Raw genomic sequence first — 71653 nt, 5'->3', positions numbered from 1 at the left:
AGCCTAAGGGAGGGTGTACCATAGTGGAATTGAACAAATTCGTGAGGGTGGCATCGGCTCCTCGGCCCATTCCCAAAGTGAACAAAACCTGATTGGGGAAAGAGATCACACACACTATGGTACACCATTCCTTAGGCCAAGTGCTTATAAGGCAAGGATGGGAGGTGTCTCTCCTCGATGTGGGAATGAATAAATTCGTGAAGGTGGCATTGGCTTCTCGGCCCATTTCCAAAGTGAACAATACCTGATTAGGGAAAGATTTGTTCCTCCCACATTATATTTTATTCAACTTTTAAGGAGATTTTATTAGGGTACAAATAAAGCATGCTCCATTTTAAAAATTGAATTGTTTGATTGCATTTATATTTTTATGTTATTAACGTGCATGTCAATTTTCGTGCCAATCGCATGTTAGTAGGTGTTCGATCCATAAACTTATTTTTTATGCAAAATTAGAGACTTCAAAAACTTGAAATTTAAAAATTTATTTGATTACATAACTATTGATCTTTGATCTTCTGGGAATTTTCTAAGCATTAAGGATTAGGGGTGTGCGTGGGTCAATTTGAGCAGGTTTGGGGGAACTTTTTTTAACCAATCCACCATTGGCGGGTTGGAAAAATTCCAAACCACCATTAACCCACCAAACTATAAAAATGGCTGGTTAGTTGAAAATTTGGGCAGCTTCAACTCAGTGGACTGAACAAGTTAGGCATGTTTTTTTTTTTTAGTTATGCATTGTCTACTAAACTTTAAGTTTTATTTTATTATTTACAAATAAATTTAAAAATTATTTCCTATAATCTTATAAACCATTAAAAGACTGATTACAACAACAAATATGAACTTAAAAAAAAAAAAAAAAATGAAAACATAGGAAGTGTAATGACCCAAGGAAAAGCGCTAGCCACATCTGCGTTATACCTCAAAATGATTAGTCACAATTGATGCTCCTTGTAATTGTTAATAAAGCTCAGTTCAACCCAGTAAATACCTGATGTGGGACTCATCACACACCCACACACATCACACAATCAATCAAATTGGGACATCACAATCTCCCCCACTTAAATCCCTAACGTCCTCATTAAGGCTCACTTTGTGGGGTAGTGTCTCTGAGCCTACCTATCAGGCCGGCTCTGATACCATATATAACGACTCAAGGAAAAGTGCTAGCCATATCTGCGCTATACCTTAAAAGGACTAGTCACAATTGAAACTCCTTGTAGTTGTTAATAAAGCCCAATTCAACCTAGTAAATATCCGATGTGGGACTCATCACACACCCACACACATCACACAATCAATCAAATTGGGGCATCACAATCTCCCCCACTTAAATCCCTAACGTTCTCGTTAGGGCCCACTTTGTGGAGTAGTGTCTCCGAGCCCACATGGGGTTACCGGACCGGCTCTAATACCATATGTAACGATCCAAGGAAAAGCGTTAGCCACATTTGCGTTATACCTCAAAAGGACTAGTCACAATTAAGGCTCCATGCAGTTGTTAATAAAACCCAGTTTAACCCAGTAAATACCCAATGTGGGACTCATCACACACCCACACACATCACACAATCAATCAAATTGGGACATCATAGGAAGTGTCCACACTTTCTCATAGATCGAAGTACATGCATCTTATTGTATGAGTATTTTATATTTTCTAACATTTTGTCCAAAAAAAAAAGAAGAAGAAAAAAAGCTTTAAACCATATGTATGTCATTTTGTACGCTTACGAATATGTTAGAAAAGTATAACAATCTATATATGTTGATATTAACATAATGTAAATCAAGGATTTAATTTTCTTTTTAAAAAAAAAAAAAAAAAAACTTAAATTTGATAAGAGATATGGCTAACAATGGATGAAGTTTACTATGGATATTATTATCAGAAAGATCTGTTACAAATCAAGGTTGGGACATGAATCAAGGGAGAAATCTACCACAAATCATGTTCATTCACAGGGGTGGCGGCAAATACAACCGTAATTTGGTGCTTTGACGGTGTCGCAAAATCCAAGAGCTACAGCTCCACCATATTCTGCCTTACATATTGAATCACAAGTTTCACTATCGCAAACTACTCCTAAAAGGCCCATGAGAAAAAAATAAGCTCCTTCTTTCCAGGCGAATGGGTCGTCGCAGTTCCCTAATGCTTGTGCCCTCATAATCAAGTCATTGCCTGCACTCAACATTACATGTAGTACTAAGAATTTGTATAAATTAATCTTAGAAGATGTGATTTTCTTTGTAAAAAATTTGCAAAAATCAAATCCAAGCTTCTCATTTACTTTTCCCTAAAAAAAAAAAAAAAAAAAAAAAAAAAAAAAAAAAATCTCATTTGGAGTACTTTACATAAAAGTTACTACATAGTTCATACAACTTCATAGACTCATAGTTCGTAGTTCATACAACTAGGAAGGGTAAAATGTTTTGAATTTATTTTCCTAGCTTGGTTCTATTTATTTTATAGATCTCAAAACGGAATGTAACATTAAAAGTTTAAAGTCCAAATTACTCATCTAAATGGATTTTTTTTTTTTTTTTTTTTTTGAGAAGAATCTAGATAGATATTCATTTAGACAAATTAACGAATGATGAAATAATTACCAGAATTGAGCAAGAGAAAAACTATAAATACAGCAAACTTTGAGATGCTCCTCATGATTTCTCTCTCTCTTTCTTTCTTTGATGGATTCTTTCTTTTGATATGATGGAAGCAAGTAAGGGTGGGAAAGTGCCTTAAAGGTATTTATAAGTGTTAATGTTAAGTTATACCAATCTATTTCTCTCCTCAAAAAATATCATATTATACACAGTTTTCATTTTCCTTCTAGAAAAAAAGATACATTCATATTCATTGCTTTAAACGTTACAAATTGACTTGTATAAAAAAAGTTACAAATTTGACTAAAAAAAGGTTACAAATTTAATACCAGTAATTATAACAAGACAATAAGGAGTAATGCTACATCTAATGTCTACAGCACTTTCACAATAATTTTAGGTGGTAAACATGCTACCATTAACATCTCTTTTTTATCCACTAGTAATAGCTTGTCAACTATGATTTATTTTGAAATTATTGTGAAAATTTTGTGGAAGTAATATTATTCAAAAATAATTTTTCTCTAACTTTAATTTCTTTCCCTAAGAATAATGCTGTATCCATAACATTTTCACAATAAATTCTAGGTGGCACGTTTTTACCAGTGAATAAAAAAGTGATGCCAAGTAGTGAGCTTAATTAGATAAGAAGGAAAAAGTTTGGTTCCAAAGATGTTTGAAGTCTTGGTGAGTCATGTGAATTGCACATGACAAGACACATGTTATTTTTCAATTGGTGGTTGGAGACTTGGACTCCAAACATGTTTGGACCAATACAAAATATAAAGTGTTTGAGACCAATACGAAATAGGAGATGTCATTTATGTATATATAAGTGATATTTTAATATAAGAAAACCCACAAAATGACATCATATTATATTTTGTTAGACTTTTAAGGAGATTGTATTGGGTGTTGGGGTTTATGCCCTAAAATCCAATTTATTGGCATGTCATATATAATTAAATTGTTTAATTATATGAGACTATTTATAAATGAACTAATGGAACATTATTATAGTTTTTGAGATGCATTGTATGTGATTTAGTCACAGAAAATATAAATCACAAGTTCTTTGTAAACTCAAAACATAGTTCGTAGTCGGTGATGAAATTTGGTGTTTCATTTGCGAAGACTATAACTCATCAATTAAGATGGTTTGTCTTGATCATGGAAGTGGAGACTTCTAGTTGACGTGTCTTAAATTTTAAGACAAATTGAACTAGACCGTTGTGAGATTAATTATTCAATCAACAACTATCACCTGAATAATTATATGAAACTCAAAACATAGTGCGTAGTTGGTGATGAAATTGAGCATTTTATCTGTGAAGACTATAATACATCAATTAAGATGGTTTATCTTGATCATGGAAGTGGAGACTTCTAGTTGATGTGTCTTAAGTGTTAAGGCATATTGAACTAGACTGCTGTGATATTAATTATTCATTAACAACTGTCACCTGAATAATTATTCTTATTACTTCTAATTTCATAGACTCTCAATCTTGAGAGGATAGTAAATCTAATCATGAAATATAGGTTACTTTGATATATTAGGAGTGAGATCTAATATTCATGGTCAAAACCTCAGTATGTTGGGTAACCATATGTAGTGTTGAGGGAACACATATTCTCAAAATGGAATCTATAATATTTTTTTATAGAGACACGAAATATTCCCATGAGATAAGTTTAATGGGAACTGGTTATTCAGGGCACCAACTTTAGTAAGGAGTTACTCAAGCTTATATTTATTGAAATCGGATTTCAATAAATATGAATAACTAAAAGATTAAACTGGGTACTCAAGGATAAAATAGTTGTTTACAAAGTGACATTTCATTATGACTTTGTTCACTATGGATATTTCATGGAGGGGTCAAATGATATCATTAGAGTCTTGGGATATAATTTATTAATAAGGCCTAGAGTGCAATTATATTTATATAATGATATTAAATATAATTAATGGTAACTTTGAACTTGTCAAGAGTTGATAGATAAGCCCAAAGCCAATTGGAGCTAGAGTCTTATTTGTTCCTTTTAGTCCTATCTCAAGTCACAAACTAAAGCCCAAAAGGCTAGCCTAATTAGATAATCAGTTATATATATAAGGAGAGAAACATACATAATTTTCAGAATTATGAAAATGGTGTGTATGTGAGTGTAAGCTACTCTCTTATTCTCCCTTGAACACATACATGTAAACTAATTAAGAGACCACACTTCTTGGGCACCATGTGGAATTGAGATGATGATTAGAGATATTCTCAAGTCTTGGTTTTGATTTTCACTGCATCAAGGTACGATTTCTATTCTTTGTTCTAGAATTCAAGGTTACATGTTATTTCTCATAAATGAAGTAGATCTGTGTTTATTGCTTTCGTTGTGTGTTTTGTATGAGATGCAAAACCAAATTTTCCATCATTGGGGTATAAATAAACTTTGCTCCATTTTTTATTTTTTGAAAGTCAAAATTCCTCTTATGAATGAATGAATTTTTAATAGTTAGAAACCAACTACAACTTACATAACTTTGGGTTATTATGTAACTACCCTAAAAGTTTATTGCTTACTGTACAAATTTTTATGGAAGAGGATATTTAAATAAAGAGAAGTATTACATCCACAATATTTTCATAACAAATCATAAGTGGTTAGTTGTTATTGGTTCAAATTTGAACCTACCAATAATATTACTTTTTTGCCCCTACAATAACAACCAATAACAACTTGCTAATTAGGGTTTGTTGTAAAAATGTTGTGGACATAGTATTTCTCTTAAATAAAAAACTAGTCAGAGGTTCATGTGTAATTATCCTAAAATTTTATTTGCCCCTACAATAACAACCAATAATAACCTGCTAATTAGGATTTGTTGTGAAAATATTGTGGACATAATATTTTTCTTAAATAAAAAACTAGTAGGAGGTTCGTGTGTAATTATCCTAAAATTTTATTGCTCATTGCACAAATTGTTATGGAGGATGTTTAAATAAAGAACAACTTAGAGGTTTGTGTGTTGCACGCCTTTGGTCATTAATATATAAAATATAATTTTATTAAGAAACAATAGCTAAATGTTATATAGATTGAACAAAAGCCTTGTACTAAAACCCATAAAAAACTATTAATATAAAGTCAGTAGTACATCTATTATTAAAAGCAAACACATTGCAATTAGGTAAGATGTCCACTTGGTATAATCATGACTTTTTTAGCCCAATTTATATTAGAAAGTATATAGATTATAAATTATAGATGGATGAATACATACTTGCAAGGGGTGACAATTCGTGTTTGCCGGTCGGGTTCGTGTCGTGTCAATCCATGAGTACTCAGCTATATGGGTTGACTTGACCTTGATTTGTTTAGTAAACGTGTTAAGAATCCTTAACCCTAACTTGACCCGTTTATTAAACAAGTCGACCTAATACGATATGTTTAACTCGTCTAATTAACAATTCATGTAAAGGTTAATACAAATGACTTGTTTAATAATTTGTTTGATTAATAGGTTATACCTAACCTGCATAACCTATTATCAATTTTCATATATTTAAAATTAAAGTAAAATTACAACTAACAAACAAATAATTACAACTAAAAATTAAGCAATAATTTAAAAAAAAAACAAAAAAATAATATCTTTATAACCTAAATGAGTCAAATGGGTCAAACAGGTTCACATGTGTTGGGTTTTGTGGAGCCTAGTTGTGTTTGAGAGACTGAAATATTGTACTGCCGCACTTTGTATTTTTCCTTGATAATAGTGAAATCTTTGCAACTCCGTAGATGTAGACAAATTACCAAACCATGTAAATATTGTCTTGTGCATGTGTTTATTTTTCTTTGGTGTGTGTTTCTTCTATTTTTGTTTCTCACAGGTTTGGGAATTTCGGGATAATTTCCTACAACATGTTGAACATGAACTCAACCTATTTATTAAATAGGTAAGCCGTTTCGATCCGAATATGACCTGAACCCGTTTAGTCTTAACCCATGACTTGTTTATAATTGGGTCAGTCGTGTCGGGTTCATAGGTTGTATCAGATTTTGCCACCCCTAACATACATTAAACTTATAAAAAATAAAAGTTCACAAACTCTCACCACCTAAACATATGTTTCAAATGTTGTTACTTGTGAAACCTTGAGTTTGAATCATATTAGGTAGCTAGCTTTTTTAGACCTAATTTTAATTAGTAACACCTATTTTTTCAATATACATATTTATTTTATGATTTCTAAAACTTATTGTTATATTTATTTTTATTTAACCTTGAAATTTGACCGGTGACCCATTGGTGAACCAATGACCTACCTCTTGGACTAAGTTAATGTTTGATCCATGTTTTATAACTACGCATGAAACCCCCTAATTGTTTTTTGGAGAAATAAACACACACACACACACACACGGGAGAAGGAATGAAGTTTTAATACAAAGTCACACCACAAACTTTACTCAAAACCCGTTGTAAGTTGGTAACCCCTAAAGTTTTGAATGTAATACTTAACACCCTATGATTTTATCTTATGTGTAAACAGTTAAATATTTGTTAAACTAAAAGATGAATTGCTCATGTGATGACATATATCCATATTTAAAGCTGCTTTTAATTTATTTTTATTTTTTACATCAAACAATATCAAATTGGGGTTTTGTTTTACACTTAACTCTAGAGGGAGTATTTATTTATTTATTTTGGGCAAAGTTTGGCTATAAATATGATTATAGCCAATTACTAAAACTTACTAAAAAAAAAATTAACATGATTACGTATTTTGTAAATTAAACTATTTGATTACATTTTTTTTTAAATGTTATTAGCGTGCATGTCAAATTTCATACCAATTGGATGTTATTTAGAATTTGATCTATAAACTTATTTTTTTATGCCTAATTTTGTACTTCAAAAACTTGAAATTTAAACATTTAACCAATGACATATTTATTGATTTTTGATCTTTTGAAAATTTACTAAGCATGAAAGATTATGGGTGTGCGTGGATCAGATTGGGCAAGTTGAGGGAATTGTTTTTAGCCAATCCGCCATTGGTGGATTGAAAAATTTCTAAGCCACCACTAACCCACCAAACTACAAAAATGGCCAGCCGATTGAAAATTTGAGTGGTTTTAACTCGATGGATTGAGCAGATTAGACATTTTTTTTAGTTATGTATTGTTTACTAAACTTCAAAATTTATCTTATCATTTACAAATAAATTTAAAAAGTATTTCCTATAATCTTATAATCCTTAAATTTGATACGGGCTATTGACTAACAATGGATGAAGTTTAATATGAATATTATTATTAGAACCATCTGTTACATATGAAGGTTGGGACATGACTCTAGTGAGTAATCTATTACAAATCATGGTTGTAGGTGTGATAGGCCCAGTAGTATATAAATATATATATATATATATATATATTTATATATATATGTTGGGCCAGGGGCCTAATCTGAGGACAACCAATAGTCCGAGGACGAGTAAACGCTATCATGGGAGCTCGTGTTAGTGAATGAAGAGGTGAGGTTTGGTCATGAGAGTCCAGGAAGGTGGTCCGAGGAGGAATGCCTCCTCGGTTGAGCAAAGCAAAGGTCCAAAGGTGTGGTCTACCATCTAGGGCAACGTTTCAGGAGATTCTATTGATAAGGATACATGTCATGAAGGCATATGACAAAGGGGAATTATGAAATATCTAAAAAAAAGCTGCTGCCATTGCATTGAATGCTCTGTAACTAACTCTCTGGCCGCATTAATGAGAAAGTGATACCTGAACAATAATTTTCAGCCTTACAGCTACTCCCAAAGATTTCAGGAAGGTGTTCATGGGATAAGGATCAGCACTAGCGATCTAATCTACACGTGGAAGGCGGAGATGAAAGAAAGAAGGTAGTATAAAATAGAAAGAAGACCCCGAGGGAATGAGATCGGAGAATTAAGAGAAAAACACTGTAGCAACAAGAACTGTGCCTATAATCACATTATATATATATATATATATATATATATATATATATAAGAACTGATCTCCTCGAATTGTGCTAAGGACGATTTTCTTTAGATAAAACCAGTCTATCTTTACTTTTTTGTTATCTGGATCCATTATAATTGTTACCCAACTCATTAGAGCCTAGTTTTCTAACTCACCCTCTATAAATTCATTGTATTGGGTTCTTTAGGCCTAGATCCTTTTACCTTTTGGGATTAGGAATTAAATTGCGACCTTACAATGGTCATTCATAGGGGTGGCGGCAAACACAAATGTCATTTGGTATTGAATATATTACTGATATTCTAATATATATTGTATTTTTTTAAGTTAGTTTATTTTATTTTATCTATATATATATATAAAACCAAAGCCTCTGCTGGCACCACAATTTTCCACGTCAGCACAATATTTAAAAAATAAAAAATAAAAATAAAAACATTATAACACCTCAAAACCCTAGCAACCTTACCCCTCTCGCAAGTTAAGAAATATAAAGCCACAGTTTCTGCAAACTCTCTCACTCCAAACGTAAATATCAAATTCAACCCCTTTAATTTCTCTTTATATTTTTGAGGCTTCTATAGAGTTATAGTGAGTTATGCTGATTTTGTTTTTGTGTGTGTGTGTGTATAGATGGTCATAATACTCCGGTATTCCAAGAGAAGTTTGTGTTTTCGTTAATTGAAGGCCTTAGAGAGATAAGTGTTGCAGTTTGGAACAACAATACAAAAGACGATTTCATTGGCAGCGGAAAGTAATTACTTTGTCTCATATTTTTGTTTTTTGAATTGATTTTGTGTGCTTTTTAGACCCTTTTGGATCAATTTTGTTAATTGGGTGTTTTTTTTTTTTTTTTGGATAGGGTCCAATTGGGGAAGGTTCTTTCAAAGGGTTACGACGACCACACTTGGTGTCTGTATACTAATAGTGGGGGGTAAGTGTTATAAATTACTAACCCTTTTAAGTGTATAATCTGTTTCTAAAATTATCTATAATATTTTGTCCTCCGAAAATTTTATCTCTTTAATTTTAGTATATTGTGTTTCTTAAGCTATAGACAGATTTTCTTTGTTTCTTATTTTCAATAATAAATCATTTTATTGCAATACCGGTAATTGTTTGAGAAATCCAATATGTTCATATCTCTATAGAATAGAGAATAGTAGAAGTCAATTTTATTACAACTACTTAAATTGAGTTGACTTAATTTCGTACAATTATAAAGTATAGCATGAAAGATAATGGAATTAATTGTTGTAATTTTTATTTTCTTTCCATGTTTTGAATTTCCATGTATTTATTGTTGATGAGAAATTAAGGCTCAGTTGCACAATATGTGTAAATTCTTCAGAAGGCTACTTTAAATAGTAAGTCAATGTGTCTCTTACATTTGGGTATTAGTTAGAATTATTTTCAAATGATTGTACCAATAAAAGTGAATGTGTATAAATTTTGTTTAACTATCCCATATTTGAACCCTCAATTAGAAAATTGTCACATTATATTTTTTTAAAGGGTCTGGTTAATGGGTGCTCTTAAGGCATTTATTAGACCGTTAGGAAAAAAAGTTTCTAAAAATATTTTCTAAAAAAATGCCCTTAGGGCCTTTGCTAACTTTTTCTTTCTTTAAATGATAGAATAAAGAATAATGTTAGAGATGCAAACTATTTTACAAAATTTTTTACAATCATAATAAATATTTATTAATAAATTCCATAAATGTATATTAAATATTTCTATATAAAAAAAACCATAATAAATACTTATTAATAACTACCATAATTTTCATATTTCATATTTAATATTTTATATACAAAAACAATAAAAATGAATTAATTATAATAATAATTTTTTATTAATAATAAATGCCTACTAATTACCTTGAGGGAAAAGTTTAAGGATGACTTAAGTGCATTGGTTTAGGAAATAATTTTAGAAACCTTTTATAGGAAAAGAAAAAAGTAACTAATTCTTTAACAGCTTTATATATTTCTCATAAAAGTCATATCAAAACTATTTTTAAATTGTCCATTAACGAATACCATAAGGACACCCGTTAACTAGACCCAAATATTGTTAATAAGTGCCCAAAAAGCACATGTTAAGGTTTAATAATGCCCAATTATGAGTTGTAATGCAATACTTTCATGGAAAAAAATACACTTATTAATGATTTATTGGCTTACATGTACAAATTTATTGTGGTTGTGTGTGCTTTTTTTAATATATGTATACAGTTTGACTTTATTTTTTGAAAAAAAAAAATAGAGTAATAGATATTTCAGACATGGGAAAGTATCTAATAATTTTCCTTTCAACATACATATACAATTATAATAAATACTTAGTAATAATGAAAACTGTATCTTTTTTTATAGAAGGAAAATGAAAAAAATATCAAATATGATATTTAGTGAAGAAAGAAAATAAATTGATATACCGAACCCTTTAACACTTATAAATACCTTTAAGGCTTAATCTCCCATCATCTTATTTTCTTTTATTAGATTAAAAAAAGAATCCATCAAAAAAATAAAGAAAGAAATCATAAGGAGATTCTCAATTTTTGCCGTATTTATAGTTTTTCTCTTGATCAATTATGGTAAATATTTCAATACTTCATCAATAAGTGAATCATCTCTCTAGATGAGTAATTTGGACTTTAAACTGATAATGTTACATTCCGTTTTGAGATCTATAAAACAAATAAAACCAAGCTAAGAAAAGAGAGTAATTCTACGGCACCTCTAAAAAAAAGGGTACGATATCCACTAGTAGGTAACCTACTACACAAAGTTACTTTTTTCTCATATTTGACGATTCCATCTTCACATTATGCAGTTCTAACATCATATTTGACAGTTCTTTTCTCACATTTGGTGGTTTCTTTACTTTTTTTCTCACATTTGATGGTTTCATCCTCAAATTGTGTAGTTCTAACATCACATGTGGCAGTTCTTTTTTCACATCTAGTGGTTCTCTTACTTTTTTTTTTTCTCACATTTGACAGTTCTATTCTCACATTATGTGGTTCCAATTTGTCACATTGGGTGGTTTCCTTACTTTTTTCTCACACTTGACGGTTCCATCATCACATTATGCAGTTCTAACATTACATGTGACAATTCTTTTATCACATTTGGTAGTTCCCTTACTTTTTTCTCACATTTGACGATTCTATCCTCACATTGTGAAGTTCCAACATCACATGTGATAATTTTTTTCTTACATTTGGTGGTTCTATTACTTTTTTTCTCATATTTGACAGTTCCATCCTCATATTGTGCGGTTCCAATATCACATATAACAGTTCTTTTGTCATATTGGGAGGTTCTCTTACTTTTTTTCTCACACTTGACAGTTTTATCCTCACATTGTGCTGTTCCAACATCATATGTGATAGTTTTTTTCTCATGTTAGGTGGTTCCCTTACTTTTTTCTTACATTTGACGGTTTCATCCTCACATTGTATAGTTCCAACATCACCTGTGACAGTTCTTTTCTCACATTTGGTGGTTCCCTTACTTTTTTTCTCACATTTAATGGTTCCATTCTCACATTGTGCTATTCTAACATCACATGTCAGTTCTTTTGTCATATTTGGTGGTTTCCTTATTTTTTTCTCACATTTGATGGTTCCATCATTACATTGTGCAGTTCCAACATCACATGTAACAGTTCTTTTCTCATATTTGGTGGTTTTCTTATTTTTTTCTCACATTTGATGGTTCCATTCTCACATTGTACTATTCCAACATCACATGTGTCAGTTCTTTTGTCATATTTGGTAATTCCCTTATTTTTTTTTCTCACATTTGATGATTCCATTCTTACATTATGCAGTTCGAACATCACATGTAACAGTTATTTTCTCACATTTGGTGGTTCCCTTACTTTTTTCTCACATTTGACGATTCTATCCTCATATTATGCAGTTCCAACATCAAATGTGATAGTTCTTTTCTCACATTTGGTGGTTTCCTTACTTTTTTTTCTCAAATTTGACGGTTCCATCCTCAAATTGTGCAGTTCTAACATCACATGTGTCAACTCTTTTATCACATTCGGTGGTTCCCTTATTTTTTCTCACATTTGATGGTTTCATCTTCACATTGTGCAGTTCCAACATCACATGTGATAGTTCTTTTTTCACATTGAGTGATTCTCTTACTTTTTTCTCACTTTTGACAGTTCCATCTTCACATTATGCAATTCCAATATCACATTTGACAGTTCTTTTGTCACATATAGTGGTTTCTTTATTTTTTTTTTCTCAAATTTGATGGTTCCATTATCATATTAAGTAGTACCAACATCGCATCTGTTCTATTTTTGTTACATGTGATAGTTCTTTTGTCACATGTGATAATTCTTTTCTCACATTTGGTGGTTTCCTTAATTTTTTTCTCACATTTGACGGTTTCATCCTCACATTGTGCAGTTTCAACATCACATGTGACAGTTCTTTTCTCACATTTTGTGGTTCCCTTACTTTTTTCTCACATTTGGTGGTTCCATTGTCACATTAAGTAGTACCAACATTGCATCTGACTCTATTTTTGTCACATTCAGTGGTACCCTATTTTTTTATTCTCAAATTTAACCGTTCCATTATTACATTAGGTAGTACCCACGTTACTTCTGACTATACTTGTGTCACATTCGGTGGTACCCTATTTTTTTCCTTACAATTGATAGTTCAATCGTCACAGTAAGCACTACCAATATCACATCTGACCATAATTTTACATTTAGGCTTATTATTGAGGTCACTTTTTTACTTACTAATAACCGCTCATCACAATAGTATTTTTTTAAAGCTATTAAAAATTTAGATCTAAAATCGAAAACCAAAAAAAAAAAAAAAAAGCTGCTGGAATTATCTTGCACAAATATTTGAATATACCAATTAACTTCTTATGTATCTCCCTTGGTAGCTTCCATCACATTCAGGGGCATACCTCCCTATAAAATAACATAGTTGAGGTCATTTTCCTGATGTTTATATTTTTATTATTTATATATGATGGTGAACCAAAAATTAGACTATCTCCAATTCGTCTATAGTGTCGTCCAAGACCAGAAAAGTCATCCAAGTGCAAGAAAGTCGTCCAACATGGAGTCACCTAGACGACTGCCAAACACTTAGAAATTTTCAAAGTAAATCTATATCCAAAAGCTTATGATTCGGACCACATTCTACTATTCTGAAGTAGAAGCAAAATTCTTATTTATTGCTCTAACTTCCCACTAAGTTCGTAACTTCTGATGGCAGTTGTAGAAGTTAAGTCTGAACCTTCTAACTTCCACCCACGTTGACGAAGTTGCTAAACAAGTAACCACTCCAAAGTTCACTATAAAAGGACTCAGTCATATGAAATCAAAGTAAGTTTTTCACCACTTATATAGAGTTGGAATTCCTGAGTTCAAGAGAGAAAACTAACTTTTAATACTTATATAGAGTTGAAATTCCTAAGTTCAAGAGAGAAAACTAACTTAAGCATTGGATGGTTCTTGGCCAATTCACCCTGGCTACCTTTGATCTTCTTCTTCTTTCTTTTTATGCCTTCCAAGCAATCTCAAGCCCATTGCAACCCGGAGCATTTAGCCTACAGATTTTCTGTGCATCATCAATATATACTATAAAACCGAAGACGTATAACCTTATGTGCTCTCTAATTGTTCTTATGCAACATCTGTAACTTAATCACAGTTGTGTGTTTATTGTGGTGTCTAAGGTTGGAAATAGGGTGACTATACAATTAGCAAGTTATGCAAAAAGTCCAATACAAAGATTGTTGACAATTTTAAGTAAACACTTGAATTGAAACTAAAAATCCAGTATGAAATAGTCATCAATCAAGGCTACTATACCGGGTTTTATATTTTTTAGGGATTTTCATTAGATCCACGTGTGCAGAAGTGTCAAATGACTGTGTCCATAACCACCCCAACTAAAGTGTCTATGCAATTTTGTTTCATAAAATTATTATTATATTTAGACTCATCTAAAACAAAATGAACATCCTAAAAAATTTCCACAATAACAAAAATTACGAATAGAAGAGCTAAAAACAATTAAGTACAATTGAACCGATTTTACCAAAAACGAACAACCCAGTCCTTTTAAAAAAAATTATCAAAATAATTTTGTCATTGAGAGTTTAGCATATTGACCACAATGATAAGTGTAAGCCGCATTTGAGTTAGTAGAGCCTCCACTAGCTAAGTCTAAGAGAGTCTTAATAGCAATGAAATATTTTCGTTGTTGAAGACTTATCAGTGCCACAAATCACGTATCTCTCTCTCTCTCTCTCTCTCTCTCTCAGGGTTTCGCAAAATTTATACAAACTCGTCATTCTAAAGCCATTTGGTATTTGTTCCTATAAAATATTGGAATGTGTAATTTGAATATAATTGGTTGTTAAAAGGTCAATTTGCATCTCTGTACTTTGTTTGAATTAGCATGGTGGTAAGTCGGTTTATTTTTTGTTGAGCAACTCTGGTTCAAATCCTTCATGCCTGTAATTTTATTTTTTTGAATTTTGAATTTTCTGTCTATAAGCTAAAAAGCCCACAAGATCATATGCCCAAGAAAAACCCTAGTTCATCCCAAATCTTCTTTCCTTCAATGTCGGTGATAACAGCTACCGATTTTCTACTCTTTCTGTGCCCTTTTGTTTGAAGTCTCCATTGTTTCTTCTCACTAAAATCTCAGTATGTCTCATCCTTATTCTTTAGTTTTCCATCTGGGTTTTTCGCCGTTTGGCTTTTGTATTGCTGAATTATTATTAATCTTGTTTTGTTTTTGTTTTCCTTTTGGTTTCGTAGGGCTAGGGACGGACACAGGTGGGGGCCAGCCCCCCTGGTCCAAATAATTTTTTTTAAGTAGGTTAATTTTCAAAAAAAAAAAAAAAAAAAAAAAGGAACTTGGGCCCCCCATACAAAAAGCTTGTGCCCCCTTTGAAACTGTAAACCATTAACCCAACGTCCTAGCCAGCCAGCCCACATCATAATTTTTAGACCCAGACCGTTCATTGAATCGTAAAAGATAAAGATTTAAGGTTTTTAAGGTCGGACCGAGGTCGAACCGTGATAATATCATAATTAATTTAATAATTATTTAAAATATAAATTGTAGGTACTCAAGAATTTTTGGCTTTGACTTTGGCTTTTTGGCTTGATTGCCTTGCCTTGCCTTGCCTTGAATTCTTTTGTCCCACATTGGAAAAATGACTTCCCTCTTTCTACCTTATAAGGCATGAACCAATGAGAAAGAGTACCACTAGTTTGGTCACTCTCCACCACATATTTCAAAACCACCAAATTATCTAATTGACCAAAATCGAAAGAGAACAGAAACTAGAAAAAGCAAATCTAACATTTGCAAGAATTAGCACACGGATGCAGTTTCTTCATCCATTTGCAAGAATCAACACATGTTTGCTCTCCACCTTCCAAATCAATTTCAGCCTCCAAAGCAACGACAAGGTACTGAAATCATCTATCTTCAAATCAGCTCTAGAAGTTCCAGTGACACAAGCCTTGAAGAAAAGAGTTTCAAATGGCAGCCAAACTTTAGCTTTGTCCACAAAGACCTGAATTTGTGCTTTCTTTTCTTTGTCGTCTTCTTCTTTTTTGCATTTTTTATTTTTATTTTTTATCTTTACAAATCAATGGTTCTAGATCTGAAAAAAAGAGGAACCGTGCTAACCGTAGAAACCGGCCATGGTTCTCAGAACCGTACGGTTCAACCACGGGTCGGATTGTACGGTCTAGTCCGAGTCTGAGAACCATGGTCCACATGTAAAAAAAAAAAAAAAAAAAAAAAGAAGGTCCAAAAACATAAACCTAGTAGTCCGACCAAAGACTTAAGTCTCCAAAGTCCAAAAGGAAAAACATGAGAAAAAAAGAAAAGAAAACCTAAGGCTAAGAGGCAAGACAGAAGAAGCGCCTCCGATTTGAGGTTGTGGGTGTGTTGAGCTTTAAGGGTTTTGTGGGTGTGCCGTAGATGTGGTATCAACTGTTTGATTTGAGAGTTTGTTTAGAGAGGCAAATAGAGCAATAAGCAAACAAAGTAGAGAGGTAGAGAAGTAAGCGTGAGACAGGAGAAAAGGCTGATAAGCGTGATGAATGTTTTAGTTTTTTGTTTATATATAAAACCTGTTTAATCGGTAACCAAAAACCTTTAAAATTACATCATCGGACAAGATCAAAACCATAGTAAATTAACGGCTCAGATATAGGTGGGTACTGTACCCCCCTTTTTTATGGGAGGGTATGGTAGAATGACCCAAGAAAAGAAATTCAAAACATTTTACTCTTACTAGTTGGAACTATGAAGTAGTAAGAGCAAAATGTTTTAAATTTCTTTTCTTAGCTTGGTTCTATTTGTTTTATAGATCTCAAAAAGGAATGTAACATTAAAAAATTTTAAGTCCAAATATTCATCTACAATCTAGATAGATGATTCATTTAGACAATTAACAAATGATGAAATATTGAAATATTTACCAAAATTGATCAAGAGAAAAACTCTAAATATGGCAAAAATTGAGATGCTCCTCATGATTTCTTTCTTTTCTTTTTTTTGATGGATTCTTTCTTTCGATCTAATGGAATTGATCAAGAGAAAAACTATAAATATGGCAAAAATTGAGGAGCTCCTCATGACTTCTTTCTTTCTTTCTTTTTTTGATGGATTCTTTCTTTTGATCTAATGGAAGCAAATGGATTGAGATCTTCTAGAGTTTCTAGGGTACTCTACTGTATAGAGTTCTATTAATCTTAATCATTCATTTATAATAAAAGGTCCAGATTTTTCCATATCATTAATCCACTAACAAATCCCCTAAAATAATGGTTTAAAAAATAACTACTCATAAATGATAATTATTGCCTTACCTCTTTTAACTAAATCAGGTCTCTAAGAAAACGTGAAGTCATCTTTTCCTTTCCCTCTTCATTTTTCAATTTGTTCCACAAATCATTTTGGCTGTTAATTTCAAAGCATAGGTTCGACTGAAATGGGACATAGAAAAATCATATTTTATGATCCTAAGTGCCAATCATGTACTTGAAAAGAAAAGAAAAGAAAAGAATGTATATGCTTAATTTTAATAAAATTAATAGAAGATTAAAAAAATTGAAATGAAAACTCAGGTATCTCTGTCATTCATATATCATATCATATATATATATATATATATATGCTTCTTGTTCTATGTGCATAATAATCAATTTTATAAATAAGCAAATTTCTTTTGCATTTAATGCTGCAATGTCATAGCCACTATTTGCATTTAAGGTAATAACTACATTTATGAGCAGTTATTTTTTAAAATCATTATTTTTGTAGATTTGTTAGTGAATTAATGATATGGCAAAATCTAGACCATTTATTATAAATGAAAGGTTTAGATTAAAAGAACTCTACATGGTAGAGTACCCTAGGAACTCTAGAGGATCTCAATCCGAAGCAAATAAGGTGATGGGAGTTTATGCCTTAATGGTATTTATAAGTGTTAAGGTTTCGATATATCAATTTATCTTATTTGATACTGTTTTCATTTTCCTTCTAAAAAAAATAGATATGATAGAGAAGCGGAAAATAATCCCATCTCTAGCTCGTCCAAATGGCTCGTCCAGAGCCTACAACGCAGGTTGATCCCAGAGTTTATCCAGAAGAAGAAGAAACGTCCATGAATAATAGCACCACTCCATAAACTGTCTTCCATGAAAGACATGATCGTCCATTAGGTTCGTCCATGAGCCATCGTTGGATATCCTTGGACGACTAAATCGTCCTACGCCAGACGGATGGAAGCTCAACACTTAGACTTTCGACGAAACCTGCAACTATCTCAACAAACCCTTCGAATAAGTTAACTTCCATTAGCGGTTACAGTTTTATATCCGTTGAGGTAGTTAACTCCGGAGTTGTTGGTTTCCACAAATCCTGGGACGGTTATTGGACAAGTAACCGTCTCAGGCTCCCTATATAAGGGACCGGTCTGAACCCGACAGAGGTAAGATTTTCACTCAGACAATTTTCCAAAATACTTGGAACTTCCTTCTCTACGAAACTAACTTTTTCATCGGAGGGGGTTCGACCGGTCTTCTCCGGTCTCCTCTTTGATTGCGTTTCCTTCCTTGCAGGCCATCCACCTTACTGATTCGGAGCGATATCAGTTGGCGCCGTCTGTGGGAAGCGAAGGTTGTTTTGCGACTTTCTTTTCCGCGACAAAGGGTTAGGATGGTCAGGACCAGGTCGAGGGCTACTAGCCTTGGCCGTCAGGGAAGCAGAGGCACTTCAAGTGATCCCCAGCGTGATCGCCAATCTGCACCAGTCATGCAGACGTCATCCGTTCAGAATATGCAATCCATGGCGGCTGCAATGGCGGAATTGACTCGCCAAAACCAGGAGTTAAGGATGGAGATCACTCAGAGAAGACAGACACGTGAGGAACACGCAGGGCAGACACAAGGCCATGGTGACACACAGAATACTGAGATTGGAAGTCAGTTTAGAGGCACCACCTCACGGACAGTGCCACACTTAAAAGAGGAGATGGACCAAATGAAGAAAGTCATGGAGGAGATGAAGGAGAACATGAGGAGAACGAATCCTATAGAGGATTTGGTCCACAGGACTGACTCTCCTTTTACGGCTTCCATCAATGGCCACCCTCTACCATCAAAGTTCAAACTACCTTCCCTGGACTCGTATGATGGGATGCGTGACCCCTTTGATCACATTGCAACATTCAAGACAACAATGCACCTTCAAGGGGTCCCTGATGAAATCATGTGTCGAGCCTTCCCTACTACCCTTAAAGGCCCGGCACGAGTTTGGTTCAGTAAAATCCCCCCAAGTTCCATAAGTTCTTTCGAAGAGCTAAGCAAATTGTTTGTTAACAATTTCATCGGGGGACAGAGGCACAAGTGCTCTTCGTCCAGCTTACTGACCATAGAACAAGGGGAGAACGAAAGCCTGCGGTCATTCATCACTCGCTTCAATAGAGAAGCCCTTAGTGTGGACGAGGTGGACGACAAGCTTCTACTGGCAGCCTTCCACAACGGGATTAATTCGGATTTATTTATCCATAAGCTATATGAGAAGGAGCCTCAAACCATGGCCGAGCTCGTCCATTCGGCTCAGAACTTCATGAATGCAGAAGATGCAATCATAGCCAAGAAGAGGAAAAAAGCTGAGAGGATGGAAGCGCACCTAGCTCGACACTCAGAACAAGCCCCTCGTCCAAAGAAGGGACGGACGGAAGATAGGAAGGAACGAGATAGCAGGAAGACAGGTCCCTTGGGAAGAAGCCAGAACTATACGCCCCTGAATGCTCCACTTAATCAGGTGCTCATGCAAATCAAAGACGATCCTTCTTTAAAATGGCCAGAGAAGATGAAAGGGGATCCCAACAAGCGCAATAAGAACAAATATTGTCGCTTTCACAGGGACCATGGGCATGACACGGATGAGTGTTATGACCTAAAACAGCAAATTGAGAACCTTATCAGGCAAGGAAAGTTGAAGCACTTCGTTGGAAGGGATCGTACAGATGAGAAGCTGAAAGGCAAAATGGAGGAATCATCCCGGCCCCCACTTGGAGAGATAAGGATTATCGTTGGAGGGAACCCGATGGGGCAATCTTCCAAGTCGAAGAAGACGTATCTCAAAGCGGTACAAAATGTCCAGCTCTCTGGACGAACACCAAGGACGAGATCAATGGACGAGCCAACCATTTCCTTCACCGATGAAGATGCTGAGAGGATCCATCACCCGCATGACGATGCGATCGTCATTACACTGCTCATTGCAGATTATACAACCAGAAGAGTGTTAGTTGACAATGGAAGTTCAGCAGACATATTGTACTACCCCGCCTTCCAACAGATGAGGCTTGGACGAGATCAACTTCGTCCAGTATGCTCGCCGCTGATAGGATTTGGAGGAATGAAGGTGCAGCCCGTGGGTACCATTACATTACCAGTTGTGGTAGGGTCATACCCGCAACAGATAACCAAGGAAGTCAATTTCCTCGTGGTAGACTGTACTTCTTCATACAATGCCATCATTGGAAGACCCACTCTTAATAGTTGGAAGGCGATAACCTCGACCTACCATCTATCAGTCAAATTCCCTACGGAGTACGGGATAGGACAAGCACAAGGAGATCAGTTGGCAGCTAGAGAATGCTACTTAGCCATGATGGCTTTGGACGAACAGGTGCAGACAATGAGCATCGAGGAAAGAAGAGTTATTGCAGAGCCCACGGAAGTGTTGGAAGATGTTCTTTTGCAAGAAGATGATCCTGAGAAATTTACCAGAATTGGAACAGGTATGAAGGAGAAGGCAAGAGAAGACCTCATCCAGTTCCTGAGAAAAAGTATCGACGTTTTTGCATGGAGTCATGACGACATGCCAGGAATCGACCCAAGTGTGATCACTCATCGATTGAATGTATACCCCTTTTTTAAGCCTATCCGTCAGAAGAAGAGGGTATTCGCTCCCGAGAGGGACAAGGCAATCAAGGAAGAGGTTCAAAAACTGACCACGGCAAAGTTCATTAAGGAAGTCTATTACCCGGATTGGTTAGCCAATGTGGTGATGGTGAAGAAAGCTAATGGAAAGTGGAGAATGTGTGTAGACTTCACTGACTTGAACAAAGCATGTCCCAAGGATAGTTATCCTCTGCCACGCATTGATCAATTGGTGGACTCTACTGCTGGCCATCAGTTGCTGAGCTTCATGGATGCCTTCTCAGGATATAATCAGATCAAGATGGATGAAGCCGATCAGGAAAAAACTTCCTTCATTACCAGCCAAGGCTTGTTTTGCTACAAAGTGATGCCCTTCGGCTTGAAGAACGCAGGGGCAACTTATCAAAGGTTAGTGAATCATATGTTTCGTCCACAAATAGGACGGAATGTGGAGGTTTATGTCGACGACATGCTTGTGAAGAGCATAGATGAGGGAAGCCATCTAGACGACCTACAGGAAACCTTTGAAACACTTCGGCGATATAAGATGAAGTTGAACCCAAGCAAGTGTGCATTCGGAGTATCGTCGGGAAAGTTTCTGGGGTTCATGGTCTCGCAAAGAGGAATTGAGGCAAATCCGGACAAGATCCAGGCTATATTGAACATGGAGCCACCGAAGAATATCAAAGAAGTCCAATCCCTCACAGGACGAGTTGCCGCCTTGAACAGGTTTGTTTCGAAAGCCACAGATAAGTGTTTACCTTTCTTTAAAGTCCTCAGGAAGGCATTTGAGTGGACGGACGAATGCCAAAGGGCCTTCCAAGACCTGAAGGACTATCTCACAACTGCCCCATTATTAAGTCCATCCGTACAAGGAGAAGAACTGTACTTATACTTAGCGGTGTCCCCACACGCTGTAAGTTCAGCTTTAATCAGAGAAGAGGGGAAAATACAAAAACCGGTGTACTACACTAGCCGGGCACTCAGAGGAGCAGAGGGAAGATATCCGCTCATGGAGAAATTGGCTTTTGCACTGATAACGGCTTCTAGGAAGTTGAGACATTACTTCCAAGTTCATGTCATCAATGTCATGACGGACCATCCGCTTAAGAAGGCAATGAACAAGCTGGAAGCCGCAGGACGACTGATTCAGTGGGCAGTTGAACTTAGCGAATTCGACATTCGGTACCAACCGAGAAATGCAATAAAGGATCAAGCCCTAGCAGATTTCATCGCAGAGTTCACTCCAAGTTACGAAGACCTGAGGGAAGGAGAGTACAACAAATGGGTCGTCCATGTAGATGGATCATCTACATTATATGCTGGAGGAATAGGAGTTGTTTTGCAGTCGCCAGAAGGGGACAAATTGAAATACAAGGCCCGTCTGCAATACCAGACTGCTAACAATGAAGTGGAGTATGAAGCCCTTTTAAAGGGGTTGGAACTGGCCAAATCTGTAGAAGCAGACGCAATACTTGTCATGGGAGACTCTCAACTGGTCATAGGCCAAGTCAATGGAACATATGAAGCCAAGGAAGACAGAATGAAGAAGTATCTAAGGAAGGTAGTACGCCTTGTGAAGAAATTCAAAAAAGCAGATTTTGTTCAAATCCCAAGGGAAGAGAATGTGGAGGCAGATACTCTAGCGAAGGAAGCATCTGCGAATGAGGCGTTGGATGATATAGATGGTGTACACTACATGCCAAGTATAGACCTTCCAGAACTGATGCAGATAGAGGGAGAAGGAAATTGGATGACCCCAATAGTGTCCTACTTAAAGGACGGAAGGCTTCCAGAAGAGAAGGACGAAGCAAGGAAGCTCAAAGTCAAGTCAGCCAGGTATGTGCTTATGGACGAGGTGTTATACAAGAGAGGTTTTTCCCAGCCTCTCTTAAGATGTTTGGCTCCGGACGAAGCAAATTACATGTTGAGGGAGGTTCACAAAGGAGCATGCGGGAACCATTCAGGAGCCAGATCACTCGTCCATAAAGTCATCCGTAGCGGATTCTATTGGCCAACCATCCAAGCTGATGCTAAAGCATATGTCAAAGTATGTGATCAATGTCAACGCTTCAGCAATATTCCCAGACAACCAGCAGAATATCTCACGCCAATGATGGCCCCTTGGCCTTTCGCGCAATGGGGACTAGACATTTTGGGGCCCTTTCTGACTGGAACTCGGCAAATGAAGTTTCTGGTGGTGGGAATAGATTACTTCACAAAATGGGTGGAAGCCGAACCCTTAGCCAAAATTACGCAGCAGAATGTCAAGAACTTCGTCTGGAAGAACATTGTATGCAGATTCGGAGTACCTAGAGTACTAGTGTCTGACAATGGATGACAGTTTGACAACACACCTTTCAGGGAATTTTGTGAACAGCTTGGAATGAAGAACCATTACTCCTCACCCTCCCACCCACAGGCCAATGGCCAGGCAGAAGTAGCGAACCGATCCTTGCTTAAGATCATCAAGACTCGGCTCGAAGGAGCAAAGGGAATATGGCCGGATGAATTACCAGGTGTTTTATGGGCTTATAGAACGACAGCGAGAACTCCAACAGGAGAAACTCCTTTTAGACTAGCCTACGGAAGCGAGGCAGTTATACCAGCAGAAGTACACATGACGAGCCACAGGGTCAGGAAGTATCAAACTGAAGATAACGAGGAACAGCTCCGTCTTAACCTTGACCTTATGGACGAGGTCAGGATGGATGCAGAACAGAGGACAGCAAGGTACAAAAATCTCATGGCAAGACAATATGACGCTATGGTGAAGCCTAGGCATTTCAACATCGGGGATCTCGTCTTGAAGAGGGTTACCTTGGCAACAAGAAACCCGGCCCACGGGAAACTTGGCCCAAATTGGGAAGGACCTTATAGGGTTATCAACTGCAAAAGGCAAGGATCCTACTATTTGGAAGCTTTGGATGGGCGGAGGCTGGAACACCCTTGGAATGTTGAGCACCTCAGGAAGTACCATCAATAAATGCTGACTCTTCACCAGTGTCCTTGGACGAGATATCTGGACGAGCATAAGTGTTTACTACTATCAAGTGTTTTTAAGTATTCTAATAATCCCCTAGAAAGTACATTAGTGTTTTCACTTTTGTGCTATTCATGGATGAGTTGGTTTGTATTTTTAATTCAATAAGGCACTAGCTCATAAGTATGTGCCATGCCTGTGGACAAATGTTTATATAAGTTTGGATTTTCAAATATATATATATATTGTTTTCAAGTATATGATTGGAATCCTTAAATGTTCATTCAGATTGATCCGCAAAAAGAAAGCAAGCATGGACGAATGAAATCCTTGGACGCAAGGATATATCGTCCATAAGCCTTCCTCCAAAGGAAAGATGAAAAGGTACATCCGTCCATAATCCTGGACGAGATGAAACCTAAACTGAAAATTAAGCTAAGGTCCATCCGTCCAGAACATAGGACGAGATGAAACCTAACCTGAAAATGAAACTAAGGTCCATCCGTCCAGAACATAGGACGAGATGAAACCCAAGCTAAAAATAAAGCAAGTTTCATCCGTCCAGAACATGGGACGAGATGAAAAGGGCATACTCGTCTAGACCTCAAGACGAGGTGAATTCCCAAAAGTGTTCGTCCGAGACACGGACGAGCAAAGACTTCAAAACTAGCTTAACAATCCATTACACTGGACGAGAAAACGCTAAAAAGTCTAATCATCAAGGACGACAAAATGATCGTCCATAATTTTGGAATGATGAAAAATTTAGCCAAAAGGAATCAATTTACTTTATCTTGGTGATGTAATAAAATTCACCCACATGCCCAAGACGAGGTGAACTGAATTCCTAGATGGACGAACCACACTGCTGATATGAAAATAAAAATTTCATACATAAGGCAGGAAACATGTATATTCAAACACAATGGAAGTAAAAATAGAAGTATTCATTTCTTTCATGAAATTCAAAGGGTGGACGACCAACGTCCAAAAACCCCTTCAGTTTTGAATATGAAAATGTATATAAAACTCATCCATAATCCTGGACGAGATGATTGTACTTGCATGAACTTTAAAAAAGAAAAAGAAGTAAAAAGCCCAAAACAACAGGCACTTCTATGAAAAGGCAAATAAAACTAAATTTTCTAAGGAAATAGATTTCACTTGGGCAAGCTCGTCTTGGGGTCGTCCTGAATGACTTCAGTGTTAGCATCGTCCATGATGTTGACGTCCTCGGAACTCGTCTGCAACACGGAACTCTCTGTAGCAAGAGGAAGCTTGAACGAGTTGAAGTCCAAATCAGGATACGCCTCTTTGGCATCAGCACAGAAGTCTTCATACCCAGCTGCATAATGACTGTCTAGACGATTCTTATACTCGTCAGACTTCTTAAAGGCAGCAACTGCTTCCTCACACGCCTTTTCCAAGGACGAGGTAAGCTCTGAAACTTGTCCCTCGAGATGGACGATGCGGGTATCCTTCTCTAAGTTGTCAGCTTTGAGCTCCTCCACTTCATTCTTCAACTTTGTCTCGCTTCCCAGCAGACGATTAAAATCCTCTGTCAACCTAATGACCTCCCCCTTCTTGAGCAAAACCTCATGGCCCAACTCCTTAGCCTTTTCCTTGGCTGTCTTGGCCTCTGAAGCAAGCTCCTTGGCCTGGCAGGTCGCTGTATAAAACTTTGACATAGCCTGCATTTGGACGAAAAGGAGTTAGACATTTCATTCAAAATTGAATGTCTACACACAAGGACAAGGAAGAAACTTACCTTGAAAAATTCATGGATGCCAGAACGCTCAAACTCCTTCACTGACATGTTGTAACATTCGTTAACCTCATGCTCAGTGACGATCCCTTTGAACGTCCTCCATGCATAACCCTCGTCCAGAACCAAATTAGAGGGACGATCAGAGGACTCAGACGGGTCAGGCTTGTGAGAAGTTTTGGGGGCAGGGGGAGGATCAGACGGAACAGGATGAACCGTTTGGACGGGCTCCACGTCCACCACAGGCTCGTCCAAGTTCACTGTTGGTGGAACGAACTTGGGAACCTTTGGAAGGGAAGTCCTTGGTTTTTGTTTTTTGTGGCCACGACGATTGGGGAGGTCGTCCAGATCCACAGTACTCGAGATTGATTTAGACTTCCTCTTCCCAGCCTGGACGGAAGCCACTTTAGCAGTAGGGGCAGCAATATCCTCGTCCCCGCTAGCCACTGTTTTCTCTTTGTTTTCCCTCATCGTGCTTATTCCTATTAGGAGGAAATTTAATGTAAAAAAAAAAAAAAAACATATATAATAAGAAAAAAAAAAAGAAGAGGGGAAAGGAGAGGTAAAACAGTGGACGATCACTTACTTCGATGAGTGAGCTCCTCGTGACTTAAGTTCTCAGCAGTAGGAGTTGGACCGAGTCCCCAAGTTGCTAGACGAGTAAAAGTAACCAAGTCGTGGAAAGTCCTTCCTGGAAAAGTGCGAACCACTTCTATCTGATCCAAGAAAAACTTATCCAAACGTGGACGAACGACAGCTGCATCACCAAGATAAAGGGTTAGACGAGTGACAGATAAAATTTTTTTGAAGGGCAAACAAGATAAAATGGAAAGAAAAACATACCCTCAGGACGAAGACGACCTAGAGGGCTAGTAAAAGGAGGGAAGAGGGGAATACCCACATCAGCTGGGTCCCCAGCCCAATTTCCAGAAATAATAAAAAATTCTTTTTTCCAAAGTCGGTCAGACGAACTACGGCCCGTTATTAAACTGTAATATGAACCTCTGGACGAGAACTGGTAGAACCCAGCAGATTTTTTGATCTCTGAGGGCTTATAACAGTAAAGGAACTCGTCCACTGTAATTGGACGGTTCCCTTCCAGTGCCTCACGCCATAATACTTGCATGGCAACTATCGTCCTCTAACCATTGGGGTTGAGCTGGTTTGGCCCAATACCCAACCTTTGGAAGAGGTCTCTGCAGAAAGAGTTTAAGGGAAACCTAAGGCTAGCTAATAGGTAAGAAGTGTATACCCCTAAGCCAGAGGAAGGGGAACAACACCATTCTCCAGGCTGGGGTAGACGAGGGTTAAACTCTTTAGGGATTTGATATCTATCTACAAGAGTTTTTAACTTAGCACCGTCTAAGGTGGATGCTACCTCTGGGGCACAACTATAGATTACATCTTCGTCCTCTTCCTCGTCTTGAGGAGGACTTGATGGCTGTCTGGACGAACTAGCCCCAGATCCGGAAGCCGCCCTATGTCGTTGTTCCTGAAATTCCTCTAAGGGAATGCCAGGAACCCCAGACGAGTAATGCTCGTCTGAGGAATCACTACAGGACGAGCTATCTACACTACCGTCACTCTCAGAAGAACCGTCCTGGTAGTCGTCTATCTCTCTCTCTAGACTAGAAGATGAAGGCATGGTTGAAATGTAGAGGACTTAAAATGAGAGCCTAAAAAGAAAAAAAAGAAAGAGGAAATACATGATGAAACTAGGACGAGAGCTAGACGAAAATCTTGGACGAGTTAGCAGAAGAGAGAATGAGGAAAAAAGTGAGGGGCATGAAAGAGAATGCGCTATTTATAGGCCCCAGCAACAGGGTCAACGAAGCGACACTCACCACTCAGAGATTGACACGTGGCGATCCCTTTGGGAAACGAGATCGACGCGACTGGCCAACCAACAGTTTCGCGACACGTGGCGTACGAAAAAGCGAAATTTTGTTGAAATCACGACAATGTCCTGGACGACCCTTTGAACAAAGGGGCAACTGATAGAGAAGCGGAAAATAATCCCATCTCCAGCTCGTCCAAATGGCTCGTCTAGAGCCTACAACGCAGGTTGATCCCAGTGTTTATCCAGAAGAAGAAAAAACGTCCATGAATAATAGCACCACTCCATAAACTGTCTTCCATGAAAGACATGATCGTCCATTAGGTTTGTCCATGAGCCATTGTTGGATATCCTTGGACGACTAAATCGTCCTACGCCAGACGGACGGAAGCTCAACACTTAGACTTTCGACGAAACCTGCAACTATCTCAACAAACCCTTCGAATAAGTTAACTTCCATTAGCGGTTACAGTTTTATATCCGTTGAGGTAGTTAACTCCGGAGTTGTTCGTTTCCACAAATCCTGGGACGGTTATTGGACAAGTAACCGTCTCAGGCTCCCTATATAAGGGACCGGTCTGAACCCGACAGAGGTAAGATTTTCACTCAGACAATTTTCCAAAATACTTGGAACTTCCTTCTCTACGAAACTAACTTTTTCATCGGAGGGGGTTCGACCGGTCTTCTCCGGTCTCCTCTTTGATTGCGTTTCCTTCCTTGCAGGCCATCCACCTTACTGATTCGGAGCGATATCAAGATATATTTTTCATTTTCCTTCTAAAAAAAAGAGATGCAGTTTCATTTTCCTTCTTAAAAAAAAAGATGCAAATCGCTTTAAACATTACAAATTTGACTATTAAAAAAAAGATACAAATTTGACTTATGAAAAACAAAACTAAAAAAAAAAAAAAACCTAAAAAAATTCAAAATTTTCTCTAAAAAAATTACAAATTTAATATCAGTAATTTTAACAAAAAATAATAATTATGGTAATTGTAAGGACCAAAAGATCTTGCGGCCCAAGCCCATTTAGAACAGTGAGTTGTACAGTTCAACCTTGGCCCAAATCAATAAAATTTGTAAGAGAGGGAAACAAACAACAAGAAGGGGCTCTGCCCGAGGATGAAGATAGAAAATGTTAATTTTATAGAATAGAAGAGCATATCCCTCCACAAGCTTGCCCGAGGAGGCTAAGATTGTACAAAAAGTTACACTGTTCACTCTGCTCTCTCTATGTTCTTCTTGTCTCTGTTTTTAGATACTTGTGTTTCAGATCACTTTTTCTATAAACCCCCCTTTTCTTATATACTTCTCCTTTCTTTATATCTCAACCATCCATCCCTACCTAACTAGCTTCCTCTCATGACACTTGTCTTTTTCTACATCTAAAGAAGATGGTGGAAGGAGCTTGCTTAGCTGTGACTTGCACTGTTTAGGTCACTTCCTCATCAATGCAGCTGCTAAAGCTGTTGCCCACCATTTAATACGGAGGCGATAGGTTACTCCAAGCCAGAAACTTCCCCTATAACCATTGACTCTCTCTTTATCTTCAGACTTTGGCTCCCATTTGGAAGCCCTTAGAGTACTTTGACTCATGTCCTCCTTTCTTTGGGCGTCTTTCCTCCTTGGGCCTATGGACTGTGACATTCCCACAGTTATACTACAACTCTTCAAATCCATCCTCCTTGACAGGTTCCTCCCCAGCCGTGCCAATAGTGACCTGGCCACCCACCCCTGCCCCTGCACATACTTCTTTCGTGGAGGCAGCAGACAAAAAATGGAAGAGGGCGCAGGGAGGCAAAGGCCCGGAAGGTGCTAAAGAGTCCTCCCACCAGTCCTTTACTAAAGAAGCTCGGACAGGGAGGAGGCAACAGAATAAGACCTTAACAGGGACTGCCAAAGACAGAGGGGACCAATCTAAGAAGCCTGCCATCTGGAGGCCCCTATTCACCCTCAGCTCGGGCAATCCAGTGCTCGATGATGCTAACTTAAGGGACCCCCAAAATGGTAGCTCAGGTTTAATGGTAGAGTGCTTGGAGAAGACACTATGCCTGCCCGAGGATATGGCAGAGTTGAGGTCTTTTAGGAAGCGCGAAGTCTTCCTTGCTCTGAAGCAAGACCTTGGCAAGGTATATCTTTTTCCTGAGTTTGCATTGTTAACTTGTAAAAATTTTAACCGACACTTACATTTTTTTATTTTTTTTGTGTAGGCCGTCCAAGCTACCTTTATGGCCAAGGAATGGGTGGACCATTCCTTAGACATGGTCATAGAGGCCAAGAATAAGTTAGAGGCTGCCGAGAGGGCCCACGTAGACGCGAACAAGAAGATCAAGGAGACTCTTGCCCAGTTAACTGTAGTGGAGAAGGTTCACAGAAATGCTGATTCTGCCCTTAAGTGCTACGAGAAATAGGCTGCCAAAGCCCTGGAGGCCCAGAAGAAGGTCGAGAATAAAATGGCTCTGACTGTGGTGGAGCTAAAACAAGTAAAGAAGCAGTTGGAGGCTAAGAAGGCCGAGAAGTCCCAGGCCGAGCAAGCGGCCTATGACGTAGGTATGACTAAGGCAGCTGAAAGCCTTACTGCCCAACTTAGGGACATCGCTTGGGCCTTCTGCTTTTGGAAGTGTAGGGCCAGGCCCTGAGCACCGCTGGGGTTAGCATCGAATTAGAGCTCTGAACTCCTGATAAGGTGTACTACCCCTCGGCATTGCGTTTGGCACCCACCCCTTCTCAGCCTCTAGTAGACCTTAACCCAGTTCCCCCCTCCCCTTCGAACCAACTTGCCCCTACTCCCTCTGATGTCCCTAACAAAGACAAGGAGCCAGAACAGCCCCCTCCAGTTGAAGTGGTGGTTGTGGAGACAGAGGAAGTAACGGAGGTGGCTCAGCTAAAAAGGAAGAAGAAGAAGAAAAAGCAGGAGAAGAAGGGAGGAAAGGGAAGGAGACTTCAGCTTAGCTAAAAGCCAATTATGTAACTAGGGCCGAGTGTATCTGACGCCCCTATTTTGTACTTAATCTTTTACAAATTAATAAAAAAGACTTAGAATTTATTTACTGTTTCTTTTGGCTATTCAATTTGTAATTTGTCAATTTATATCTTACATTCCTGCCTTGCCTTTATAATAATTTCATCACACTAACCTATAATTTATTCATGGAACTTCCCTATCCCTCTATCTAATTTGGGTTGATTTGAATTACAATTGATAAACCGATTCACAGGAACTTAGGAAAAAATTCAACTAATACTTACCTTAACTTGGACTTGGAATCTCACAACAAAACCAATAGTAATGGTACCAAAACCCGAGGAGATACTTAAGACTTAATTTCTGCTCAACACTTAGAACGTTTTCCAAAAAAATGTTAATTTACCCTAGGCTTGTAACCCGAGGAGCCAGACAAGGCCTAGGTTTTGTTTAATACTTAGAATATTTTTTGCAATGTTAATTTACCCTAGTCTTGTGACTCGAGGAGCCAGACAAGACATAGGTTCTGTTTAACACTTAGAATATTTCTTGCAATGTTAATTTACTATAGGCTTGTGACTCGAGAAGCTAGACAAGGCCTAGGATCTGTTTAACACTTCGAATATTTCCTGCAATGTTAATTTACCCTAGGCTTGTGACCCGAGGAGCCAGACAAGGCCTAGGTTCTATTTAACACTTAGAATATTTAATAAACTAATTGTTTCAGCAAACACATCCATAACAAGACACAACCATTTAAGATATGAGCTGGAAAGGAAATCATTAATAATAATAACGCCGTAGATTGTTTACATTACAAGGGCGAGGAATTACATTTTCATCCAAATCTTCTAAAGAATAAGCCCTAATGCCAGCAACGGAAGTGACCCTATATGGCCCTTCCTAATTACAGCCCAGTTTTCCCTAGGTAGGGTTTTTTGCTATCCCCACCACTTTCTTCAAGACTAGGTCTCTTGGAGCCAATGGCCTGGACTTCAACCCCTTATCATACCCTTACTTGAGTTTCTGTTGGTAATACGCCATCTTTACCATTGCCACTTCTCTTCTTTCCCCGGCCACATCTAGGCTGTTTAGGAGTAAACAATTATTCTCTTCAACATTGAACTGATCAGTTCTCAAAGTTGGGAATTCGGACTCAAGGGGGATTATTGCCTCTGCCCCATAAGTCATTGAAAAAGGAGTCTCCCTTGTTGATATTCGGGGTGTGGTACAATAGGTTCACAACACGTGGGGAAGTTCATCCACCCATTTCCCTTTGGTGGCCTTGGCTTGTCCGTTCCCCTGAGGGTAGGTAGTAGAATATCTGTTCTTGATCTCTAACTCCCTACAATATCTTCAGAAGATTTTGCTGTCAAATTGAAGACCATTATCCGAGATTAGTGTGTGAGGAACTCCAAATCTTGTGACAATGTTCCTCCAAATGAACTTTTTAGCATCCACATCTCGGATATTAACAAGTGGCTTAGCTTCTGCCCATTTGGTAAAGTAGTTCGTGCCGATGAGGAGCCATCTTTGGTTCCCTATAGCTCGAGGAAATGGTCCCATTATATCCAAACCCCACTGAGTGAATGGCCAAGGGCTAGATAATAGATTCAGGACTCTCCCTGGCTGATGAATATTTGGGGCATACCTCTGACACTGGCCACATTTCTTCACATAATCTTGGGAGGTTTTTTGCATGCTAGGCCATTAGTATCCCTGAGTGAGGGCCCTATGCGCTAACGACCTACCCCCTGTATGGCTCCTACATATGCCCTCATATAGCTCTTCCAACAAAGGCTTCATTGCCTCAGGGTGTATGCACAGCAAATATGGCCTTGAATAAGAATGCTTGTACAACTTCTGCTTCTCAGATAACCAATAGTGAGGAGTGCTTTTACACACCTTCTTTGCCTCACACTTGTCCTCAGGCAATATCCCTTTCTTCAGAAAGGTTACAATGGGGTCCATCTAGCTCGTCACCACATGGAGATTATATACCCTGATCGGGGATACCTTTATGAGACTTGAGTTATCTATGTCTTCAACAACAATAACCTGAGGAAGATTTGACCTTAAGGAAGTGGCCATAATTGCTAGATAATTTGCATGAGAGTTCTGTCCCCTAGGGATTTGCTTCAATACAAAACCCTTAAATTGAGCACGGGCATTCTGCACCTTAGCAAGGTACCCTTGCATCCTCTCATCCCGAGCTTCAAAGTCTCCATTGACTTGACCCACGACCAGTCTAGAATTAGAGTACAACTCAAACACTTCTCCTCCCAACTGCCTGACCATAGCTACTCCTGCTAGTAGGGCCTTGTACTTGGCCTCATTATTGGTGGCTAGGAAACCTAATCTCAACGATTTCTCCATTATCAGCTTCTCGGGAGTTATCAACACAATCCATATTCCCGCTTCCTTTTGGTTAGATGCTCCATCTGTATAAACCTCCCACTGGGGAACAGCAATGGCTGACATGACCAATATCCCCATAACCGCTTCCTCCTTCTCAGAGGTACCCTTAATGAACTCTGCCACAAAGTTTGCCAGGATCTGTCCTTTTACGGCAGTCAGAGGCGTGTACTTGACATCATAGGCTCCCAGCCTAGTTTCCCAATTAGCAATCCTGCTAGTATAATCTGATTTCCTCAAAAGAGCTTGCAAAGGGAACTGGGTGAGCACTACAATGATGTGGGCATGAAAGTAATGAGGAAGCTTCCTAGTGGCATACACTATAACTAACACCACCTTCTCCAAAAGTAGACAGCGTGTCTCAACCTCCTGTAAAGATTTACTTATGTAATAGATGGACCTCTGAATTCTGTCCTTGTTTCTGGCCAAGACTAGGCTAATAGCATAGTTCGTGACTACCAAGTATGCATACAACACTTCCTCTTTCTCAGGCCTGTAGGGTATAGGAGGATTGGACAAATATTGTTTGAGGTCTTCAAAATCTATTATGCACTCCTTAGTCCATCGAAAATCCTTCCACTTGTGAAGTAGCTGGAAAAAAGGACGACACATGTCCGCAGATCGAGAAATGAACCTATTTAAGGCCGCTGCCATCCCAGTCAACCTTTGCACCTCCTTGAGATTCTAAGGAGGATGCAAACTATTAATAGCCTTAATTTACTCAGGGTTGACCTCAATCCTGCGGTGATTAATCATGTAACCCAAAAATTTGCCCGAGCTGACCCCAAAAGAACACTTAGACACGTTTAGGCATAGCTTATGCTCTCTTAGAACTAAGAAAGTCTCCCTAAGTCGGCCAAATGCTCTACTACTTGCCTTCTCTTGACTACCATGTCATCAATGAATGCTTCCATATTCCTCTCGATTTGCGATTCAAACATCTGCGTCACCATTCTCTAATACGTGAATCCTGCATTTTTGAGGCCAAAGGGCATCACCCGATAATGATAGCTCCCATTAGGAGCACGAAAGGCCATTTTCTCCTGGTTAGATAATGACAGGGGTATTTGATGGCAACCTTGAAAGGCATCCAAGAAACTCATTCGAGAATGTCCTACTGTGGCGTCCACCAGCTGGTTAATTCTAGGAATGGGGAAGGGGCCTTTTGGACAGGCTTTATTCAAGTTAGTGAAGTCCACGCACACTCGCCATTTCCCAATTTTCTTCTTAACTACTATTGTGTTGGCCAATCACTCAGGATAGGAAATCTCCTTAATGGCCCCAGCCTACTGGTCAATTTTAGGAATGGGGAATGGGTCTTTTGGACAGGTTTTATTCAAGTCAATGAAGTCCACGCACACTTGCCATTTCCCATTTTTCTTCTTAACTACTACTGTGTTGGCCAACCACTCGGGATAGAAAATCTCCTTAATGGCCTTAGCCTGCTTCAACTTCTTTACCTTTGTCTTAACTGCCTTGGCGTGATCTTTGAATGATCGCTAAAGAGGTTGTTTACGTGGCACAGCCTCTTCATTAACATTTAGCTGGTGAAATATAAACCTGGGATCAATTCCTGGAACATCGTAAGCATTCCATGCAAAAACATCAATGTTAGCCTCCAGAAACTTCACCAACTCTGCCTTTTCCAAGGGTGGTAATTGAGATCCCACTTAAAAATTTTGCTTCTGATCCAGCCCTATTATCACCCTTTCTAGCTCCTCCAATAATTCTTTGGATGCCTCGGTTTGCTGTCCCCTAGTAGGCCCATTTAGTTGCTATAGGACTGGATCTTTAATCACCACAACAGGACCTGAAGGCCATCGCATTATTGCTGACACCAGGCACTACCTAGCCGTGGCCTGATCACCCACCAACTCTCCCACTCTCCCCTGAGTAGGATATTTGACCTTCAGGTGTAAGGTTAAAGGCACGACACCCATAGCATGAAGTTAGGGTCTAGTCAGGATAGTTGTGTAAGGGGAAAATGCTTTTACTACTATGAAATTAACTTGCACCTTCATATCCCCAACTTGTACGCGTAGTCTTATCATTCCTTGGGAGACCACCACACCTACGGACATAACCCTAGTGCCCGAGGTCCCATTATTCCTTAGTCTAGCAAGGATTACATTGATGGTACCTAGTGTTGGTTGAGGGGAGCTACCTTTATGAAACTCAGCTCCTGAGTGACTGAACTGCCCTGTAGGCTAATGCAAAAACCGATTGAGCTTCCTTGCCCTCGCCAACTGGTTTAGGTGATCTTGCAGGGTTTTGCAATCCTATATAGTATGCCCTTGGTCTTGGTGGTAATGGAAATAGAGGCTTTGGTTCCATTTGGATGAGTCCCCGCCCATCTTATTGGGCTACTGAAAATAAGGCTCATTCTTAATTTTCTCCAGTATGTGACATACTGGCTTTTTAAACAATGAGTTGACCAATTGAGCCCCCGTGGATGGCACTTGATTAGGGAACTATCCTCGGGGGCGATTACCTTGGTATCCTCCTTTCCGAGGATCCCGCATCTCAGGGAACATTTTAGCCTTGCCCTTTCCTTGTGTTAGGTCTTACTCCACCCTCTTATACTTATCTATGCGATCCATAAGTTGGCGCATGTTCAAGGTGGACTTCATCGTCAATGACTTCCTTAACTCGTGCTTGGCAGGTAGCCCAACTTTGAAGGTCCTCATGGCCATATCCTCAAAATTTCCATAGATCTCATTATGTGTTTCCCAGTATCTGTCTGAGTTAGTTTTGAGGGTTTCCCCTTTCCTCATTGCCATAGACAGCAAAGAATCTACAGGTTTGGGGATCCTATTGCATGTTATGAATCTAGCCACAAAAGCTCTCGTTAGCTCCTCAAAAGATCCCACTAATCCTTCTTCTAAGGCGTCAAACCAATGTATAGCCATAGGTCCAAGACTGGAGGGGAACACTTTCCACATTAGAGCCTCATTGTTGGTATGAACTACCATCTTATGATTAAAGTGGCTGACGTGCTCCATGGGATTAGTCCTCCTACTGTAAATGGCAAACGTCAGCTGAGAAAATTGATGAGGAAGCTTGGCCTTGTTAATCCTTCTGACGAAGGGTGATTTAGAAATCTGCTGTAGGGCTTTACTCATTGCATCATTCCCCATGCCATGGTGGGAAGGCCTTTTCTCTCGGTCATGACTGCTCTTCTCCCACTTGTCCTTGTGCAAAGAAGTTGAATAAGACTCACTAGATGGAGTTCTAGACCTGTGCCGATACGAACGGTCCCTGCTTCCTTTAGAACCATCACTTGGTGGGGAAGAGGGGCTTCTTCTTTCACGTTCCCTGTGCCTTAGCTTGCTGTGCAAGCGATCTATTTCCTACTGCATCTTCTGCGTCTCTTGATCATGCAAGGCATGACTCCTAGTATTTGAATGACTCTGCTCAACATGCTCAGTGTGGTAAGACTCCACCACGACACTTGGGATATGTTGCCTATCTCTCTTTTGCTCCAAGTTAACAAACTGGTTCTCCCTTAGGAAGCCAACTGATTCCTTCCTATCTTGGTCTATGTTAGCCATAAGTACTCAGGACGGATCCACCACACCTTGTTGTTTCCACAAACGGCGCCAATTGTAAGGACCAAAAAGATCTTGCAGCCTAAGTCCATTTAGAACAGTGAGTTGTATAGTTCAACCTTGGCCCAAATCAATAAAATTTGTAAGAGGGAAACGAAAAACAAGAAGGGGCTCTGCCCTTGGATGAAGATAGAGAAGAAAATGTTTATTTTATAGAATAGAAGAGCATATATCCCTCCACAAGCTTGCCCAAGGAGGTTAAGATTGTACAAAAAGTTATACTGTTCACTCTCCTCTCTTTATGTTCTTCTTGTCTCTGTTTAGTTCTTCTATTTTTAGACACTTGTGTTTTAGATCAATTTTTCTATAAACCCCCATTTTCTTATATACTTCTCATTTCTTTATATCTCAACCACCCATCCCTACCTAACTAGCTTCCTCTCATGACCCTTGTCTTTTTCTACATCTGAAGAAGACGGTAGAATGAGCTTGCTTAGCTATGACTTGCACTGTTTAAGTCACTTCCTCATCAATGCAACTGCTAAAACTATTGCCCACCATTTAATGTGGAGGCGACAAGCTACTCCAAGCTAGAAACTTCCCCTATGACTATTGACTCTCTCTCTCTCTCTCTCTCTCTCTCTCTCTCTCTCTTGGAAGCCCTTAGAGTACTTTGACTCATCTCCTCCTTTCCTCGGGCATCTATCTTCCTCGAGCCTGTGGACTGTGACATTCCCACAGTCATACTGCAACTCTTCAGATCCATTCTCAGTCCTCGGGCACCCACATTAATTATTTATATGAATTTATTATAAAATTTGATAATTAGGATAATTATTACTATGTATTTATTATAATTGTATATGTATGTTGAACTATCTATTACTCCATTTTTTTTTTCAAAAAATAAAGTCAAATTGTATACATATATCCAAAATGCACACACAACCACAATAAATTTGTACATGTAAGCCAATAAATCATTGATAAGTGTATTTTTTCTTGAAAATTATACATTACAATTTACAACTCATAATTGGGTATTTATTAAATATTAACGTGTGCCTTTAGGGCACTTGTTAACAATATTTGGGTCTGATTAATAGGTGCCCTTAGGGCATCTGTTAATGAGAAATATTTAAAAAAAAATTTGAAATCACTTTTATACGAAATATACAAAGATGTCAAAAAAATTAGTTACTTTTTTTTTTTCTCATAAAAAGTTTTTAAACCAATGCTCTTGGGTCATCTGTTAACTTTTACCTCAAGGTAATTAATAAGCATTTATTATTAATTATTAATAAGAATTTATTATTTATTATCAATAGAAATTTATTATTAATAAAAAATTATTATTATTATTATTGGTATTATTATTATTTATGTATATAAAATATGAAATTTGATAATTATGATAGCTATTAATAAGTATTTATTATGATTGTCTTTTATATAGAACTATTTATTCTACCATTTAAACAAGGAAAAAGTTAACAAAGGTCCAAAGGGCATTGATTTATAAATTATTTTTAGAAAAATTTTATGAGAAAAAAAAAACTGATTTTTTGGACAGCATTATTTTCCATGAATGTGGTATTAAAATTTTCCTAAAATGATCCATTAACAAATACTCTAAGAGCATCCATTAATTTTTTTTTTTTTTTGGAAGAGAGCATCCATTAATTGGATCCTTTAAAGAAATATAATGTGACAATATTCTAATTGAGAATTTAAATATAGAATAAATAATCTAAACTCACTTAAAAAAAAAACAATATATATTAGAATATCTATAACATTTGATTGAACTCATAATATTTTTCCTAGAACATTTTTCATAACGTTTTCACAATAAATTTTAAGTGATAGGTTGTTACTAGTGGGCAAAAAAAAAAAAAAAAAAAAAAAAAAATTCAAATTAGAACTAGTAACAACTTAACATCTAAGATTTGTTGTGAAAGTGTTCTGAAAATATTGGGGATGTAACACTTCTCTATTTTCCCCTCATAAATATAAATTACATGTCATACCCTCCATCAAATCTTTATTGATTTAAATTTCTATTCCATATTTAAACCCTCCTTCAAAATCTTATTAAATTATATGTTAACCAAATAGTAGAATACCTAGTTTCATATACAAATACAATCATAATAAATATCTATAATGTTTCTTAGATGATGATGATGATGATGATGATAATAATAATAATAATAATAATAATAATAATAATAATAATAATAAATATCTATATTAATTACCATAATTATTGCATTACATATTTAAACAAAAAATAAAAAAGAGAAAAAAAAATCATATTTTGTTCAACTTTCCTATGCATTGTCATTACACGAGTTATCAACTAATTGGAGTGTAAAATTGTAATAAGGACTTAAAAAATTATATGGCAAAATATTATGAAGTCAACCAAAAGTCAAATGTAAGGATTCTATTGAATTGACCCTTGTGTTGTAGTTGAATTCGAGGATAGTTAGGACCTCCTTAGAGAGAGAAAGAGCTATGCATTGTCATTACACGAGTTATCAACTAATTGAAGTGTAAAATTGTAATAAGTTCTTAAAAAATTTATAAGGCAAAATATTATGAAGTCAACCAAAAGTCAAATGTAAGGATTCTATTGAATTGACCCTTGTGTTGTAGTTGAATTCGAGGATAGTTAGGACCTCCTCAGAGAGAGAGAGAGAGAGAGAGAGAGAGAGAGAGAGAGAGAGAGAGAGAGAGAGAGAGAGAGAGAGAGAGAGAGAGAGAGAGAGAGAGAGAGAGAGAGAGAGAGAGAGAGAGAGAGAGAGTATTCTTTTCTTATTATCCTTTACAACAATACCTCCCGACCTTTATACAATCTGCAACTAATGGCTTTAAAACTAACTAGCACAACTGTATAACTAACTCTTGCACAGCTGGCCAACCCTACTAACTACTCTTTTTTTTTTTTTTTTTTTTGAGACAACAAACATACATACACACACAAGGGAGAGGGAAAGAGGTTCTAAACAAAACACACACAACTCCACTAAAAAACCATGGTAACTTTTAAGGGAGGGTGGGCAAGTTATATTACACACAACACACTCTCTTAAGTAATGTGGGACAATTACTTTTTTTTTTTTTTTTTTCTACTACAACTCCACTCAAAAGTCATGGTAACTTTTAAGGGAGGGTGGGGCAAGTTCTACTACACACAACACACTTTCTTAAGTAATGTGGGACAATTACCCCCCTTTTTTTTTTTTTAAGAAACAAACACACACACACACACACTCATACAAGAGAGAGGGAAAGGGGTTCTAACATAAAAACATACTACAATTCCACTCAAAAGCCATGGTAACTTTTAAGGAAAAGTGTGGCAAGTTATACTACACACAATACACTCTTTTAAACAATGTGGGACAATTATCCTTTTTTTTTTTTTTTGAGAAACAAACACACACGCACAATATAGTACAAATGTGAAGCTATTGCAATCAGCAATACAACAATGCAGTCAATGCCTCAAGCAATACACAATGCAGTTTGTTAACAACAATCCTAACATCAAACGTCTTTTTATTTATTTTTATTTTTAAGAGTTTCAACTAAAAGTCAAATGTTTTTCTTCGATTTTAAATAGATTATATATATATATATATATATATATATATAAAAGATTAATGGTTCTTAACTGTCATGATACTCTTTTTTTATGAAATAATTGTGATGATACTTACTTTGCTGGTATCACAAATTTATTTTTTGAGATAAGTCAAGGTTGTAACCGTTCTCCATCCATTGCTAAGATGGTTATTATTTTTATTTTTATTTTTCACATTGCGAATATGGTGTTGTGATAGAGCATTAAATTAAAATTGATTAAAGTTAGAGAATGTAATTTGTGATTTAACTGGGGAAAAAATTGTGTAAGTTTAATTTGACGGGATTGGATAGGACCTTAGGAGAAGAGAAAAGTGGATGTAGACAACGTAAAAGAGAGGGGTACAAAGTAGCCAAACACTAAATCGAGAGAAAAATGGAGAGGAATGCGTAAGTGTCTAGAATCTGAGAAATTTATGTGGATTCAAAATTAAGGATTTGGGTGGGTGTTTTAAAAAATCGGATTGGGTAAATAATAAGGAAGTGGAATTAATAAAGAAAATGAAATACATGATGAGGAATTTAAGTGTAAAAGGGAGTGGTGCTTACTATAAATGTTGATAACTTGTAAAAGAGGGTTTTATCATATGCATGTGGATTTCTTGTTGTAATCAACTTATCATGTCGCTGAGGAAATTTTGTTTTGGATTCATTGACGGGTTTAGACTTTAGGTTCATTTTAATATGCATGCCAAATAGGAACGCTCTTTTTTTTTTTTTTTTTAGAATATACGCTACTCTTAATCTTTGTTTTGGTATCATGACAGGTAAGAACGACTTTTACACTTTTATTTATTTTTCTTTCCATTCTAATTTGTTTGTCCTGTTTGAAAACTCAAAAATTTTAAAGGAACATAATTTATTGTCTTGTTTGCCTTATAAAAATGAAAATGTTTACAAAACTACCCTTAAATAAATTTGTCTTTTTTTTTTTTTTTAAAGAGTTATTCCTAATGAGACAACTAAAAAAATGCCCCAATTAGTAGGGATGACAATTTTTCCCCGCCCTGCAAAGGTAGTGGGGCGGGGATGGGGCAAGATTTTAGTCTTGCATCACGGGGTGGGGCTGAGATGGGTTTAAACTTTTTAGACCCACCTTGTCCCGTCCCGCCCTGCCTTGCGTTGCTAAGGGTTATAATTGTAAATTTTTTATACCCTAAAACTCTACTATTTAAACAAATATATCAAAATTGGCTTATTTTATTCTACCCAATGTGGTTCTCTGCCTTTATTTTGTTATGTGTTATACTATGAGATTTTTTTTTTTTAAATTTTTTTTAATGATTGTCTTGTTATACACTTAGATATATTATTCAATTTTTTCTAAAAATTGATTTGATTTGATGGGATAAATTTAGTTGTAATTTCAAATATATTTTTATTAATGAATTCGGTTTCATTAAAAAAATTGTATTAATTGTAGGGAAAATTAACAAAAAGTAGAGTTTTACAAGATGGGGCGGGGCTTCGAGGGGCCCCAAGGGGCGAGAATGGGGTGAGAAAGTTTTCCCTGTCATATAGGGCGGGGACGAAACCCCATCCTTCGACCTCCTTCGACCCCGCCCCGCCCCGCCCCATTGCTATCCCTACCAATTAGATTGATTTTTTAAAATATTTGTTAGTTTTCTTTTCAAATAGTTTTGAAAATAAAGTAGGGGTATAATAGGACCATTAGTAAATTAATGACTTTTATTTTTAGAAACTTGACAATATTTTGGAACATCTCAAAATAGAATAGAGGAGAAACAAACTGGGACGGAGTGAGTATTTTTTAGAACAATATAAAATGTTGGTTCTTAAAATTTATGGCCATAAACAAGCCAAGTTAGGCCAAGTATTATGATTTCAGGCTTATTCATTAATTCCTTTAATTTGTGTTCGAGCTTATTATCAAACAAAATTATATATTCAAGTTTGGTTTATTTTCTTGTTGAATAAATTTGAGCTTATTTATGAGTTACTTGATTAACTTAATCTTTTCCATTACATAGTAAAAGCACGATAAAAAAGTTTTAACTCTTCTTCTTCTTCTTCTTTTTTGAGAGAAATACCCCTTCTTAAATCTATGAATTTTTCAAGATTGCTATTGGTAGAATCCAAGTTTAGTTGTATCTTGGAAATGATTTGCCTACAATCCAATTTATTTAAGTGTGGGTAAATATCGTCTTAAAGATAGCAATTCATTATTGTCTGTAAACCTAGTACAATTTCATTTCTTTTTAATTTTTTTTTTTTTTTAAATTCCCAACACTCTGCATAGATGGGGGGCTGGTTTTGTGTACAAAGTCCTTCAAAAGATGAAGTACAAATCCATTGTCCTAAAAATTGAGCAGAGCAATTTGCACTATAATTAATGAACCCAACTAAAGTTGCGTTTAGAGAAGGATCTAATCTAATCATAGAGCGTGTGGAGTAAATTACTAAATTTGCCAACTTGGCCTTATATTATATATATATATATATATATATATATTTATTTATTTATTTATTTTTTGGAGAAGAACTTGGCCATAAATAAAGAATGGTAGAGCCAAGTGGCAAGAGCAATTCCCACCCCCTCCTTATCACCTCCAAAAATACATGAATAATAGTAGTGTATTATATTAAAAAGTCTCTTTTACTCACAAATACAAATGAAAACCTATCCTAGAGCAAACCATACTTTTTATTCTTCAATTTGAACACAATGTGGTTATATCAAACTTTTATTTATTTATTTTTAACTGAAATATTTATTAAAAACATTTGGGACAAGAATAATATGCCATTACATATAGGTTGGGACATGAGAATAATCCGCGACAAATCATAGTCACTAGCAAGGGTAGCGACACACACAAGTGTCATTTGGATTTCTGTCGGTGTAGCAAAATCCAGTAGTATTAACCCCATATTCCGATTTACAGTTTGTATCACAAATTTTAGTATTACAACTTTTGATCAATATCCTGTCGCATTCCCCTTTTGCTTGTGCTGTCATAATCAAGTCACTGCCTGCATTGAAAGAAAAAATTACATGTACGACTAAGAATTTGTATAAATCGATCTCAAAGGATGAGATTTTTTGTTTAACATTTTAAAATCAAACCAAAACTTCTAATTTTACTTTACATAAAATTAACTTCATAGTTCATACTAACTAACTAATAAGACTAAAATGGTTTAGATTTTTTCTTTTCTTAGCTTGACTTTATTTGTTTTGTAGGGAAAGTTAGATACTCTGGGAGCACGGTGACATGGTATTCCTGTACATGGTAGGCTTTATAATAAATTTAATTTGTAGGACCCACCATGAATGTGAGAAGAAGGAGCACCACATCACCGTACTATGAAAGTACTTATATATATATATATATATATATATATACAAGATAGAAATTCCATTTTAGTCTAATCTAAGTGTATATGTGTGTAAAACTCTCTCTTTTAGAGACTTGAATCTCAGCCCTTGCCCTCCACACTCCACAAGCACTTATATTTGTGCAGTGATCATCGCATCAAGGGTGGGGTGGTATACAAGTACTTAAGAATTACTCGTTTTGTAAATCTCAATACAGAATGCAATGTTAAAAGTTAAGACAATTGAGTACTCACCTAAACAACTTATTCTATTTGAAAATTAACAAATGATGAAGTTTTGAAATATTCACCTGCATTGATCAAGAGGACAACTAAAAATATAGCAGAAATTGAGAAGTTCCTCATGATTTAATTCTTTTGATCCTAGAGAAGAGAGAAAAAATATATGTATATATTTATATATATTTTTTGAGAAGCGTTAGAGAAGCAAATAAGGTGGCGGGAGATTATGCCTTGATAATTTTTAATTATTTATAAGTGTTAGGGTATATTAATTTATTTTATTTCTTCAACTAAATATCATATTAGATACAGTTTTCATTGCTTTACACGCTACAAAATTAATATCAAATTATTGTTCTTAATGTCGTGATACTTAATTGTTGGTTATACAAATTTATTTATTGTCATGCTAGATACATACATTTATTTCAGTACACATTTAAACTCCTAAGTGCTTTTTAAAAAAAAAAAAATTTATTAGTAAATATTTTCAATAATAAATATGTAAAACACTACAAATTTAATATCAGATTAACCAGTAGCCCGTGCAATATACTGGCAAGTTTAACATTTTATAATTTTCTCTTACTTATATTTTTTTGTTTAAATATGAAATTTAATAATTATGAGAATTATTAATATATATTTATTATAATTATTATTTTATAACGAATTATATTATAGCATTAGACATTTATTATGAATTTCATTGTATATAAAATCATATATTTTACTATTAAATACAATATAATTATTAGTAAATATTTTTGCCAATAAATATGTAAAGGCACATTTATCAATTGCACGGGTATATGGTGCATGGTAATTTGTAAAATTTTAAACTCAATTTAATTAATTGTGGTATATCTTTGTGTTAGAATCTCTTTACATTTCCCTTGTGCGTGTATACTGTATATGTGCGTTTGTTTCTCAAAAAAAAAAAAAAAAATGAACGAGAGTATATTCTTGGCTGAATATTTATTAATTAATTTGCTTAAAAGTATGAACGGTGGAAGTTCCACGTCGTTATATTCTAGGAGTAGTTAATAATTTCCATCATAGAATAATTATTCTGTACTCGCAAATTATAGAAACGTAATTTTTCCTCATCTTATATGAATGATGGGTCTTATTAATTTAATTTGTGTCAAAACCTACCATTCATATGAGATTATGAGAGGAGGGAATGCCATGTCACTATATGTTAAGAATATTAAATTATTACTAAAATGTGATTATGTTTTAGTAATTAATTCTCCCATCATTCCTTTTACAGGAATTGTTTAAAACTTTAATTTGAGAACGATGTTGTTTTGTGCTTCTTTGTAGTGTCTAAAATGGTGTCGTTTTGATTACTACATTTGTGTTTTTTTTTTTTTTTTTACACAATCATAACCAAAATGATGTCATTTTGTACTTCTTTATGAGTAGCAAGAAACAAGTATTTTCAACTCATCATTTCTTCAATTTAATATTTTTGGGTTCAAATCTTCTAACCAACATTTTGGGACCACCTTCAAAGGATTCTTCTATGTGATTAAAGAGAGTACACATATCCAAGAGACTCACGGGCCCAAAGAACCAAAGACATTCATTTCATATATATATATAGAGAGAGAGAGAGAGAGAGAGAGAGAGCGAGAGAGAGAATTTCATCAAACTTGTTTATTGTAAAATAAAATATTGTCAATTTGTCATTTACTATCAATTTTCTTCTAAAATGTATATGGACATAAGAATATTAGTCATGGGTCTTTAATTTGTTCTCTTTTTTTTCTTTTTTTCTTTTTCAATAAAAAAATTGTAGTTCTCCACCAAAAACTTAAATGACAATAAACTTATTAGGAATACATAGTGTAAAGATCCAAGTGTCCCACATCGTTTAAGTTCAAGCTTAATCATGTATATTTAATCTGTTGGGCATCCTCCCCTTACAAACCAATTTTAAAGGGTGAGTTCTACTTCTATCCATGAGTTTGTATCACAAAAGGAGATCCTCTGATCATAGAGGGTGTGTAAAACAGAAAGAAACCAATTTGAATTCGAGCTTTATAGACCACCAGGGGGTATGAACTTATTTTTTTAACTACAAGTCATATTAAAACTCAGATGTTATGATTTTATGTAACAGTTATAATACGACTATCAAGATACTTGTTTGTTTGTTGCACAAATTTTCTTCTTTAAAATAAGTGGTGGAATTGTTTCAAGGTTGTAAATTGTGACTAATCGCCTTCAATAATAAATGATAACATTTTCACAGCTATTCTTCTCCAATGATAAGAATAAGATGATGCTGTCCAAAAATGTAATGCATACGGGCCAACCCTGCATTATAACTTATGCATTGCATTCTTGGACAGCATCATCTTATTCTTATCATTGGAGGAGAATAGCTGTGAAAATGTAATCATTTATTATTGAAGGAGAATAGCTGCTTGACTTTTTGAACACATTGCAACAATGAAAAGTGTCGTATGACTTTGTATCTGTGACGAAAAAAAATGCTTCAAAAAGCGAGTGGTAGATGGGTACATCAAGTGGTATGCAAAAAACAAATTACAAAAAAAATAAAAATAAAAATCCCTAGACTTCGTTCAACGTATATTTTATCTAAGAAACTAATGGTTAGCAAATACAAGAGTCAAAATTTCCTTATTATTTGCTCGTTTACAAATGACTACAACAGATGATAGCTGCTTATATAAACAGAATGTTACAGATGGCTTAGACACAAATTGTCAGCTTTAAGTTAAGATTCATTCATCCCCAAAACTCTCCAATGGTATAAAGGAGTAGCCACTAATCTTGAAGAAAGAAATATAAAACCTTTAATCATCTACAAAACTGTATCGAGCCTGCTCCTCTGTGCTTAACAAAATGTTCTTAGCAGCCCAACCGAGTCCCAACATTTGTTCACACAACAGAGACAAATCCCTTTGGGCACATCTCTTGCTATCCTCAATCACCTTATACCATTCATTGAGAACAGAATCCAATGCATCACCAACTCTGAGAATGCTCTCCCACCAACTCCTCCTCACAAGGAGGGCCTTGCGGATATAGCATGCCTAAGCAAGTACATGATAGGGAAATTAGCCACAGACAAGGTTTCCATTTATCTACCAATAGCAAACAAATTCATGAAATGGTAATGGTGTGTGTTTTACACTATCAAATACCAAAGCCCTTAACAAGGAGAAGGTATCTCCTGCACCCATGTCACATAGGGTGCATGAGACGGGTGCATATGAAAATTTTATGTTAACAAAGGGTTTTCAAAAAAAAAAAAAAAAATGGTTACCTGTAACAAACCCATGATAATATCTGCAGTACTGGCCCCTTCCCGTAGACAGAGAAGTATACCTTGCTAGAATTTCATAAATAGAATTTCATAAAAAAAAAAAAAAAAAAAAAAAAAAATTGAAATTGTGAGAAGGTCATCTCTATAGGTAAGATTCCATGGTTAACTATGTGACAGCCCAGGTCATAAGTTCCCTAAAATATTCACCTGCTTAGTTCTTTTCACTCCTTTATGGAAGATCTCCATGCATATAAAGTAATAATCCTCACCACTAGAATATTGCATTGCCATCATTGACAACTTGGGTATCTGATCCTTCGGATTTAAGCACCCTATTCTGATAGGCCAGTTTTTTTTGCCTGATTCAAACCTCAATAATCAGGTATAAGCTTCGCAAATGAAGTGCACTAAATTATATAGCAGCATATATCAAAGTATTATACACAGCTATGTGAAACACGGTGGCGAGACCTCACCTTTATTCCACAAAAAATCAACTCCTTCCTCTTTACTCACTTCTGCAGGTGAAGGCACATATCCTGACTCGATCCAAATATTTAGTATGATCTCAAGTCTATCCTGAACATAAAAGCAAGGCAAAAGTCAGATCTTGAGCTTCATACTTCTATGAAGAAAAAAGGTATTAATGGTGCACGTGTAATTTTGTGAAAGCAAAATTGACCATGGAAGGATCATAAGCTTCTTTGTGTTCTTTTTCCTACTACTTGAGCCTATGTTTCTGAGTGCATATTATGATCTTTTAACAAGAACCAAAGCATATGGTTGCCTGGTTGGTTAAACGCTATTAATGAGAACCGCAATTCACTATTCTTAACTTTGGGGCCTGGTCCCCGGAGACTTCTAGGTTCATCATGCTATTAGCCTATTGCTCTAGGTTTTTACTGAGGGCCCTTGTAAGCAAAATCTAATTGAACCCAGGAGTAGTGACTGAAGAAACCTTTCAACCCAAAATCAAGGATGTAGCAAATGCAGTTGAACTATGCAAAACGGAAAAGCCAATGAAAAAGCAAAGCCATTTGAATTTTAAATGTCTTTATTTAATGCAGATAAAATTTTAAAAAAATATATACTAATAAGATTCTAGTTGTCTAAGACTGGCCCACTGAGCAAAAATTGGGATAAATAATGGGTTTGGGTCATGCATATAGCACAAATGAAGGATAGAGTCCTGTGTTCCTCCAAAGTTACAAAAAAGCCCAAAACCATTAATGAAAGCAACCAGTCAGTTCAAGCCCTAAACAGACCCTAAACTTATAAAACTCAGTTAAACTAACCCACCTTTGTTAGTGTCTGCAAATGGACGTGCTTAAGCCCCTGATGTATTCCGAAAAGGTCGACTGCTGAGAAAATGGGGTATATGACGAAAGGTAAACTTGCTTGCAAGCTTCAATGATAATGAGAAGTTAGGAAACCATGGGAGCACAACTTTTTATAATGAATACAGAATACATGTAATGCACAGGTCCAAATAACAGGTAACTTTGTTTCTCCTAAAAAGCAAAAACAGGTAATTTTTTAAATTAACTTTACTCAAATTTAAGATAGCCATTTTTACTAATAAGATTTTATATTCAAAGTATGGGTGAGAACCTTTGGTGACAAACTAATGGAAGTAGATATAATCTTATCTGTACCTACCGATAACATACCAATGGGGCAGGAGGTTATAATAGATTTTAGCAGAAGTAATAGCAGATAGTTACACCTGTCTGTTGATTTCAATATTATTTGAATTTTTGGGCTAGAGATTCTAAAATCAGTATATTGAGAATAAGATTTTCAATTTAATCAATAAAGTCAGTTCACAATAACAAACGGGAAGAAAGGTCGTGCAACTTTTATTTAGTAAACTAACCATATTAGATAATCAGAATGGGGTTATGGGAGTGGAGGAAAAACCTTTGATTGTTCTTCAACAAAATATTCAGAATTGCGGCAAGCAAAAGGCCGAGGTTATCAAAGCACACTGTTTGAATCTGAATCCCATTCCAAAAGTTATTATATAATTCCATATTATCAAAGCATGTACAGAACAACATGGTAGGAAAATTTATAATAGACCTGTGCCTTTGCAGAAACTTCACCAAGGTTATCTGCTATAGCAAAGCTTTGGCGAATAGCTGTCTGCTTAAAAAGAGTCACAACGTTAAAACTACACATAATATGGTGAAATATCCAGTAACAGAAAAAGTTCTTTTCAAGGCACAGTCCTATCTGAATCAGTTGTGAATTGGGTAAATAAGGTAGGTTGAATCAAACCAACAGCTGAAGAATAAAATTAAAAAGAAATAAAGAATTACAAATAACTGTTAGTTTTACAAAACTTATCAGAAAAGACCCATCCAAAGTTTGTCTTAAATCAAGTGGTGAATATGCCATACTGTTCAGGTTTACATGCGATTTAAGATGTGGCACAGTAAAACTTGAAAACATCTTTGACAGTGAAGATGGCAGTAATCAGTGATGATAACTTTATAGAAAATCAATATTTAGGTTCCTAAAGATTTAACCAGTATTTTTCAACTTCTGCAGTTGAAAACAAATGATCAATACTGGAATAACCTTATTAGAACAATAAAATGCTTCAGAACTTTTTTTGATAGGTATAAAATGCTTCTGAACTTATACATGTTAAATGTATTAGGTAATTAAGATCTCTAAAAATGGCCTGAAAATTGAGTTATCTTCATAGCTAAATTTTGGTCCACTTCTTTAATATCGATATTGTTTTCAAGGCAATAATATTCTTTGCCCTTCCTTTATACTTGTTACATCAATTTTTTCCCTTTTCCCACTTGTGAGTCCTGACACTCATTTGCTTCATGTTTATATGAGAGATCAGGGCATCTAATGGTGCAATATTTTCCTTAAATATAGCATGGAATTTTTAGAAGTATCCATAAATTTTTTATGGTGACATATGTGACATGTCATCAAGCTTATAGCATTTAGACTATTCTGACTCTGTACTAGTGCCAAAGGGACAAAAAACAGTAGCAAATACAGAGAAATATCCTTGGACATCAAACAAGGCATTAAACCAAGAAAATTTTCGTAAAGAAAACGGGTTTAGATAAAAGTTTTGTGACAGTGTAACATCAACAGCATTCCATCAAGTAACACTGATAGAAATTATCAGAAAATAATTCAAATATATGAAATTTCTTATGAAAGAAAAGAGCTCAAGCTGAATACTTACATTAGTCGCTAAGTAGGATGCAAGGCTTATTTGTTTGGCAATGTTAGCAATAGATGCAAGAAGCAAGAAGTGTTGAGGAAACACAGGAGTCAGCAACTCCACTCCAATGCTCAAACTGAACATGACAGACGTTGAGAACCTAACTCTCTTCAAACAGGATACAAAAAATTATTGATTTTTCAAAGCTCTAGATTTTAAGTTCTAAAGAACATAATCAGTGATTTCTCATCTTGCAGTTCAAAAATAACCAGTCACAGCACTCCACATTACTGTACTTTCAGACTTTTGGTTTGTTCCAACGCCAAAATACAGTGCTGTTAACCGCAAGAATTGCCAATAAAGAGACTTAAATACATAAAACTAATTAAATAAAACGTGTTAATTGAATTCTAATGGAATGGAAGTCATACCTTCAAATTGGTATCAAACACAGATGCTAGGCCAGCAGTATAGATGCACCTACTTAGCCGTCCAAGTCCATCCTTCAAGACCCAGTTAAGGGCAGCCGCAGATGGTAGTGAACGAGAATACCCAATTCCTATAGCCCGTAACATTGCCTGATATCAGTACATTCCCAAAACAGTTAAAAATTATACTTACCAAGTCTTAATCTTAAGATTAACCCCTTTTGGGGGCTTTCCTCCTTAATAGGATATAAATGTTAGGGAGAAGGCACCGAGCAGTGTCTCATTAGATCATTATATTACATTCTACAGTGAGTATTCTCAAACTCACCAAACCTCTTAAACACAGCACGTGAATCGTCACAACCATAACTCTTCACTTGTTGCCTTTATCATTTAATTCAAAAGAATTATTACTCAATGTATATCATCAAATATCCACCCAAGCTTTTAAAGAAGTTCTAACAACTCTAAATGTAAACATATTCTAACATCACTGTAATACCATAATCACTAAAACGCCATACAAATCAATCACATTTGAACTCAGCACACTCTGTATACACAATTACCCCAAAAGACAACAATTTATCCACATAATTACCTTTAAATTTCAACGAAACTATTCAAAGCCAATTCTTTTTTTTAAAGAAAGTAGTGCAAAATTTTATTACCTGAGTGGAAAGAACCTGGAGCGCCGAGCTGAAAACCCGGTGCAAAAGCTTCCATTTTACATAGTCCATGTAATTCCCACTAACTTGTTTAGGAATAAAGAAATCCCTGATAGCCGAACCACAAAGTCTGAACATTTTTCGAAACCCATCATCGAAATTGAATGAAAACGATGACGCACCACCGTCCACACAAACCAATTGCAACCGACTCCCATCCCAGAAGTACCTACAAACTTTATCAGACCTTCGAATCACCACCGGGAGGCGACCCGGCGAGGCGGGTCTGGGTCTGGGTCTGGGTCCGGGTACAGGTGGTACGTGGTCGATGCCTTCCTCGGATTCGTAGCCGAGAGGGATGTTCAGGGAATTGGTGATAGTTAGGGTTTTGAAGCGGTTTTGGGGTTTATGTGGAATTGATTTCCTGGCTGTGAAATTGGGTTCCGGAGATTTCCATGGAAGTTGGAAATGGTGGGAACTGGGGGCAGTGTAGAAAGTGGATTGCATGAGAGAAAATCGAGAGCGTGAAATTAACAAAGGGCTTGGAATTTGGGGGAATAATCTTCCCGCCAAAATTCGGTGTTTTTCTTCGAATGATCAGGGTTTAGGGTTTAAGAGGTTATCTTATTATTTATGGTATACCTATAAAAAAAAAGTTTGGAAAATTCTTATATAGAAATAATGTTTACCTCGCTCATTTTTAAATTTAACGGGTAAACTCTGCCATAAATATAAGAGAAACACTTAAGAGTTACTAAAAAGATTTATTAGAAAATTAATTTCCATAAATAAATATTAAAAAAGAAGGTTAAATTGAGTGGTTGGAAGCTTCTATAAATTACTTTTATAATTATATTCTTAAATAATCTTTTTGGCTGTCTTATTTGGATTGCAAAGCATTTTTTTTTTTTTTTTTGGTTAACGATTGCAAAGCATTCATTTCAACCTTGTTGGTTCCAGACTTCAAGGTTTTTTTTTTTTTTTTTTTTTTTTTTTTTTTTTTTTTTCAAGAACCCTTTTCCACTCTCTTGTGTTTATGTTTGTTTCTATAAAAAAAAAAAAAAAGAATGGATATTTGTAATTTTTGTTTCTAAAAAAAAAAAGTGTTGTATATAAAATAACTTGTCTTACACTCTTTTAAAAGTTATCATAATTTTTGAGTGAAGTTTTTTGTGTGCTTTTGTATTAAAACTTTTTTTTTTCTCTCCCATGTTTGTGCGTTTGTTTTTCAAATAAAATAAAATAAAATGAAAATTGAATAAGAGAGTTATATTCGAATCTTCTTTATACAAAAAAGGTAATGGTTGATGTCTTTCCATAATGTTTAAATAACAATTAATATGAAGCTTACACTAGGAATCTCAAATCATATCATATTGGTATATAAATTAATAAAAGTAAAAAAAGTAAAAAGAGCATTCATTCCAACTTTATTCAATTTCATATTAAATTATTTAAACTCCTAAAGCCGACTTTATTTTTCTCAGAAAAAAAAAGAAGCCAACTTTATTTTAACTAGTAACAGACAAGAAGTTGCCTAGAGCTAAACGAGCAGCAGCAGCAGCAAATGCAGGTATGCAGCTGCAACAAGTGACACCATAACATATTGCTAGCATATGTTTAGTAAAGTTTTATACTTCTATTATTTGTTATGCACATGTTCAGCCCTTGATAATAGCTTGACTCAAAGATCATTGATATGCCTTGATTGTAGACTTAAGCAATGGCCATAATCAACTTTTTTGTGTATATATATCCCCAGATTGTACAAACATGACATTAAAAAAAAAAAATAGAGATTCCAAAAAAAAGAAAAAAACCCTTTGTTCTTGCCTCTCTTCTTTTATTTTTTACACAAATTAAAAAGAAAAAGGTAGGCTCACAAACTCCAAGCAGCTCAGACAAGCTGCAAGCTCTAACTCGTTACATATTCCATCTCTTAAAGAGGAATATTTCACTTTCTTGCCAGAAGTTTGGTGCATATTTATATATTCCACAAAGATCTCTACATCGTGGTTATGCTTTAGAGGATGAAACTTTCAACTGTGGCATAAAAAATGGATTTAGCAGACATGAAAAATTATTGGTGAAACACACATACACATGTAGGAACGACTGAATTCAGCTCAAGAAAGCTTGTTTTACTGATACAGTTCAGAATTAAGACGTGGAATAAGGAGAACTTCAAGTGGGGTCGCCTTCAAGTTTGTCAAGCCAGTGCTCTCAGTCATATCCACATCTTCATTTGATGGCTTAGCAATTTCAAAACAATGTAACAAGCTAGCAAGAGTCAAATGCACCACTTGAAGAGCTAGTGAGACCCCAGGGCAAGATCGCCTTCCTGAGCTAAATGGAATGAGTTCAAAATTCTGACCTCTCACATCGATATCCTTATGGCTAGTCAAAAACCTCTCAGGCTGGAACTTGTGAGGGTTTGGCCACACATGCTCGTCTCTCTGAATTTTCCAGGCATTCACCATTAATCGTGTATTGACTGGAATGTGATACCCAGCTGAGAGTGTGCAATCTTGCATTGCAGCACGAAGACTTATGATTGGACTAGGAGGGTATAGGCGTAGTGTTTCCTTGACAATGGCCTGGAGATAAACTAAATTTTTTATGTCAGATTCATCAAGGTGTCTATCCTTGCTAACATGGATGTCCAGCTCATCAAAGGCCTTTTGTAGCACATGGCTATTGTTGAGTAGTAAAGACAGGGTCCATGTGAGAGTGACCATGGTGGTGTCACTTCCTGCTAAAATTAGATTCTGCCAAAAGAAGAGATCATCAGTACACAAAAGAGCCACCTCTGCTGATTTCTTGTCAGTAAGTCATACAATATACATACATGAAGGGACAATTTATTTTGGGCGGTGTTTGTTTAGCACAGAGTGTGTGTAACACTGTGTTTTTATAACTTGAAAATGTGATTTTAAATCATGATTTCAGTTATAAATCAGTGTGTAAAACATAGTGTGTAAAGCAAGTTTTTGCTATGGAGCTTTGGAAATGATAATTTTGATGATACAAGAGATAGTGTTTTGAACACTTAAATAGTTGCAGAATTGCAGTACCAAAGAGCTAGTTTTTATTTTAGGAATCACATTAAAAGACATGATTGAGAAGGTACTAATAAGGTTTTGTTAAAGTCAGATGAAGAACTTACCAGGCAAGTAGCCTTGTTGATTGTGTCAGCGTCAAAACCTGAAATCTTGGCATCTTTCAGGGTGTTCAGCATCACATCCATAAAATCCTGCTCTTCTTTTCTCTTCTCATCTAACAACCTCTTCTGTTTATGCTCCTCTAGCCACCCTCCAATTAGAGCATCCAATTCTTTTGCAGTTTTCTTCATCCTTGACTCATATCCATTCATATCCAACCACCCAAGATATGGTATTGCATCTGACAACACAAACACCCCAAAAAGAGAAACAAATTCCCTCATCACTTTTTGATAGCGATGTGCCTCATCTTCATCAAAATCAGCATTAGCTCCAAAGTATCTCTTCCCTCCCACCATTCTTAATGCAATATTATGTGTCAACTCCCCAAACCATTGCTTCATATCCACAAGAACTCCACTTTCTGCACTACCTTTGCTAACCCATAGTTTGTACAATTCTTTGATCACAGTTTTAACCTCTGAAGTTAGTATATGCTTAAGCATATCAAGCCGATGATTTGACAAAAGCTCAATAGTTGCTATCTTGCGCATCTCACGCCAGTATGATCCATAAGGAGCAAAGCCAAACATAGCATAGTCATAGCCCAACAACTTCGAGGCAGCAATACTTGGCCTGGTTGAGAAAACCTTGTCATGGACAGTGAAACACTCTCTGGCCATTTCCCAGCTACTCAAGACCAAAACTCTATGTGAACCTAGCCTTATAGTAAAAACTGGTCCATACTTATCAGCCATGGCACCCAATGTTCTGTGGGTCAGTTGACGGCGACCTAGGAGGTGCATATGGCCAATAATTGGCCAAGAGCCACCCGCTTCAGGAGCAGTGCAGGTCTTTTTCTTATTAGTAGTTGGTCTCTTTAACTGATAAAAAAATATAGAGACTAAAATGGCAAAGAAGCTAGAGAAGAGAGTTAATAGGAATTGGGCAGTGTCCATTAGAGCTCCCAGAGGTAATGGCAGGACTGGTTTGGAGTGATCAAGTAAAAGTAGACATACTCTATGACTTGTTTATAATTCTTCTCATGGCTGTTATTTTCCTTGGAAGATAAGAATAGCTGACTTCTGAGAGCAGCCTCATATACAAATTCAAATAAGACAGACCGTCCATATATATATATATTGCACAAACCAATCTACTAAATATTTTTAAAGTTATCTATAAAGCTTAAGTGTGCTTGGCCAGCCTATTGCTTGACTACACCCAATATTTGTAATTGGCTTAGGTTCAACTTATCATAATCAGCATTACAGAAATTGCAGAGGCTTTTCCAAGGGTGTTTTTAGCTTCTAAAAAGTGAATTATATGTATCTAGTTTGGTAACGAAATGAATTTTAACTATGAGCAATTTCTATTATACATTGCTTGTTACACACAAAGTTGTTTGTAAATATTTTTTAAATTGAAATTGTGACTTCAAAAAACTATGGGTGGTGTATATTTCACACACCGAAATATAGTTTCAATTTTGAGAGAAACTCAAGTTAGAATTCCAAATTATAGTTTCAATTTTGCGCCATGTGTTCTAAATTATTTACTTGTAAAAAGTTTTATTTCTTAATTTTAGAATCAAATGTGAGATCACATCATAAATATTTATTCAAGTGAGTTATTAAGTATAAAAACCAAAGAGTTTAGAATAAATGAATCATAAAAAAAAAGTGCTTCACAATAATAATAAAAAAACGACAATTTACATTTTATACCTAATAATATCCTTACAAAATTTTTTAAAAAGTTAACAAAATATGAAAATGACTATCAATAGTATTTAAATTATACATATAGGAATTATATTATGTATCTTATTGTATATCTTTAAGTGTATCCATACATATGCATGAAATTACAAACTAATATACATCACCGTACACACAAAGGTAACACTACTAAATAAAATGGTAAAATAAGCTATCTCAATTCCAAGTAAGCATTTTTCATATTATCCAAGAATAAACCATTCAAATGACCAAACACTTATTGATATCATAATCAGGTTCACTCTCTCTCCCAAATTCCCAACTAATGGTTCTTGAAGAGCATGGGTAATGGAGGTTGGCTATGTTCTTGAAGAGTACAGGTAGGCTCCAATGGCAATGGAAGAGGTTGGCTCATTGAAGACACAACCCTCTCCTTTCCCCAATCGAAGTTGACAGAATAGGAGCAAATTGGACCGAATGGGACTGAAATGGACTTTTGAGAAGCAATCCAATGGTTAAGCAGCCTGTGCTTTTCATATTTTTAAAATTTTGTATATCTTTAAGTGTATCCATACATATGCATGAAATTACAAACTAATATACATCACCGTACACACAAAGGTAACACTACTAAATAAAATAGTAAAATAAGCTATCTCAATTCCAAGTAAGCATTTTTCATATTATCCAAGAATAAACCATTCAAATGACCAAACACTTATTGATATCATAATCAGGTTCACTCTCTCTCCCAAATTCCCAACTAATGGTTCTTGAAGAGCATGGGTAATGGAGGTTGGCTATGTTCTTGAAGAGTACAGGTAGGCTCCAATGGCAATGGAAGAGGTTGGCTCATTGAAGACACAACCCTCTCCTTTCCCCAATCGAAGTTGACAGAATAGGAGCAAATTGGACCGAATGGGACTGAAATGGACTTTTGAGAAGCAATCCAATGGTTAAGCAGCCTGTGCTTTTCATATTTTTAAAATTTTGCATCCCTCCTAACTTAAAACTACACTCAGCTTGCATAAAGCTCTCACACTCATTCGTTATAATTCTAAAGAAGATGGTGTTCAATTACATATATAATTGTGATTATGCGTGAGACTTTTCACATAAGAAGATTGAGTGGTAGGAACCAGCAAGACCCTTCTCGTCGTTGGCTCTTAAGTTTTATATGCAAGAAGAAAGAGTGAGTCTGGGACTAATGAGTGATGACAGAAACGAAGTAGAGAAGGGGAATTTTGCTTCTTGGCTGCATGGCACTAGGCTTGGCAGGGCGGCCATAAATCACACATACTACTCACCGTTTTGATTCTCTCATTAACTGTTCATCGCACTGTTAAGACGACTGACCGTTTTTATTGGGGAAGACCCATTTCGTAACGGGTCAGTCATTGGGTAGTAAAATGGGTCATGAGTTTGCGTACATGTTAAAATAGGTTTTAATTTTATTTTTCAATATTAAAAATGTTAGGGCACACTCAAAATAAGGACTAATTCCACTCTTTTTTTTAACTTTAAAAATCAACTAGTCTTTTTTTTTTTTTTTTTTAAGAAACCAGACCTCACGGCCCAAAAAGAATCAATAAAAGGAATTACAACTAGTCATTATCCTGTAGGTTGTACTGGATAGTTAAATAAAAATTATATATATATATATATATATATAACACTGGATAGTCATTATCTTGTGCGTCAAATGCACCAGTTGAAGAGCAAGTGAAATTCCAGGACATGATCGCCTGCTTGAGCCAAAAGGAATGAGCTCAAAGTTCTGACCCCTTACATCTATGTCCTTATGGCCAGTTAAAATTCTTTCAGGCTGGAACTTGTGAGGTTCAGACCATGCAGGGCCGGCTCGAGACTTTTTTTTTTAATTTTTTTTTAGAGATTTTCAACCTATAACGTCCACATTTCTGATGATAACTCTTTATTATCAGACTAAGATACCAATTAATTTTTGGTGTAGACGGGATTTGAACTCCAGATCTCTTATAAAATCCTGTTCTCTCTTTTCCTCCCCACCCAGCAAACTTTTCTGTTTAAGCTCCTCCAGCAACCTTCCATCATAGCATCCAATTTCTTTGCAGTTTTTTTCATTGCCTTTTCATTTCCATTAACATCCAACCACCCAAGAAATGGTACTGTATCAGTCAACACAAATACCTCTTAACAGATAAGAAAAATCCCTCATCACCTTCTCAAAGCTCTGTACCTCACCTTCCTCACAATCAGCACCAGCTCCATAGAATCGTTTTCCTGCTACCATCCTCAAAGTAACATTAAGCATCAAATCTCCAAACCATTGTTTCATGTCCACCAAAACTCCAGTTTCAGCACAACCTTTCCTAACCCAAGTTGAATAATTCTCTAAATGCAGTCTTAACCTCCAAGTACGTACGTGCTTGAGCATATCAAGCCGATGGTTTGATAGAAGCTCAATTGTAACTATCTTGCGCATCTCACGCCAGTATGGCCCATAAGGACCAAAACCAAACATAGCATTGTTGTATCCTAGTAGTCTTGAAGCAAGTGTGCTTGGTCTGGTGGAGAAAACTTTTTCATGGACAGTAAAACACTCTTTGGCAATTTCCCAATAACTCAAAACTAGAACTCTATGTGAACCAAGCTTTATACTAAAAATTGGTCCATACTTGTCAGCCATGGTACCAAGTGTTTTGAGGGATGCTACAGGTCTTTATCTTAGAGGTAGCTGGTCTCTTTATGTGATAAAGAAAGACACATAAGATTAGCAGGGCAAGGAGGCAAAAGATTAGTGTAGAGAAAAATTGGAGGATAGAATCCATCCAATCTGATACAGGTAGACTCACAAGAGGTTTTGTGTGATTAAGTAGTCTCAATTGGTGTAGAATCTTGGGAGTCTGGGAAAATAACAAAAAATATATATATAATGTGAGGAAAAGGAAGATGATATAGAAGTTTAGGACTGCTTCATGGCATGTTACATTATATGTTTCTTTTTAGTATTACCTGCTATAGTTTCCTTTGTACTGAAGTTCCAATCCTACTAATGTGAGTGTTTGGAAAGGTAATAGCTAATTAGAGATTTCACCTTTGAGTGACCAAGTTTTGGATGTATTTATAAGCTTGTAGATGCCTCTTTATATCTTGCAAGTGTCAATTCATGATATTAATACAACCTTTGAATGGTCACTTCCATATTAATATTGAACATTACAGTGCCCTTTTTTTCTTGTAATTTTATGGTATAAGGTTTCATTTTATTAAATTCAATGTAACCTTTCATTTCAAGTTCCAGCTACTATGTGTGTATGTGGGGGGGTTTTATATGCTGTTCTAAGTGGGTGCTTCAATTAAGTACAAACTATTGGATCTATAAGTTTGAAATTTTTTTTAAAGTTATGGATACCAGCACGTATGAATTCAAGCTGCATTCCTATATGGAGACAAGACCTTTATAGAATTTCTCTAGACACATGCTTGCTAGAAGACTTCAGCCTATCACCTCTCCTTTTTGTAACTATCTCAAATTCAGCTTACCACAGAAAAAGCACTATCACAACTGGGCCTTAAAACTGTTGAATTTGGAATTCGGCCTGAGTTAGGTTTACTAATTCACCCTAACACCTGTTTTATTTCTCTTAAATACTCATTAATATCTAAATTTTCTAATTCACTCTAACACCTGTTTTATTGCTCTTAAATACTAATATCTAAATTACAAATATGACTTCACAAGTGATGAAATTAACCAAAATAGACATTTAGTCTAAATTATGTATTCCAACACCTGCCCCCCAAGTTATTGCATTTACCTAAAAAAAAAAAAAAAAACTTCCCCCAAGTTAATGGGAAGACATTGCACATTGCCTAGCTTACTTCAAATAGTATGAAAAACTCCTTTAGTTAAGATGTTTGCTAATTTGTTCCCTATCTTCACAAATGAAGCACATATAATATAACTAAAGTAGAGGAAGATACCAGTAGAAACAGTAAAAAAAAAACCCCAGTATAACCAGTGCATAACAGTATTTGATCTGGTACCTCTGATGGTGTATCTGTACCTGCTCAGTAGCCAGTATGAAAAATACCAGCCGTACCTGTTGGTATGGTACAATATTGACCACTTTGCAAATAACACCACCATCCAGTTTCTCCTTGATGAAGAGTCTGTCAACCTCAACAGACCTTAACATGTTTAATCCTATCATGTCGTATAGAATTAAGAGCAATATCAGTAGTTGATTTGTTGTCATAATAAGATTGCAGAGGTCCTACTAGAATAATGGTGATTAAATCCATCATTTCCAAGCAACTGAAGCTTTTGATTTAAGTTTTAATTTATTATGGTATCAGACCAAGTGATCTTAAGTTAGAACCTTAATTATTAAGGGGAGCTTGGGCCCAAACATAAATAAACATGCTAGAATAATTAAATGATTAAATTTATCATTTCCTAACAACTTGTGCTTTTCAAATAAGGGGTAATATTATCAGGTTCCACAATATTAAAACCCAATTTTTTCAACAGCATCATCATCCAAAGAAGCTCACAATTACCATGAGCCATTGCTCAAAATTCGGCCTCTGCACTGGATTTGACTACAATTACTTGCTTCTTACTCCTCTAAGTGACTAAATTACCTCCAGCAAGAGGTAGATCTTCTATCATTAATGCAACAAGTTCAATACGCATTCAAAGAGGATTCCGGTGGTAAGTGAGCATGACAAAGGAAAGGTAATCCTTTACTAGGGTTTGATTTCAGATACCAAAGAATATGGTAGACAGAATCTATATGGAATTCCCATGGTGCATGCATGAATTGACCAAAAATATTGATATAATAGAAAATATTTAAAAGTGTGTGACAAATAAATCAATCTTCCAACTAGGCGTTGGAATCTCCCTTTAGCAGCCGATGCACTCCTTGGACCTTCATCCAGTCTATGATTCAGTTCTATTGGGTATCACATTCCTTGCAACCAAGAATTCTTGTTTCTTCTTAGAGATCAAGAACATATTTCCACTGATTTATAAATATACCTAGCTTGGATCTTGTTACTTCGATACCTAGAAAATACTTCAGATCTCCAAGGTTTTTTTTTTTTTTGGTTTCAAATTCACTAGCTATATTATTCTATTAAATCTTTTTTTCACCATAAACAATATGAGTAGTAGCCTTAACCTGAAGTGAGTGTTTAATAAATAAGGTGTGATCACTCTAAGCCTGTCTGTATCAGTAATCCTACATGGCCTGACTAAACCATGCAAACCACGCTCTAGAAGATTGTTTCAATCAGTACAATGCTTTCTCCAATATGCATCCCATGAGTAGATGAACTCTTAAAACCTAGAGGAACATCCATATAAACCTCATCTTCTAAATCACCATGGAGAAAGACATCTTTTAAGCCAAGCTAATTCAAAGTCCAGTACAAATTAGCTGCTCCAACAACTGAGAGGGTCAGGAATGTGATTGCTGATGTTGGGCGACCACTTTATTTGTCTTATCGGCTTTGAGAGGCATCGTTGTCAAAAAATTTTACTCTAGAAGTGGTTGCTGGAGCTGGAGTGAGCTAGAAACCAGTCAACAAAGCACTGGAGGAGGTCAGGTAGTGACAACAACAAAGGTATGCTCTAATACCATGTTGAATATGAAACTTAAGTACAATATATTATGTGCAGTATATTGGGTTCTTTAATTAAATTCAATCAGTTAGTTATATTAACCAATAACATACAAATAGTGTACCTAGTATTTGAATTCAATTGAGAAACCCATCTCAAAAAACAAATTGAGAAACCTAATGTATTGTACCTAAGATTTACCCTTTCTAATTCACCCTAACACCTAGTTATTGCTTCTTCTTTTTTGTTGCTTGAGCCTGTTTTTATTGCTAATAAATATTTATTAATATTTAAATACAAATATGCCCTAACGAGTGGCAAGATTAACAAAATAAGACATTTAGTTTAAACTATCTCCCTTCAACAAAATCATGTTTTTAAAACACAATTTCATAATTGTAACTTAAATCACATTTTAAAAACAAGATTTCAAAAGGAAGTGTGTATAGAGTATGCAATAGTGAGGGTGTAATAAGATTTTCCATTTTTCAAAATGGACAAGGAATTAAGGATAAAATCTTTGACATTTTGAACTTTATGCAAGACCTAACAAGAGCAATGTTGATGGCTCGTGAAGAAACCTCAGCCCAAATAGGATCCGTGGTAGTAGAATCTGGTTAGGAGTGTGCTTTGACCTCCATAGAGGGAGGAAATGCTTATAAATCTTAGCAAACAATTATCATAGTTGTAAGCCGAAAGAAATGTATAGATCTTAAACAATACAATTGTATTGAAACATAGATGAAATAAAGATCATTTTCCATTCAAATAAATAAAATAAAAAGAAAACCCGACATGGAGGTACTGAGATTGTTCCATGCAAAACAGAATAAAAATTAACTATTTTCAACATCTATAAAAAGAAAAAATCCAATACAATAGAATTTTATTATCAAAGGAGTAGTAACACACTACGAAGTTCAAAAAAATTCAATGCAATAAAAAAAATTATGAGCTTCCCAAAGACATAATAGCTATTCCATGGCAGCCTATGATGATTAGAATATCATATCAAGACTGTCAGCAATGCAAAGAGACAAAGTCCATTCCTGTCATGTCTAACATGTGAAAGATAGAGAGAGCACCTATGGAGCTGCTCCAGTCTCATATTCACTCTCAATGCCAATAGAGTTCTTTCCTTCGTGCTCAATAGCTTTCACAACTTCAAAGAACTGACGCCTTGATGTTGGCAGCCTTGACAATGTCAAACAAAACCCTTGTAACCTGATTGTAACATTTTAATCGGGTTAGAAACAATTACAAAGCATGCATGGGAAGGAAAACCAAATGCACCTAACTTGTGCACTAAAATATTAGATCTACACGTCTGTGACAAACAGCAATCAAGTAGTTTTGCATAATGATAATTAATGCATAATGCACTGTTATAAATCTGTCAACGACTTCAGCTATGAAGAACTTAAGCACTTACAAGAACATGATTGACACTTATATCATACCTTCTACTTATACCCTCAAGCTGAGCTCTTTTGATTTCATCATGAGGGGGAATGCCTCCATTCTGCCATGATTCAATTCTCGCCACACCACCGCCATACAGACAGTGTTTGTAAAAATACAACTCCTCGGTTTCTTGTAAATTTAGACTCCTGATTTGGTCTTTTATGATACACATTGGCTCATAGAGCCAGTCCAATGCCCTTCCTTCTGGTCTATTAACACTGGTTATCTCTATATTGTCACCTGGAATATCAAGAAACTGTAAGATATATGTCCCTTCATGATATAAATACCCTATATTGTAAGACATTCACAGACAATTGACAAAATTATTGGCATTTTCTTGGTGACCTAATGTGTAATATTGCATGATAATTAGGAAGAAAAGAGGAAAAAAAAATATAAAGAGAGAAAAACAATGATACAAAGAAGAGTATTTAGTGGAGGCAATTTTAGGTGATCACCAAACTTTAATTTCCCTTTTCACAAACTGGAGAAAACAAATTAAACCAAAATTGCCGATTATCAAAATAGTGCACAATGCCAAAGACAACCATACATGGTAAGAAGCATTAGTAATAAAACTCTTACACATGAGAAAACCAATGGAGCCACTCTTGATAGAACGGAGAAAGCAGTCAAGAAATGCATATGCAGGAATTCCAATGTTAACTATCTTGTTCTTTGAGCGTCTCCATGCATCAAGATCCTCAAGTCCAATGGCACCATCTCTAAGAAGGTCCTTCCCAATATCCTCACATGCTTGAAAGAAACTATCCCATATCTACGCAAATGTAATGGAAAAAGTTAGAAACCAAAAAAAAATTAGAACAAAATCTAGTAAAATTGACAAAGTTGCTAATAGTCTGGATTTTGTTCCCATGGACACAGATCTTTTTTTTATTATTATTTTTTTTTAATTTTAATAATCTGTCAATGATGTGAGCTCCAAAAGTTTAATGTGAATAGTAAAATTCAGGGGAAAAAATAAAATAAAGGCACGTTTTTACATGCAAAATTTTTTGGCCGATAGACCAAGGAGAGCACCTTAAAACAAAAAAAAGAGGGGGTGTAATTAGAAAAATTTAGGATTGGAAAGTTAAAGAATGAAAAATAAAGTAGGAAAAAGGCAGTAGCAAGAAAGGATACTCTTAAAAATAAAAAAAATAAAAGCAGTAAGAAAGGCAGTTATGTGAGAACTTATAATATTTTATCATATGACAGTCAGTCACATAAGCTGATTGTATTATACAACTATTTTCTCAAGAAGCATAGTTGACAAATATTCAATCATCAAAATTAGGCAGAAAAGTGGAGAGTAATTTAAAATGAATTCAAAGACACATCTTTCGCTAAAAGGAATACTGCTCCTGTGCCTGAAACATGAATGACATTCATAATATTTATGCCTTACCACTGCAGCCTTCAGTGTATTCTTTATGCTAGGAGTCCTTATCAATGGTTCATTGGTACGAATAGCTTCAACTTGTTCATGCAGTCCCTTCACAGGAAGCAGTGAAGAACTTGAACTAATCTGCTCACGATATCTAGGTCTGGCTGCCCAAATGGAAAGAGGCTATCATGCAGTTCTCAAGGACTATACCATACATTACACAAGCACATTCACACATGGATGTATTCCATCTAAAACTCTTGTGTGTGTGTGTGTGTGTGTGTGTTTAACTATTTAATTTTGTACTACAAAAGTTGGCATACCTGGGGAAGCAGGAACCTTCTTGCAGGTAAAGCAAATCGTTGGTGTACTCATCAAATATAGACAAAGAAGCAATTACATAGAGCAGTCCTCTCTTAGTCGAATTTTCCTAAAATTTACAAACAGAAAATAAGCTCACAGAAAAATAAATAGAATATCACACAAACGTGCATGTGCACAAACACACTGAAATAAAGCATGAGCAAAAAGTCATCTGCAAGTATCTGATAATTAAATTCACACCTGATATGCAACAACTGCCGCATAACAACCGAAGCCCAAACTGGATAATGTACCTACCAAAGTTGCCAGAAGAACCACAATTGGCCACAACAAGATCCAAATCCCAGCAAAAGGAACACAAACAGTTTCTAAGAATGGGCCCTCTCTCCCAACAAGATCTTGTATTAGCCGGTGCCAACCTTTGAATAGCAATATAGGTGTTTTGTATAGAACTATTAAAGTGATAAAGGGGACATCAACCAAAATCCCAAGAATTGCAGCCAAAATGCAACCAGGAATCTGAGTAACCCTAACAGAGAGAGAGAGAGAGAGAGAGAGAGATTAAATTCACATAATGAGAGTTCCAGTTCAAATAGTTCACTTAACTTCATATAAGTAAAGCTAATGATAAATTGTTTATCATACATGACAAAATCATTTAATTTATTCAAATAGAATATAGGACAGATATAATCGGCACTTCACATTCTGTAAGAAATTCTAGATGTAAAACACATGAAAATCTTAATAAGCAGAAACCAGATAAGCTGATACAAGGTGTAACAACTATAAAATCATAATTTTTATATTGGTATTGTAGGGGTAAAGTCCCCAAATCATACAATGGGCCTTGGGCCCCATATAGAATTCTTATGGGCCCAAACTTGTTTAAAAGGCGATCCGAGGAGGAATGTCTCCTCGGACGTACCAAGTATGGCTCAAACATACACCCTGCTAGCAATAAAGATTTGCTCCAACGAGTATTAGTAGCAGAGATGAGTCCCACAAGCCCGTAAGAGGGAAGAAAGTATAGGATGTCAATGGAGAGACTATAGCTATCACATTAAATGCATGACATCTACTTTTCTGGCCGTATTAATGTGGAGAGGACTTACGAACAGTGTTACCTTGGCTACTACAACTCACAAAAAGATGGGGGAGATGTCCGATGGGACTAGCACTCAAGTGAAGGTTCAGATGATCGACAAGTGTAAAGTTTTGATGACTTCAAGGGGCTAAGAGAGGGGAGTCCCCATGAAGAGGGGGACCGGAAAAAGAAGGAACTTAGAACAGAAGAAGAAGAGAAGAACTATAGCCTTTGATCAGAAACAGAGATACACCCCATACGTCTCCTCGGACCATATATCTAATGGACATGAAGGAGATTTTCTTATTTTTTATTGTTGTATGGTCCAAAGTTAATTAGCACGCACTTCGTTAGGGCCTAGTTCTGTAACCCAATCTCTACAAATTTATTGTCTAGGGCTCCTTGGGCCAGAACCCCATAACTGTTGGGCCTAGGCCCTGAACCGTGACCCTACAGGTATCTATACGTAGAACAAACCTGAATTTTTGATCAAATGGCAATGCAATCAAGTTACTGAAGGTGCACTAGACATGTATCAGTTTACTTTGCAGAGAAAAAGTTTACAAATTTTATCTTTACCATAAACCGTTGTCAAGATGTCTTTCACATATTGAAGTCTTAAGTAACACAAAAACAAATCCCGAAAAAGAATGATATACAGGCTTACTGATGTTATAATTGATCTTAGCAATTAAGATCATTTATGTCAGAGATGAGGAATCATATGTCAATTAGATTTGGAAAAATAAAAAAGATTTGAAATTCATTACCATTTAATATTATCAAAACAAATTTCAATACATAGAAACCAAGTTTGCAAAGACTAATAATACTTAAGCTCAATGTGCTCCTCCCCCTTTGATTCAAGCAGCCCGTCCATGACAGAGAAGTATGAGTGGAAGGAAAAATCTGCAAAATCGCCCACAATGGTGCACGCACCCCAAACATTGCTCCAAGTTCCATCCTGTATAGGTAATATCAAAAGTGATAGATTTTCTCAATCATGCACCATTAAATTCAACTATTATTGGTATATTAGGGTATAACTGAAAGAAACATTACCGTGAAGCATCTAAATAACTTCATATGAAGTGGAACACCTTCCATGCTGATAGCCCTAGATGTCTTCAGGACAGGCCAAACGTAGCCATATCCTATACCCATAATCGCACTTCCAACAACTCCAACCACTGTCCATAGTGCTATTGGTATTGGTACAATCAAAATCAGAAGGCATTTCATGAATGGGCCAAACTTCTTTGTTCTGCTCCAAATTTTTTTTTTTTTTTGGGGGGGTGGGGGGGAGGGGATAATTAAAGTTAGAAACACATACAATCAATGGTATACTATTCTAGTAAAAAAGAACTAGAAAAAACAGAGGACCTCATGATACAATAGATAGTCCAAACAAGATGAAGGGGCCATAACCCAATGACAACGCCAGTATCTCCAAAAGCAATAACCAGAAATACAAAGGGACTGAAGATGGCACCTGCAGATATTGTTTTGATTGAATAACACACAAATTTACAATATTTAAGATAAAATGACGAGAGAAAGAGAGAGAAGTACTAAGTAGTACCTTTGATGATTCCAAGAACAAAAAGAAACACAAAAACGGGAAGGAAGAAGATGAAGTAACAGAGGTAGCTCAAGAATCCCTTTGGAACTTCCATTACCTATTCGAGTCGCAACTGCTTAGTTCACTGCAATAAAATCATATATTACCTCCAGACTCCAAATTTTCACAAATCTAATCTCAACTGCATAGATCATTGATAAAGCAATCGCTTGTAGCTCCTCCCCCATGGTTGTTGAGAAAATAGAGAAAAAGTAAAAGAATACAACATTTTAACCAAAAAGAAGCACAAATGAACTACAGCTTTTCAACTTTCTCTACCTCCTGATCCCTATAGCTAATCAATCTTTGTAGACAAAGACAGAAATCCCAGAGAGGGAAAATCATGAAATTGGTGAAATGGGTAGAACATACCTCTAACCTCTCAGTTAATGAAAGTCCTCAGAATCACAAAACCGGAGTTAGGAAAGACGTGACAGACGTGCTAATCAGTTATTCAGTCAATGAATAAAGGTAGGTTCTCTTGAAAATGACTTTCATTTGCTATGAGCTTCCACAAAGCTTAAAGAAGATCTGTTCAAATGATACGAACTACAATGCATATGCTCATTATCAAACCGCATACAATTTCTTTAAAACAGCATAGAAAAAAAAAACACACTACAGATATATTTATAACTAGTAAAGAAACAATGAACATGTGATTTCCTATCTTCAGTTTCAAGTTCCAAGTTTGTAGTAGAAAGTAAAAAAAAAATCTCAAATTTATGTGGTGGCTTTAAACTTTGGATCTCAAAAAGGCAACACATAAAAAAATCTCAAGTTAAAGTTTCTTTAATACACTTCTGTCCTTAAGTGTCCACGTGGACATATAGCCAGAGAGTATCTATCTTGGACTAGGTGCTTTCAATCCAAGATGACAAGTGAGAATATGATTTTTTTTTTTTTTCTTTTTTGCAATTTTCCGAAAGTAGAAGTAACTTTTTGTCTGGCCCATCTCCATGTATATTGATTGTATATTACAACAAAGAGACATTTCAGGGAAATCCATTTCCAGGGTCCACCAGTGTACTTGTACTACTTGCCACGTGCTTTGTGCTCTGTTCTATTCCCAAACGGGAAATATTTTCTTCTTCGGGCAGTTCAATCTTATTGGAAGGGAAGGTGGCAATGGACCCACAAGTCACAAGTTGACTCATGCCATGTCAATTTTCTAAACCGTACAGTATTCTCACTTTGATAGTAAATTAGAAATAGTTTTTATTTTTATTTTTAAGAGATACAATAAGATTTGAAACCTTCCCTTAAAAAAAAAAAAAAAAAAAACACTGAATTACCTGGAAGTCTGAAGCTCAAACTACCCAAACAGTTAGGGAGGATGTTTAGTACATGTTTTTAAACAATAATTTTCAGTTTTCAAATAATATTACACGTATTTCTACGTATTTTTTCACTCACACATATTTTTACATATTTTTTCAAATAATAATTTTCAATTTTTAAGTACATGTACCAAGCCCCGCTAAGACTTTCAACTATACATGTTTGTCTTTCTTCTTTTTTCTTTTCTTTTTTGTTCCTCTTTGCCTTTGTTTCATTTTTGGTGTCCAGGGACATGGTTGAAGTATAATTCCTCCTCCCGGTGCTGGGCCCAAAGATATGCAATATTCACATTGGATTCAATCCTTGGGGTGGCATGATCGCCTGTTCTCATGACCCAAGCACAAACATTTCTTTGTTTATATTTCCTCTTCCAAGGACAAAGCCAAACACACACTGGTCTTTTACTTTTTCACTATTACTCTTACTGAAATCAGACCACCCAATCCCAATAGTGATTCGTGTTGGAGTATGTGTGTTTCAAACACTTAACTTTTTCTTTGTGTTCCACATTAGTTAGGAATAAATAAACTTTCTTATAAGTTTATAAGCCTTTGCATATCTTCAGTGAAAAGTTGGAATACAATGGGTTAGATGTTGGCTTGGGATTGGGTTTGTTATATCTTACATGGGCCTCACTTTTAGTATCTGAGCAGCCCCTCTCTTTCTCTTAGCCCAAATTTGATTTGATATATCTGTTGGTGAGTATCAAATCTACACGTAATCATTAGAGGTCTAGTCCATTTAGTTAGCCCACTTGTTGCCGCCACTCTCCCTCCTCTGTTTAGCTCTAAATTTTCTGCTCATCTCCACAAAATTTCAGCTTCTAAGTTTTTAGTTTTAAGGAAAGGAAATTAAAGTTGTTCCTAGTTCTTATTGTTTGAGTGTGTAATCAACTTGAAGAATTTACTTTAGTCTAATTTTGGGGGGTTATTCGGCCAAGAGAGCCATTCACGCTAAGTTCTACTCTGAGTGGCGCGAATCAACTTTTAAAGACAATGCATTTTGCGTGATTCTATAATTTGTGAAATCTTTCTAACTCTATCTATTTATTTTTGTCATTGCTAATTTTTTTAAGGTTTGTATTGTTGAAACAAAACTTGTTTATTTAACCATATTTTCCAACAATTCAACCATCATTCTTGAAACCAATTGTCACATGCCACTACTTGCCATTCTGAATAGAAGGCACCATGTCTGGCTTCAGTTTAATGTTAAATTGCATTCACCATTGATTTATGAACCATTTTTTTTTTTTTTTTTTTGCTCTCGCACAGTGTATCTTCAAGGCTTTCAATCAGAGACTAATCACTGTTCGCACCAGGTGGGTCCCCAAAGGAGTAAAGCGCTAGTCTAGAAAATTCTTTTTAAAGTGCAGATAGCAGGACTCAAACTGGGGAGCACACCCAGTCGAGCCCAGTACAAGCACCTTGAGACCGAGAGCCCAACTAACTCAGCCAATCCCTTGGGTTCTGATTTATGAACATATTGCAACCAGAACGACAACATGAGAAATCTTTTCTTTCCAGCATTTACAGAAAGCACGTCAACCTAGCATGACCGTTAACTCACAATGGCAAGGAAATGATTTTGATACTATATATATGGGGCATTGATCAATCAAAAAAAAAGTATGGATGCTCTGATACAAATATTGGACTATATTGCAAGAATAATAACCAATTTTGATTCAATTCTACAGACTTTCAGAAAAGATTAAGTTATTGTCTTCCAAAAAGATTGATCTCATGAGAGACTTGTGGTGAACGTTCCTGTTGTATCCAGCTCACTTTGTACTCCATTCAAATCCAGCTCACTTGGTACTCAATTCAATTAAGACGAACACTTCAAGATGTTCCTAAACTTCAATTAATACGTATTCACATTATACAAAACCAAAAATGAAAGGAGTACTAAGACTAACCATTGGCTTGTTTTTTTCCTTCTTTTTTTTTTGAGGACTGATTTCAAATGCTTTCGTTTGCCAGCACGAGTGTGTCTGTTACAAGTCTGCTCTGCTTCATAATCTTCTTCCAAATTCATAAATGGAATGGTCTTAACAATAGCTACAGCCTGCAGCATCGTCCTTCCTGCAATCAGTTTCATTAAATATCTAAACTTCAAACAAAGACCTTCTATAGGATTTGAAAATTATGAAGTCCCCAAATTTCAGAGAATGATCACTTGCAAAGTGATGCCAGCCATTCTCAAAACACAAGTGCCCATCACTTTGTTGCAGTCTGACATGCCAAGACTTTCCTTTCTGATCTTTGTGAATGTCCTTTGGTATGGTTCCATTGAAGTGTTTGATAAAGGCTAGTGGTATGTGCTGCAATATGAAATAGATTGAGTTTTTATTGGATATTAATCAGTATTCTCCCATTTTCAAACATCTTGTGTATGTTACATACACTCATTTCTATCATTGAGAAATACTTATCTATATTTTTCCTTTATTTTTCTTTTGAATA

At 36.0% G+C, this 71653-nt stretch overlaps 6 protein-coding genes and 1 pseudogene across 8 annotated transcripts; 1 reads left to right on the top strand and 6 right to left on the bottom strand.

The window, feature by feature from the left end:
• The first annotated feature begins 18880 nt into the window (after positions 1 to 18880).
• Positions 18881 to 23458, top strand: LOC115950338. The gene is made up of 4 exons (XM_031067548.1): positions 18881 to 19771; positions 19991 to 21247; positions 21374 to 22668; positions 22735 to 23458. Exons 1-4 carry the CDS (start codon positions 18881 to 18883, stop codon positions 23456 to 23458), a joined length of 4167 nt encoding a protein of 1388 aa, XP_030923408.1.
• An 8565-nt stretch (positions 23459 to 32023) lies between these two features.
• On the bottom strand, positions 32024 to 33694 carry LOC115950337. Its single transcript, XM_031067547.1, has 2 exons — positions 32684 to 33694; positions 32024 to 32248 (listed from the first exon to the last, which is right to left on the bottom strand). The coding sequence occupies exons 1-2, from the start codon at positions 33692 to 33694 to the stop codon at positions 32024 to 32026; spliced, it is 1236 nt and encodes a 411-aa protein (XP_030923407.1).
• A 1952-nt stretch (positions 33695 to 35646) lies between these two features.
• Positions 35647 to 36219, bottom strand: LOC115950336. Its single transcript, XM_031067546.1, has one exon. The coding sequence runs from the start codon at positions 36217 to 36219 to the stop codon at positions 35647 to 35649; it is 573 nt and encodes a 190-aa protein (XP_030923406.1).
• Positions 36220 to 46488: 10269 nt separating this feature from the next.
• LOC115950736 (protein root UVB sensitive 4) lies at positions 46489 to 52128 on the bottom strand. The gene is made up of 10 exons (XM_031067971.1): positions 51466 to 52128; positions 50798 to 50944; positions 50388 to 50534; positions 49250 to 49312; positions 49088 to 49164; positions 48467 to 48572; positions 47644 to 47746; positions 47375 to 47526; positions 47168 to 47233; positions 46489 to 46934 (listed from the first exon to the last, which is right to left on the bottom strand). Exons 1-10 carry the CDS (start codon positions 51967 to 51969, stop codon positions 46695 to 46697), a joined length of 1605 nt encoding a protein of 534 aa, XP_030923831.1. The 5' UTR covers positions 51970 to 52128; the 3' UTR covers positions 46489 to 46694.
• A 1143-nt stretch (positions 52129 to 53271) lies between these two features.
• On the bottom strand, positions 53272 to 55707 carry LOC115993958 (cytochrome P450 CYP82D47-like). The gene is made up of 2 exons (XM_031117958.1): positions 54629 to 55707; positions 53272 to 54230 (listed from the first exon to the last, which is right to left on the bottom strand). Exons 1-2 carry the CDS (start codon positions 55580 to 55582, stop codon positions 53604 to 53606), a joined length of 1581 nt encoding a protein of 526 aa, XP_030973818.1. The 5' UTR covers positions 55583 to 55707; the 3' UTR covers positions 53272 to 53603.
• Positions 55708 to 56666: 959 nt separating this feature from the next.
• On the bottom strand, positions 56667 to 60525 carry LOC115950335 (annotated as a pseudogene).
• A 2399-nt stretch (positions 60526 to 62924) lies between these two features.
• Positions 62925 to 68496, bottom strand: LOC115950572 (uncharacterized membrane protein At3g27390-like). Of its 3 annotated transcripts, none has more exons than XM_031067763.1 (11): positions 68217 to 68496; positions 67806 to 67929; positions 67607 to 67715; positions 67286 to 67487; positions 67057 to 67187; positions 65377 to 65665; positions 65136 to 65242; positions 64834 to 64972; positions 64011 to 64203; positions 63419 to 63662; positions 62925 to 63182 (listed from the first exon to the last, which is right to left on the bottom strand). In XM_031067763.1, exons 2-11 carry the CDS (start codon positions 67897 to 67899, stop codon positions 63044 to 63046), a joined length of 1647 nt encoding a protein of 548 aa, XP_030923623.1. In that variant the 5' UTR covers positions 67900 to 67929; positions 68217 to 68496; the 3' UTR covers positions 62925 to 63043. The 3 variants fall into 3 exon arrangements, with proteins under 3 accessions (XP_030923623.1, XP_030923625.1, XP_030923624.1); XM_031067765.1 differs by having other exon boundaries at positions 68224 to 68496; XM_031067764.1 differs by having other exon boundaries at positions 67806 to 68496.
• Positions 68497 to 71653: the final 3157 nt, after the last annotated feature.

Source organism: Quercus lobata, chromosome 6, assembly GCF_001633185.2.
Source record: "Quercus lobata isolate SW786 chromosome 6, ValleyOak3.0 Primary Assembly, whole genome shotgun sequence".
NCBI classification, from domain to species: Eukaryota; Viridiplantae; Streptophyta; class Magnoliopsida; order Fagales; family Fagaceae; genus Quercus; species Quercus lobata.
This window is presented reverse-complemented; position numbering and strand designations above follow the sequence as displayed.

What these genes read in the sequence shown, in the direction of transcription:
- LOC115993958 (XM_031117958.1), bottom strand. Translation starts at nt 55,582, where the DNA reads ATGGACACTGCCCAATTCCTATTAACTCTCTTCTCTAGCTTCTTTGCC. An exon ending in TCAACAAGGCTACTTGCCTG is followed by an intron (nt 54,231 to 54,628) that starts GTAAGTTCTTCA and finishes TTCTTTTGGCAG; the next exon opens with AATCTAATTTTAGCAGGAAG.
- LOC115950338 (XM_031067548.1), top strand. Translation starts at nt 18,881, where the DNA reads ATGGTCAGGACCAGGTCGAGGGCTACTAGCCTTGGCCGTCAGGGAAGC. An exon ending in GGTTAGCCAATGTGGTGATG is followed by an intron (nt 21,248 to 21,373) that starts GTGAAGAAAGCT and finishes GCTGGCCATCAG; the next exon opens with TTGCTGAGCTTCATGGATGC. An exon ending in AAGGAAGACAGAATGAAGAA is followed by an intron (nt 22,669 to 22,734) that starts GTATCTAAGGAA and finishes TCAAATCCCAAG; the next exon opens with GGAAGAGAATGTGGAGGCAG.
- LOC115950736 (XM_031067971.1), bottom strand. Translation starts at nt 51,969, where the DNA reads ATGCAATCCACTTTCTACACTGCCCCCAGTTCCCACCATTTCCAACTT. An exon ending in TGTTTGATACCAATTTGAAG is followed by an intron (nt 50,535 to 50,797) that starts GTATGACTTCCA and finishes TCCTGTTTGAAG; the next exon opens with AGAGTTAGGTTCTCAACGTC. An exon ending in TTATCATGGGTTTGTTACAG is followed by an intron (nt 46,935 to 47,167) that starts GTAACCATTTTT and finishes GTACTTGCTTAG; the next exon opens with GCATGCTATATCCGCAAGGC.
- LOC115950337 (XM_031067547.1), bottom strand. Translation starts at nt 33,694, where the DNA reads ATGTGTCGTCCTTTTTTCCAGCTACTTCACAAGTGGAAGGATTTTCGA. An exon ending in ATAACTCAAGTCTCATAAAG is followed by an intron (nt 32,249 to 32,683) that starts GTATCCCCGATC and finishes CCATTCACTCAG; the next exon opens with TGGGGTTTGGATATAATGGG.
- LOC115950336 (XM_031067546.1), bottom strand. Translation starts at nt 36,219, where the DNA reads ATGGGGAATGATGCAATGAGTAAAGCCCTACAGCAGATTTCTAAATCA.
- LOC115950572 (XM_031067764.1), bottom strand. Translation starts at nt 67,899, where the DNA reads ATGGAAGTTCCAAAGGGATTCTTGAGCTACCTCTGTTACTTCATCTTC. An exon ending in ACTATCTATTGTATCATGAG is followed by an intron (nt 67,488 to 67,606) that starts GTCCTCTGTTTT and finishes AATTTGGAGCAG; the next exon opens with AACAAAGAAGTTTGGCCCAT. An exon ending in CGGCAGTTGTTGCATATCAG is followed by an intron (nt 65,243 to 65,376) that starts GTGTGAATTTAA and finishes TGTAAATTTTAG; the next exon opens with GAAAATTCGACTAAGAGAGG.